At 35.0% G+C, this 67,768-nt stretch overlaps 1 protein-coding gene across 3 annotated transcripts; it reads right to left on the bottom strand.

Annotated features, from left to right (window-relative positions):
- Positions 1–20,464: 20,464 nt before the first annotated feature.
- Positions 20,465–50,834, bottom strand: LOC120154370 (protein transport protein Sec24-like At4g32640). 3 transcript variants are annotated; one of them, XM_039166146.1, is made up of 25 exons: positions 50,829–50,834; positions 39,678–40,570; positions 38,896–39,129; positions 38,612–38,686; positions 38,371–38,469; positions 38,151–38,262; positions 37,535–37,662; positions 36,867–36,986; positions 29,088–29,168; positions 28,187–28,264; positions 27,951–28,043; positions 27,506–27,560; positions 27,300–27,376; positions 26,390–26,461; positions 26,147–26,230; positions 24,893–25,012; positions 24,711–24,779; positions 23,668–23,745; positions 23,413–23,551; positions 22,629–22,793; positions 22,297–22,442; positions 22,041–22,220; positions 21,298–21,386; positions 21,136–21,167; positions 20,465–20,817 (listed from the first exon to the last, which is right to left on the bottom strand). In XM_039166146.1, exons 2-25 carry the CDS (start codon positions 40,536–40,538, stop codon positions 20,711–20,713), a joined length of 3,294 nt encoding a protein of 1,097 aa, XP_039022077.1. In that variant the 5' UTR covers positions 40,539–40,570; positions 50,829–50,834; the 3' UTR covers positions 20,465–20,710. The 3 variants fall into 3 exon arrangements, with proteins under 3 accessions (XP_039022077.1, XP_039022078.1, XP_039022076.1); XM_039166147.1 differs by lacking the exon at positions 50,829–50,834 and adding an exon at positions 44,609–44,615 and having other exon boundaries at positions 39,678–40,182; XM_039166145.1 differs by lacking the exon at positions 50,829–50,834 and adding an exon at positions 40,741–40,977 and having other exon boundaries at positions 39,678–40,593.
- Between the last annotated feature and the right edge of the window lie 16,934 nt (positions 50,835–67,768).

Below are 67,768 nucleotides of genomic sequence, written 5' to 3'. Positions count from 1 at the left end.
GTACAAAATTTTGCTTCTAAAGTAAAATCTATAAAATATTTTGATTCTCTCTTTCGATGGATTGTAATTATCACCTGCTTTCCATTACTAGGTTTCGCTAACAATTTATTTGATTATTTATTACTATCATAATCAAACTGAATTTCCCATTAAATTGGCTTAAATGAACCCACCACGCATTTTGGAATTAAAAATGAAATACACCTATCAGAGGTCATGTCTTCGGTAAGGGCTAAATCCCTCAAATCAGATCTAAGCAGTCTTCCCACTTCGCTTGGTCGTCCTTTCCTTCTGGCACCGTCGACTGTAATGACTCTACCTCCTTACCGCATCCGACGGTAGTCGCCTAAGGACATGCCCAAACCACCGTAGTCTTCCCTCCCTCAATTTTTCGGAAACAGACACCACCCCAAGGACATCCTAATAGCAGAGTTTGTCGTCATATCCCTCAGAGTCTTACCACATGTCCATCGAAGCATTCATTTCGCGGCCTCAATCCTCCTTACGTGATCCTTCTTGGTTGCCCAACATTCTGATCCATACAACAGCGCTGGTCTTATTGCCATTCTATAAAATAAAAACAACAACAGATGGCCCAGATACAAGTGGCCCAGATCCAACACTACACCCAACGCCTCACGAGTCTTCACCATTCACGCTTCTCCTCCGCGTTTCTCGGCAACAAACCACCATCGTGAACATGTGGAGTCCAACCAACAAGCATGTAAACAAGTTTTATTTTGATTAGGACTCTACAACTAAGGCTTAAAATAGCAAGTCATAGGAGTATAAATTAGGGATATACCCACTGTTTTAGGAAAAAAAGGGAGAGGAGACTACGAGAGGCAAAAATCACACACGGATTTTACACAATTATTACGCACCAATATCAGGAAAATACAAGCAAGAAAGCGAGTAACTTCGAAGCATTTGTAAACAATTTGAGAAGGAAATAAAGGTAGTGCTTTTACCGTATTTTTGCCTTTGGTTCCTTGCATACTTGTTTTTTTCTCTTTCCGATCTGAAACTCGAACGCCGATGAACATGGGGTAAAAGATTTTATTTTCCGAAACCTTTAAACTTAGATCTACAACCCCCGGAGACCTATTTTTCAAAAACGTTTTGATTTCGTAAAAAGGGAGAAGAAGAGCTTTTCGAAAATAAAAAATATATATATATCGCCGTCGATGAACGGCGGCCGACAAGGCGGCACTAGGGTGGTCGGATTCTGTGCTGCTCATCGTGTTTAATTTAGCCCCCTAATTCAATTTTTAAAACCCGATTCCATTTTAATTTGGCCACTTGATTTTCCTTTTTTTTAATTTAACCCCTGTTAACCTCAATTTATCTATTAAATTTCAATTTTTTATTAATTATTTTCTTATTTATTTTTGTTATATATATATATATTACGTTTTATTAATTTTATTATATATTTTATCATTAGTATTATTATATTATATATATATATATATATTATTAACCTAACATTTTGAATTATCATCCCTTTAGATCACACCCCTGTTTTTTGGCTGCCCAAACCTTTACCACTTTTCTAAACCTTTACCCTTTTTTTCTATTTTCGTAGGAGTGACATTTTCCTATTTATTATTATTATAACCTAATAATTATATATATATTATCATTTTTAGTTTCTCATATTGTATTATTTTATAACTACTTTTTATTTTATTTAATTTTTGTATTTGTATTTGTATTTTTATTTTTATTCTTTTATTTTGTTTGGATTTTTCTAATTTATTTATTTTATTGTTTATTTGTTTATTTTATTTATTTGTTTATATCTTATTTTATTTTTTTTATTTGTTCCTTTTATCTTTTTTTTACTTCCTGTTTTTAAGACATTTATTTACCGATTCTTTCTTCCTTTTTACTTGGGTTTATTTATTTTATTAATTAATTCCTTACCTTTTCATCTAACATTTTTTTTTTTTTTAAGGGCACGATTTAAATCCGTCAGAGGTAAATAATTTGGATCAACTTTCACCTTTTAATTTAAAGTTACGATTTTCTTAATTAAAGACAACTGGAAATTATGTAGTATCGAAAGGGCAATTCAAGGGTGCTAACCCTTCCTTGACTGTAACCGACTCCCGAATCCGACATATCTTTGGTAAGACGCATATAAGGTAAGAAATAAGGTATCCGATCAACCCATTTGTTTTAAAATAAATGATTGGTGGCGACTCCAAATCTATTTTCCTAAGTCAAAGCCCAATTCCGGGCCCAACCGAAAGACGGTTCCGACAGCTTGGTGACTCCACTGGGGACACAGGTAAGTGAGTCAAGCTAAGGTAATTTCCAGTTGTCTTTTTAACGAAAAGGGTAAGTTTAAATTTTAAGGTAACATTTCGATCATTTTTACTTACTTTTGATTATATTTTCGAGTAAATAGTTGTACTAATCATTTTCTCATGATTTCAGCATTCAAATATTTTTTTCATTTAAGGCTCTATACCCGAGCTCTAAACCCTATTTTAAGTGGGGGTGAAAGTGACACATAAATGTGAATTTATTCACTGCATATGCCTAGCAAGTAGCCTTCAGGATTCATATACCTTATGTCTTCGTGTGAATTTATTCTTCGCATAGATAAGAGAATGTGTCATATCGGTTTAACTTAGTCTACATAAGCCTGTGATGGGTTTAGGACTAAGGGTCTGGTAAGCCCAAGGGGGCGCCGGTAAGGAGAACTCGGGTACCGTTTTTAAAACCTAACCGGGAGACTATGGACAATTAGAGCCTACCCCGAAACCGCATTTCAAAACCTAGGATATTTTTACCCTAACCATGTTTCTTTTTTGTTTTTCCCTTTCTTCATTTTATATTTATTAATTTATTTATTTTTATTGTACTAACTTTTTGCCTGTGTCTGTTTTTTAGCATTTGCATCATACTAAGAGGTCATTGATCCTTAAAAAGCATTTATTACACACAAAATAATTTGAACAAATGGACAAAGGTGTTGTAATACAAGAGATTAAAAACCCTGAGGTACGACTATGGTCCGAGAAGACTCAGAATGAAAAGGGAGTCAGTCTTCAAGGAAGCTATGTGTCAGAGCTGTTCAGCTATACCTCTATCAGCCTAAAGCAGAATGACGTTCAAGAGCTCCGAGATATCTGGGACAGTTGGAAGAATGATCAGAAACAGAAGTTCAGCCAACGGTATGGTGACATTGCACTTTTGCTTCATATCAAGACCGATGAGCCCTTAATCAAAGCCTTGGTTCAATTTGGAACCCGGGATACAATTGTTTTACTTTTAATCAGGAGGACATGGTGCCCACCATTGAAGAATACACTACACTGTTGCATTGTGAAAGTATCAGACTAGAGAGGGCCTACCTTAAACACATCAAAAGCCAACCTTTCAAGAATGCACTAGCCAATGTTGTCGGGGTTGATGGAAAAATGGGTAACTGACCGGGCTCGATGTAAAGGCAGTGGGGAAGGAATTGCTTGGCTTCATATCAAGCAACTGATGAAGAACCATCCCAATGAGGGGAAGGAAATAGACATATTTGCACTGGTTCTGTACGGTCTGATTATATTCCGAAGACTTTGGGTTACATTAATGCTGTGTAGTAGAGCTGTTTGAACAACTCCCAAAGCAAGTCAACCCAGCACTGGCAATCCTAGCCGAAACCTTTCGATCTCTCAACCATTGTAGAAGAACTGGTGAAGGAAGGTTCGCTGGGTGTACTCAGCTCCTTCAAGTTTGGATTCACAGCCACTTTTGGAAGACTAATGGGGTGGCCTATTGCCGATTCAACACTACCTATTCACATTTGGGAGAATTCATCACTAGGAAATAGCATGAAGGTGCATCAAAAGAAAAGTGGATGAAGGTCTTTAAACATCTTCAGGATCGAGATATTACCTGGAGAGCCCCTTGGTTGTTCTCGGTGACGTTCTTTTCCGGTGTGGGGATTCTGATACTATGACCTTACTCGGACTTTGGGGGCAGTTGGGTATGCTCCGTTGTTGGCACTGAGACAGTATGGGGCACGTCAGTTTGTCCCCGTAACATACGGACTAATTAAATCAGAGTTTGTGTATAGCAGTGACAGTTATAAGAAAATGATCAAGGAAGCATCTAAGTCATGGAAGAAAGTATTTCGAATGGATGTCGTTGCTGCCAGAGACATGTTTACTCCGGATTATGTGGGGTGGGGTGGCGAAGATTGAGAAAGAATGATAACATCCCGGTGCCAGACTATGAAGACACTCGGACTATGGAGGAACATCTCAAGGCATGTCCCTTCCGGACTTGAGATAGCCAAGGTAGAGTTTGAAGCTGTGAATAACAAGCTGAAGAAAAAGGATTAAGAACTTGAAACTGAACGTTATCAATGGAAGCTCGATGCCAACTCTCAGAAAGGTAAAGTAAACAAACTGGAAAGGGAACAAAAAGAGTCTGTTTTGAGCTCGAAGACTTAAGAAAGGCTATTAGGATAAAGTCAAGGATAACTCCAAGTTAAAAGTATCCTCTGAATACTGGAAAGACGAAGCTCACAGTCTGAAAAAACAAGTTTGAGGGGCCTGATGAAAGATCTTGGAAGGAACAGTTTAAGATTGCTCAAAGACGCTTGGCAGATAGTCAACATTAGAACCAACGCTTGAGAATTCGGGTGGCTGACTTAGAGAAACAACATGAAAAGGATGGCAAGACAATATCTAAGTTAGAGGTTATTGTAGATGGCTTCAAGAGGAAAGCGAACGAGCTTCAGATAGTGCCCTTCGATGGAGGTTTACATTGGCTTTTCTGTTGGGAGCAAGCACAGCGAAGGGTGAGGGCCAGAGACGCAACCATCCGAAATTTCCTAGATCAAGTACAGAAGGCGGCTCGTCATCTTCACGGCCTGGAAAGGGAAGCATGAGTGGTTCGACAAGGCATTCAACCAGTGACAGATGAAGGCAGAAGACTTGTCAACCTACTAGAAGCTGTCAGGGGTCTAGAGGATTTAGTCTGAATGTACCTTTAATTTGTTTTTATGTCTCTTAAAAGATAAAAACATTTTTGTCTGAATAAGGATTATTTATAATAATGGACACTTTTTCTGGATCAATGCCTCCAAATTACATCATACATTGCATATTTTGCATTTTATATTTCATGTTTGTTTTTTTATTTTATATTTTCCATGTTTTACATTCATATTAACTAACAGAACATGTCTCAGAAACCAAGCTTACCACTGCAAGCATTAGATACGTATCACTCGTACAATACTCGAGAAAAAAAGAGACAAATGGAGGCCAGAATGGAGAAGATCGAAGAGAACATGGCAAGACTGCAAAAGGAATTGGAGGACAAAATGGCTCAAAATAGTCAAAGTACCATGGAGTCCATCAAGAAAAACCAGGAATCCTTAGTTGATCAAATCGTGGCTAAGTTGTCTGGTTTACAACCACATGCAAGTGCACCCGGAGTGGGTGCTTCTGAGGGGGTAACCATTTCTCCGACCCCACAAGTGGTTGTCTCATCCGGGATCTTACCCGGGCTGCAAGGTGACTCATCTGCCGCCAAAGGGAAAGTTGTATCGGTGGCAAATTTACAGACTTCTACGACAAATCCTGATAGTCAACCGGATGACTACCCTATCCCAGATTTTGACGTCGAGGATAAGGCAAAGAAGATGTAAGAGAAGATGAATAGAAGATCAGAATGCTCGAAGATCAGATGAAGATGGTTCATGGAGACCATGATTATTATGGAGTGGACGCATTGGAGCTGAGCCTAGTCCCAGATTTGGTGCTTCCACCAAAGTTTAAATTCTTCGGAGTTTGAGAAGTTCGACAGGAACAACTTCCCTTCAGCCCATATCACTATGTTCTATCGGAAGATGACAGGATACGGGGGAAATGACCAACTCCTGATCCATTGCTTTTTGGAGAGCCTGTCCGGTTCAGCTATCCGGTGATACAACCAGCTTAGCCGAACTCATATCAAGACGTGGAAAGACTTAGCCAAGTCTTTCTTAGAGCAGTACAAGCATATCAATGATATGAGACCAGACCGAGTTATGCTGCAGAGCCTGGAGAAGAAGGATAATGAGAGTTTACGACAGTACGCACAGAGATGGAGGGATTTATCTGTGCAAGTGCATCCACCCTTAGATGAAAAAGAAACTATAAAGCTGTTTGTACAGACCCTAAAGGCACCTTACTTCAGGCACCTAGTGGTAATCACATCGGGAAGTTTCTCAGATCTGGTTATGGCTGGCAAAATGGTTGAACTGGTCATAAAGCAAGGAAAGATTGACAAAGGTGACTCCGGTAAAAAACCTCCCGCGAAGAACAAGGACCGCGAGATCAACAATGTCCACACCTACAATGCTAACAAAGGTGTTACGGTCTCGAGTTCAAAAACCACTGTAGCTGTACCATTTGGTACTTCTAATCAAACCCAGAGAGAATCAAAGAGAGAAAGGGAAAGGGAGCAGTTTGATCCTATTCCCATGACGTATAAAGAGTTATATCAAAACTCTTCGACACTCACATGGTATCACCCTACCCAATAGATCTGATAAAGCCCCCATATCCGAAATGGTTTGACAAAAATACCCACTGCGAATATCATGGAGGTGTGCAGAGGCATTCAATTGAAAACTATCTCGCATTCAAGAGGCTTATACAACGAATGCGGAACAAGAATTGGATCCATTTTACTCCGGAGCATCGAACGTCGCCCAGAACCCCTTGCCTAATCATCTAGAAACTGAATCAACGCAATCACCGCCGAGAATGGCAAGATAGTCAAAACTTGTATTTCGAAAGTTAAAGCTCCTTTGGCTTGGATATGGAGCCAAATGGTAAAAGCGGGGCTTCTTACACCCATTCACGTGCAAAAAGGATTGAAGATGGTAACCATTGTTGTTACCACAACGAAGAGGGGCAAACGTGCAAGAGTGCCCAAAATTCAGATCGATAGTCCAGCTCATGATGGACCAGAAATAGCTGGAATTTTACGATGAAATTCAAGATTCTTTGGAAGCAGATGTTTATGCCACTAGAGAATCATCAGACAGAAGATTTGGCAGGGGTAGTCCTTTGATAATTACCCCTAAGGCAAATATGACAGTAAGAACACCAGCCAAGGTGGTGATCACATCACCTCGACCTTTTCAATACAAGGACAATCGACAAGTTCCATGGAAGTATGAATGCCAGGTGAGTACTTCCAAAGGATGTGATAGCAAAGTGGGGCAAAGACCACTTAAGCCATTCAAAGAAGATGTGCTAGTTTTCAATGAACCTATAAAGGAGAAAAAGCTAAAGTGTTCCTCAAAATCTTGAAGCACAACGAGTACAACATTGTAGAACAGCTCCACAGCTTACCTACACGTACTTCAAAGCTAGCACTATTTTTAAACTCGGAGGCACACCGAGAAGCACTATTGAAAGTCCTTAATCAAACGTTCGTGCCACAAGACATACCAGTCGGCAAGATGGATCGACTAGTGAACAATATTCAAGCTGATAATCTCATCTCGTTTTCAGATGATAAGATTCCATCCGGAGGAAGAGGCCGAACAAAGGCACTGCATATTACTACGTATTGTAAGGGGCACGCTTTACCGAGTGTGTTGATCGACAATGGCTCGGCCCTGAACGTGATACCTTTGGTGACATTGAAGAGGCTGCCAATAGATACCTCTTATATGAGAGCCTGTCAGAACGTGGTCTGAGCATTTGACGGGACCAAACGAGAGGTAGTCGGTAAGATTGAGGTACCTTTGACCATCAGACCAGCCACCTATGATGTTGAGTTCCTTGTGATGGATATCATGCCGTCCTATAGCTGTCTTTTGGGAAGGCCATGAATTCATCAACCAGGTGTAGTACCCTCCACGCTACACCAAAAAGTTAAATTTGTTATCGACAGGGCCTTAATAATTATTAATGCTGAGGAAGATATCGTGGCAAGTGTGACCACGGAGGCTCCATACATCGAAGTAGATGAAGAAGCGGTGGAGTGCTCATTCCGCTCCTTAGAATTCGTGAATGTCACATTCGTGGCAAAGGGAAGAAGGATTCCTAAACCCAGACTTTCCCAGTGCACCAAGATGGAAATCAAGCAAACCTTGGGACGAGGCGCCAAGACCGGAAGAGGATTTGGGAAGTTTCTACAAGGAATGATCAATCCATTCCTTCCTGTTTTGAAGTTAGATCAGTTTGGGCTCGGTTTTCAGCCCAGTTACCATGAAAAGAGGAAGGAAGTCCAGAAGAACTGAGAAAGAAGACTAGTCAGGTTAACTGAAGGTGAACTTCAACGGGAACCCATGGCATTCCCGCCTATTTACCGCACATTTAAGTCAGGTGATTATGTGTTTGAAACCACCACATCCGAGTTAGAAGCGGCTATGGAAGATCTAAGCATCAATGCCGTGACCACAGAAGATGAAGATAGATCTGGGATATGCCCTCTGCCACCTGGGTTCGTGCCTATACCTATGGAAGAATTACATGTGGTTTACAAGAATCTTTCATAGTAATATTCAAACTATCCCTATTTGCCTATACCCGGGGCAATAGGTGATCTTTTGTAAGGGTGAATAAACATTTGGTTTAATTTCAATAAAGGATGCATTTTTTTTCTATGTTCATGGCAAAAATTTTCTTTCATTTCTCTTTGAATTCATTGTCTATTTTCTTCTTTCTAAGCGCTTCATTTCCATTTTCTTTCAAAATTAATTCTTTGACTGTTTCGTGTGGGATATTTTCTCTCATACATACATATCTTCTTTATTCCTTCAGGACCCCAAATAACGATAATATAGTCACTGATGATCTTGATCCGAAAGTGGATTTTGAATCGACCATTTGTCTTGGGGAATTTGATGAGTGCGACACTGAAGAGGAGTGTAACTTGCCTACCGAATTGTTGAGAATGGTAGAAAGAGAAGAGAAGCAAATACTACCACATGAGGAGGCGATCGAAATCTTGAATCTGGGCACTGGAGATGACAGAAAAGAGGTTAAAATCGGTACAACTCTCTGGGTGAAGCAAGATAAAACATGATAGTCTTACTTCAAGAGTATAGAGATGTGTTCGCCTGGCCATATTAAGACATGCCGGGACTAGACACAGATATGGTAGTTCATAAACTACCAATTAAGCCAGAGTGCAAACCCGTGCAACAGAAACTGAGAAGGATGCGACCAGAAATGCTCCTTAAGATCAAAGAAGAAGTCCAGAAGCAATTTGATGTCGGTTTTCTTCAAGTGGCTAAGTATCCAGAGTGGGTGGCCAATATAGTGCCAGTTTCGAAGAAAGACGGAAAGGTTTGCATGTGCGTCGATTACCAGGATCTTAACAATGTGAGCCCTAAAGAAAACTTTCCTCTGCCTCACATTGACACGTTGGTAGACAATACAGCCGGGAACGCTTTCTTTTCATTCATGGATGGATTTTCGGGATATAACGAGATCAAGATGCATCTTGAAGACATGGAGAAAACCACGTTCGTCACAATATAGGGAACATTCTGCTACAAGGTGATGCCCTTCGGACTGAAGAATACTGGGGCAACATATCAGAGAGCTATGGTGACCCTGTTTCACGACATGATACACAAAGAAATCGAAGTTTATGTCGATGATATGATTGTCAAGGCATAAACCGAGAATGAACATGTCGAGAATTTGAGGAAGCTCTTCCAGAGATTGAGAAAGTTCTAACTAAGATTGAACCCTAGCAAATGCACCTTCGGGGTAACATCGAGAAACTATTAGGCTTCGTGGTCAGCAGAAAAGGCATCAAAGTCGATCCCGATAAAGTTAAGGCTATCCAAAATCTGTCTCCCCCACGAACACAGAAGGATATTCGAGGTTTTATACGTAGATTGAATTACATAGCACGATTCATATCTCAGTTAACCGACAAGTGTGATCCAATCTTTCGTCTTCTCTGAAAGAACATCCCTGGAGCGTGGGATGAAAAATGTCAGATTGCATTCGAGAAAGTAAATGAGTAATTGTCTCACTCTCCTATACTGATGTCCCCTATCACGGGCAAACCTCTGTTCTTGTATCTTTCTATATTCGAGAACTCTATGGGGTTTGTCCTAGGTCAACATGATAAATCCTGGAAGAAGAAAAGAGCCATCTACTATTTAATCAAGAAGTTCACCGATTTCGAGGTCATATATTCTCCTATCGAGAAGGTTTGTTGTGCTTTAGTCTGGGCTACAAAAAGACTCCGACAATACATGTTGTATCATACCACTTGGCTGATTTCCAAGTTAGATCCCCTTAAGTACATTATGGGTGTACCTGCTCTATCTGTAAGGTTAGCCCGATGGCAGATGCTCTTGTCCGAATTTGACATCGAGTACGTGAGCCAGAAAGCTGTCAAAGGGAGTGACATATCGGAGTTCTTGGCAAGTAGAACCGATGTGAGTTATGAGCCATTGGACTTTGATTTTCCAGATGAAGACTTGATGGCTATATCCTTAGAAGAAGCAATCACTTCAACGGACAGTTCCTGGAGAATGCATTTCGATGGTGCATTAAATGCATTAGGACATGGCATTGGGGGTAATCCTAATCTCTCCAGAAGGGAGTCACTACCCATTTACCAGCAGACTTAACTTCGATTGCACCAATAACATGACAGAATACGAAGCATGTGTCTTGGGAATTCGGGCTGCACTGGGGTAAAATATAAAGACTTTGCGGGTGTATGGAGACTCAGCTTTAGTAATCTATCAGCTCCGAGGAGATGAGAAACCAAGGATGTAAAGTTGTTAGAGTACCGGAAACTAGTGTTGGATCTGCTCGAAGAGTTTGACGAAGTCACCTTCACTACGTGCCTAGAGAAGAAAATCAAATGGCTGACGCTTTAGCTACCTTGGCAGCCGCATTCAAGGATGGCGGGGAGTCTAAAATGATGCCAATTAACATGCAGTCGTATGAGTACCCGAATCATTGTTACCAAATTGAAGAAGTGAAAGACACTAAGCCTTGGTACTACGACATTCTACAGTATATCAAGCGTCGGAGTTATCCAGAAGAAGCCACCGAAATCGATAAGAGAACCCTTAGAAGGATGGTAGCTGGATACGTCCTTGACGGAGAGGTTTTATACAAGAAAAGCCATAATCAAGTCCTGTTAAGGTACGTCGATGCTGAAGAGGCAAAAATGATAGTAGAAGAAGTACATGAGGGAGTTTGTGGGGCACATGCAAACATACATATGATGTCAAGACAAATAATGAGATACGGATATTTTTGGTTCACACTGGAAAGTGATTGCATCAACTATGCTAGAAGATGTCATAAATGTCAGATTTACGGAGATAAAATCAATGTTCCACCTCATCCACTTCATGTAATGACGTCACCCTGACCTTTCTCAGTGTGGGGCATGGACGTTATCGGGCAAGTTCATCCGAAGGCTTCGAATGGTCACCGTTTCATTCTCGTAGCGATTGACTATTTCATGAAATGGGTAGAGGCTGCATCATATGCTAGTGTCACTCAGTCCACTATTTGTAAGTTCCTGAAGAAAGAAATCGTATATCGATATGGTCTACCTGAAAGGATCATCACCGATAATGCTACAAACTTGAACAACAACATGATGAATGATGCTTGTGAGCAGTTCAACATAAAGCATCATAATTCTACTGCTTACAGACCAAAGATGAACAGAGCAGTAGAAGCAGCAAACAAAACATTAAGAAGATAGTGGAGAAAACGACTGAAACTTACAAAGACTGGCATGAGAAGTTATATTTTGCTTTGTTCGCTTATCGAACCTCGGTACGAACCTCAACCGGGGCAACTCCATTTTCACTAGCTTATGGAATGGAAGCAATGCTTCCCATTGAAGTAGAGATTCCATCACTCCAGGTCTTGACAGAAGTCAAACTGGATGATGCAGAGTGGGTACAATCCAAATATGATCAGCTTAATCTGATAGATGAAAAGAGACTGAAAGCCATTCATCATGGTCAAATCTATCAGAAACGAATGATCCGAGCACATAATAAAATTTGCGCCCAAGAATATTCCGCGAAGGAGATCTGGTACTAAAAAGAATTTGGCCAGTCCAGAAAGATTTTCGAGGAAAATGGACGCCAAATTGGGAATGACCTTATGTCGTGAAAAAGGCCTTCTCCGGAGGAGCCTTGTCATGGCTGAAATGGACGGACCTGAACTGCCACATCCTATCAACTCGGATGCAGTCAAAAAGTACTTCGCTTAGGATGAAAACCCGAGAGGGCGTCCTAAGTTAAAAAAAGAAAAAAAGGGAAAAAAAAAAAAAGAGAAAATCGTTTAGGGTGAAAACCCGAAAGTGCGTCCTAACTTAAAAAAAATAAAAGGAAAAGAGAAAAAGAACAAAAGAAAAAGAAAAGAAATAAGGTGGGTTCAAGATGAAAACCCGCAAAGGGCGTCTTGCAACCAAGGATGAGTCCAAATTGAAAACCCGAAAGGGTGATTTGGATATCAGTTCAAGAAATCCAGACAGTGGAAGCATCCCAGCATCTGAATCTCCTACAAACTCAACAAGTCGGAGAAAGGTTACACTCTCCAGAACGTTGTCACATTTTCAAAGATCTCTTAGCAAAGGCTGTGTTCAAAGTCACCTAACGGCTTTTCAGCTCAGAAGTGCCCACATTATCAAGATCTCATACTTCATCATGTATTCTTTTTCCAAAATGTTTGTCATGTATTATTTGTTCTTTTTCTTCCTTATGAATAAAGATAATCTTTTTCTCTAAATCAATTCATTTCGAGCATCTTGAATTGAACTTAAACTCAATGATTTATCTACTTATGCAAAATATAATCGCATATTACTATACAAAGATTCATTGAAAAGTACAGGTACCCAGAAGCCGTTCAAGGCTCATGCATATACTTGAGATGGTCGAGAAGTATTTTCCAGATCAAGGGTCAAAAACCAAAATATGCACATCAGATTTTAACATTTGAAGAATTCAAGACCAGGGATCAGAATTTCAAGATTCCAAAATCAAGATTCCAGACAGGCAACTGGAGATCGAGATTTCTCTCCAGAGCCCCAAGATAACACATGTTGCATATGCATTTTAGGCACACCTAAGAGCATTGCATTCATAACATCACATATATGCATAACTTTTTCAGGTTTTAGCTAGAGTCAATTTCAACTTCGCAACGGAGGATATTGAACTTGAAGCGACACAATTTGCTCGAGAGTAGATTTCAACTTCACGACGGAGGATATCTAACTCGAAGCCAAACTTCACAATAAAAGGGTCATCCACGGTTTTAACTTCACGGCGAAGGGAATCGTGTCCACCCGCAACATACAATACTTGGATTTCAACTTCACGATGAAGGATATTCAAGTCAAGGCTCAACTTCACGACGAAGGGGTTATCCACAATCTCAACTCCACGACGGATGATATCGCACCCACACATTCACAATTTCAACTCCACGACGGAGGATATCGTGCAATTCGGGGATTAACTTCACGAAGAAGGGGCTTCCCAATTTCAGAGCCAATTTCAACTTCACAACGAAGGATATTGGACCCAAGACAGCACAAACTCAACTTCACGGCGAAGGGGCGACTGACTGTCAACAAATAATTTCCCAGTTCCAGAGCCAATTTCAACTTCAAGGCGGAGGATATTGGACTTGGAACAATACAACTTGCTTGGATTTCAACTTCACGATGAAGGACATTCAATCACTAGGCTCAACCTCACGACGAAGTGGCCATCCGCGGTTTCAACTTCACGACGAAGGGAATCGTGCACACAAGCAACATCTATCTCCAGATTGGATTTTAACTTCACAACGAAGGATATTCAACTCAAAGAAGGAGTGTCTGTCAATAAACTTTCCAGTTTCAGAGTCAATTTCAAGTTCACGGTGGAGGATGTTGGCCTCGAAACAACATAACTTACATTGGATTTCAACTTCATGACGAAGGATATCTAATTCCCAGGCTGAACTTCATGACGAAGGGGCCATACAATTCCAACTTCACAACGAATGGTATCGTACCCTAACAGGTTGACCCAACTTCACGACGAAGGAGTCATCTGTAACACCAAAGTCTTCCGGTCAAGTTTCACCTTCACGACGAAGTATCTTGAGCTAGAATACGATTCAAAGGCCATTTGACAAAAGCTTTGAGTTTGGTTTCAACTTCACGACGAATGATATCATGCTCAGAACTTTCCAGTTTCAACTCAACCTCGCGACAAGGGAGTTATTTCATATTCCAATTTAAATTGGCAAACCAGTCTTAATATCGAATTTCAACTCTACGATAGAGGATATTCGATATAGCCAAAATTTGTGTCTTCTAATCTTTTCTCTATTGTCGTTACACGACAATGAGCAAAGAGGGGCAGCTAAAGACACTAAATTTCATCCATTTTAAATAATGTTATTATATCATATAATATTTACCAACTATATTATATAATATACATACTTATATATATATATATATATATATATTATGTTTGTGTACAGGCCCTTTACAAAAAAAATAACAACAGATGGCCCAGATATAAGTGGCCCAGATCCAACACTACACCCAACGTCTCACGAGTCTTCACCATTAACGCCTCTCCTCCGCGCTTCTCGGCAACAAACCACCATCTTGAACATATGGGAGTCCAACCAACAACCATGTAAACAAGTTTTATTTTGATTAGGACTCTACAACTAAGGCTTAAAATAGCAAGTCATAGGGTATAAATTAGGGATAGCAACTGTTTTAGAAAAAGAGGGAGAGGAGACTATGAGAGGCAAAAATCACACACGGTTTTTACACAATTATTACGCACCAATATCAGGAAAATACGAGCAAGAAAGCGAGTAACTTCGAAGCATTTGTAAACAATTTGAGAATGAAATAAAGGTAGTGATTTTACCGTATTTTTGCCTTTGGTTCCTTGAATACTTGTTTTTTTCTCTTTCCGATCTGAAACTCGAATGCCGATGAACATGGGGGTAAAAGATTTTCTTTTCTGAAACCTTTAAACTTAGATCTACAACCCTCGGAGGCCTATTTTTCAAAAACGTTTTGATTTCGTAAAAAGGGAGAAGAAGAGCTTTTCAAATATATATATATATATATCGTTGCTGTTCAACGGCGGCCGGTGAGGCGGCGCTAGGGTGGCCGGATTCTGGGCTGCTCATCGTGTTCTTCATTTTGAAGAACAGATCAGAGAAAACAAAAGGTGGGGGCTCTCGTTTTGATGAGAAGAAGAGAAATGAAGAATTTACAAATTTTTTTACTTTTATACTAGATCCGATCCAGCTTATGACTCGACCCACCGAACCCCTCAGACTCTCGTGTTTTTAACAAGAAGGGGGGAGTTCGCGTTTTGGTCCTCCAGTTTTTAAAGTGTTTAATTTAGCACCCTCATTCAATTTTTAAAACCCGATTCCATTTTAATTTGGCCACCTGATTTTCCTTTTTTAATTTAACCTCTGTTAACCTCAATTTATCTATTAAATTTCAATTTTTATTAATTATTTTCTTATTTATTTTTGTTATATATATTACGTTTTATTAGTTTTATTATATATTTTATCATTAGTATTATTATATTATATATATATATATTATTAACCTAACATTTTGAATTATTATCCCTTTAGACACCACCCCTGTTTTTTGGCTGACCAAACCTTTACCACTTTTCTAAACCTTTACTCCTTTTTTCTATTTTCATAGGAGTGACATTTTCCTATTTATTATTATTATAACCTTATAGTTATATATATATTATCATTTTTAGTTTCTCATATTGTATTATTTTATTACTACTTTTTATTTTATTTTGTTTAATTTTTGTATTTGTATTTTCGTTTTTTTATTCTTTTATTTTGTTTGGTTTTTTCTAATTTATTTATTTATTTTATTTATTGTTTATTTGTTTATTTTTATTTTATTTGTTTATATCTTTTTTTATTTGTTCGTTTTATCTTTTTTTTACTTCATGTTTTTAAGACATTTATTTACCGACTCTTTCTTCCTTTTTACTTGGGTTTATTTATTTTATTAATTAATTCCTTACCTTTTCATCTAACATTTTTTTTGATTTTTTTAAGGGCACGATTTAAATCCGTCAGAGGTAAATAATTTGGATCAACTTTTACCTTTTAATTTAAAGTTACGATTTTCTTAATTAAAGTCAACTGAAAATTATGTAGTACTGAAAGGGCAGTTCAAGGGTGCTAACCCTTCCTTGACTGTAACCGACTCCCGAATCTGACATATCTTTGGTAAGACTCAGATCATGTAAGAAATAGGGTATCCGATCAACCCATTTATTTTAAAAAATGATCGGTGGCGACTCCCAATCCATTTTCCTAAGTCGAAGCCCAATTCCGGGCTCAACCAAAAGACGGTTCCGACACTATGTTCTTTTGTTTTTTAATTTTCAGTTATTCTATCTATATGACATGTTTTCATCTAACTTAATGACATATTATCATTTGTCTTTTGTGGCACGTTTTCTTTTGGTTTTGACATATTTTTCGATTGTTTGGCCATTGTTTTCATTTATTTTTTTTCTATGGGTTGATTTGACATTGCCACAACTGATTAAGATGATGATTATATGATATCTTGTTGATCTTCTCTACTTTGGACCATAAGAGTGGATTTGAATACCTGTTTGCGTTCATGGATAGCTTTTGTAACATCCTCAATACTGGGTTAGTGAAAAAATTGTAAAGTTTTAGAATTTGAGGATTAAAGTAGAATAATTTAATAGTTCATGGACTTATATGAGAAATATTGTGTAGGATTAAATTATAAAGAAGGATGAATTGAAGGAAAAAATGGTCATTTGCAATTAAATAATTAAGTTTGGTTATATATTAACCACGTGAAAGTGAAGGAAGCAAAAACAAGCTTCCATAGTTATCTTCCTCTTCTTCTTCCTTCTTTATACGGGAGAGCTTAAGGAAAGCTTAAGTTATCTTAAAATCAAAAGATGATGGAGTTAGGAGAGATTAAAGATTTGGAGTTCTTGAATGAAATCTTGAAATAGAGTTCATAATTAGAATTGGAAGTTGGATTTGACTTGTCATCAACCTAATTAAGGAATATGAAGTGTTAGAATTGGATTTAAAACATGTTGAAATTTGAGTATGATTTTTAAATGCTATGTGGAGGATTGGATTTTGAAGTTAAAGAGGTATTTAATGAGTATTAATTAGTTTAAGTAGGTGTATATAAGTTAAGGATATGAAAGGGGTTAAAATATGACACAATTGAGCTAGAGTGAAGTGATTTTCGTGCTCAAAATGTGATTTATGGGCAGGGTGTATCGGTACACATTCAATAGGTACCGATACATCAAGGTTAAAATTCAGAAAAATATTCAAAGTGTATCGATACACCCCTTGTAATGAAAAACATCGAATGTAATTTGTGTACCGATACATAGGTAGTGTATCGATACACACGTTAAGGGATGTATCGATACACTATAGAGTGTACCGATACCTACCTTAAATAAGAAGTGAAAGTAACCTTTCTTTTACTTTAAGAAATGGAAGATTAGAATATACCAATTAGTGTACTGATATGTATCAATATATTATTATGTAGATATAGAAGTAATCCCGTTCCAGAACAATCAAAGAATTATGATCAAGTCAAAGCAAGCAAGGCTAAGGTGAGTGCATTTCCTAGATAGAGTTGTATGGAGATAAGACTTGCGATAAGTCTATCTCCTATAATTGAATTCATGATTTCATATCCATGTACATGCATTTATATATATATATATATATATATATATATATATATAATATTGTTATAGTGATTTCATGCATAATTCATTTATGCTTAAATATAATATTATATGAATGAACACAATGATAAGAGAATCAATCTAGGTATTCATAATTAAACACATGTTATTTAATATGAGAGCTGTAGGTATAATTGGCATGCCAAGAGTCGAGGGATTATCAGTGGTCCTTCGGGACATAATGGTCATTCGGGACATAGTGGTCCCTCGGGACATAGTGGTCCTTCGGGACAAATATTCAATGCCCCTAGTGGGAATTATTCGAGCTGTGGTGACAACATTGTGTACAACCTCATTGTACTCACGTACCTACTGTTCTCAATAATGTACATGGGCAATCCAAAGATAAATTAAAGTGAAAATGGAATAAGAAGATAAGTTTCATATGTGCATGACATGATCATATATGTTATAGTGTAATAGATACATGCAAGTTGAAATGTCATGATCAAATGGTAAGAGTGCATGTTCATGAATTTATTGTTATATATTCAAATTATGCCTCACTAAGTCTGTGACTTAGCGTGTAAGTGGTTTACACGTAGGTACCAAGAAACAAGAAGATCAGAGTTAGTAATTACCATGACAACATCACTACTAGAAGATCAGATCAAAAGTAATAGGCAAAGTATGTGTTTTGTTGTATATAGTGTGTTGGCATGTAAACATATCGTTAATTACGAATGCTCTGATCGATTTTGTATTGTTCTTGTCAAACTTTTGTAAGTTTAAAACTTCTATTGTATTGAAAGTTCAAAATTTCCTTGATTTTCTGTAAGAGTCAAAGGTTGAAAAGTCAATGTGACACTTCAGACTCGTATCCGAGTCGGGTACGGGTTAGGGGTGTTATAGCTTTTCTCGTCGCTTGAGTCTGATTTGCGATTTTGTCAATGGTCTTTGAATAGTTTGATATCCTTTTATGATTCGTTTACCGATGCAATCTGATCTCTTTGTATCTATATTTGTTCAAGTTTCTTGGTTAGATTTTTAATCTTTTGTCCTTATGATCATAAGTTGCTAGTTTTGTTTGAATGATTATATGAAATTATTCTAATTCTGTGCTTAATTTACAATCAGATTTACAATTCTGATTTTAAAATTTTATTGTAATTTGAGATATTTCTTATTTTGAATAAAATTAGTTGCTTCCATTAAAAAATATATATAAAAAGGTTATTTATTTGTATTGTTTCTAAAATTATATTTTTATTTTCTGATTTTTTAATACTGGCCTTTATATTAATTTTTATATAAAAGTTTTAGTTTTTCTTTTAATTTCTATTTAATGTTAACGTCAACTATTACCCTGACAATTATAAAAAGATTAAAATAACTACATTTACAGTGTTTTTTTATCAATTGCATTTTTAATATTTAAAATTATACAAAAATCATTATATTTAAACAATTTATTCTTTCAATGGTCTATTTTTACAGCTTTTAAAAGATTATATTGATAAAAATTACAAATATAGAGGATTAAAAAGTTGTATTCTTTTAGCTCTCTACATACAGCCTTTCCTGTTAGAGATCCAATTACAAAGTGAAAGCATCAATGGGCTGGGCTAGGTTATATTAGATTCGAGCCGAGCAAAACTGAACTAAAACATGATAATCAATTTTTATTTATACGGTTATAGTACAAGATTTTCGGGACACAAGAAAGGCGATACAATAAGAAATCTGGGAACGAAACCCAGATATTATTTGTATTGTTCCTTCAAGTAACCGACAACCTTATTATCAAATTTACTACGATTAAAAACCATTTTTTAGTAAAATTTACCTCAAATACAGGTTTCAAGAAATAAATAATAGATCAAGCTCCTAAATATATGGAATCTGAGTTTTAAATAGCGAGACGCAAACACAATAGCAGCAACTATTTTGCGGTAGCACCGTCAATCAAAATTGGTATTGATTTTTTTAACGATGAGTATCAGATTCACGTCTATAACGGTCCGTCACACCCGCAATTTAACGGGTAGCAATGTATATCACCGATAACAGCTCGCTATCACCGTTACCCTACCGTTACCAACCAAAGATTAAATGGGAAGTGGACAAGACAACAAACCAAAACCTGTGTTTTGGGTATAAATCTTGCATTTGTTGAGCTTCATTGCCGGTGAAAAAGTTGAGCAGCAAAAAGCTTACATTTGAGAAGGTAAAAATAAAATGAGCCTCTACCTATAATTTTCTATCATTTTGTAAAAGACGAAAAGTTGAGAGAAATTTTAATGTAGCTGAAATGTTTCTAAAGAGAGCACTCTTTTCGGCTTTAATTTTACTCAAAACTCTAGTTTCCAGGCCATTAATATTGTTGCTTTAATTGTTTTGTTGCCAACTGGACCACATTATCATAGGTAGGTTAATTTCAATTTTAGCCCTCCCTCTTACCTTTTAGATTTTTTATTTAGAGTGTAAACTTTCATTTTCATTTAATTTAATCCTAATTTTAATAATTTAAATTTTACACTTAAAAACATTCTAAAAATTATTAAAATTACTAAAAATTATAATTATAATTATAATTATCATGTTTTAGGAAAAGTTCGAAATTTAAAAATTTCACAACCACGACACTCGCAATGACCGTGATGACATATGTTATGTCCACAACCGCGATAAATGCAACGCGACCAAAAATACAGCCGTGAACGCTATTTAAGTCCCTGTTTGGAATTACAATGTTTCTTAGTAACTTAATCTCAAGTGCATCATAAAACGTGAAACAAAATGTGAAAAGCATAATAACTCTCTTTCACTAAGAACTCCGAGTAGGAAGCTCACTCGGATTTGTCATCTCACTTAACTTTTTTTTCTGTGGTTCATGCAAAATCCCAAATCAAAATCGAATACCTGTTGAGCTTAACTGAGGAACCTTGAAACCTATCATGACATCTTCATCTGGATTTGCCTATGAATATGTACAAGAAACTCGACATAAGATGGCCCACCTACATTCTTGTCTTCAACCATGCAAGATAAGAACAGCATTCCTGAAAATGTAGCATTGAATCATGAGAATTCCATAAACATAATTGCTCTTCTAAAATGGAAATTGATTATACACAGATTACTCTTTAACAATAAGAAACCCGCAGGTGTAGAAGCAATTTGCTTCATTGTCACAAAATTTAAGGCAAAAATTCTTGGACAATCATTAAACACCTTACTCAAACTCTCAAATTACATAGTCGAGAAAAGTTCATATGATGCCATGCTTAAAAAATCCATGGCTATTTTGGTTGAATATTCCACATATGATAATTTATCAAGTAGTCTCATAGTTTGCATGAGAAGTTCAATGCACTGACCTAATGGATCCCCCTTCTTGCACAATTTGAAGCTGCAAAAGAATATCAAGATACAATTGCATTAAACAATCAAATATACTTCACTTTTGCTATAAAAGAGATGGAACAAAAATCATTCTTTTAGGGGTAAAGTAACACTAAGGTAAGAACCATTAATCATACCGAAGGTAGGAACATCTTTGTTGACGGATCACATTTACAACATCATTTAGCTTCTTTGATAAAGGATTGTCAAATTGCCGCATCACAAACTGAAAATACAATGTTGGCAACAGACTGTTAGTGTCAGTAATAGGTAGGTGAAAGGGTCCAGACACGGAATAATGCTGAAAAGTGAAAAACATATTATGGAATAGACACCAAAAGCTCCATAAAGATTTCTTCTTCGTCTTCTTCCTCCTTTCCCCCCAATCTTTTCTTTCTACCATACTGAGAGGAGATAGCCTTACCCAATTAGACTAAATGGAAAAGCTCCAAATTCACTCATTTCAGCTTTATACTATTCAATCATAAAACACAACAGCTTTCAAGACTGTTGCCATTCAATGAAAAAATCACACACTCCATAAATAACAATGGGAAATGCACACCTTTAAATGGAAGGAATTTGAAACTTAGCAGGCAGACAAAAAATATTATACAGGGAGTTCAATAGTGATTTCAAATCAAAACCTGGACGAGGTCTATTTAATATATACTGGGCCATTTGAATTTAGTATTTAAATGTGCAATTTACTTTAAAATAAATAGGGCAACAGTTATTTTCAGTCGATATAAACCTGAAAATGTCTGGAAAAACATTATCAGGTCCTTAACACTTCTGACTGTCCTTTCGTGTCAGAATTCACAAAATGTTTCTAATAAATGAATAAGGATAATAAGAAACACAAAGTAAAACAATGTACCTGAGTGGGGACTTCATCAACTGAGTTGAAGCCAAAAAGTTGTTGCATGATATTTGAATCCACCGAGCTCCCAAAATTTATTAAAACATCCTCACCATTCTCAAGCAGATATATTCCATCATCACTGACATGTTCACTAGAAAGTGGGATTGTAGGAGGAAGAATAGAATCATCCCCTTCCTGTCCAACAAGCAGAAAATTGTCTGTTAGCATGGTTAAAATACTTTGGATCATAAGGCAACTAGAAATTTATTACCTTTGAATTAAGGTTGTGGATGGCAAACATCCTGGGATAAACCAGTGGGACTGCCAAAGGAGTAGAAAGGGAGGAAACATAATTGGACCAGAAGGAACGGTCATCTATTCTGCCATCATTTCGCAACCCAGTACTCTTGATTAACGCTGAAGGAAAAAAATTATATTTATCAAAATTTTTCTCGAGACTATGACTGACTTTCTGCCACAGGGTTTTTGCCAAGACGGAAGAGAACATGAAGTTTGAAAATCGAGATTAACTAAAATAATAACAATGGTAATGAATGAGACACAACATCGAGTAGAGAATTAACAAAAAAAAAATATTTATACCAAGGGTATATAGAGGAAGAAGCTTAAGAGCCTCAGGAAGAATAAGCTGTCCAGATGATGATACCGTGGCGCAAAATTTACGATATGAAAGCAGTGTGTTGATGCAAAGATTTGTCACTTGGTCCCTCACTTGCATTAGCGGGGCTGTAGGAATTTCAATTGCGGCTGCATTCAAGGTAAATCAGAAAACACGCACTGCATTGTCAGTATTCTTGCACATCAAACTAATGATTCCATGAAGAATATTGCAATAAAATTCTTTGGAAAAAATAAACAAGTAACATCCCATCCAAATAACATCAATCCATAAAGTGAAGAATAATGGCAACGTGGAACATCTTCAAATCACAGTTGGAAGCAAAGAAAACATTGAATTGGGTAGGAAGGTTACAAAAAATTGAAGTGGTTTCATGGTAATCATTACTTCTTCAATCGTTGGTGTTTTTATGGGTTTTGTTCTTTAACAGTGATTTGTTGTTTTGTAATTGAACTTTGGGTGTTCCTTGGAGTTTGTTTGCTATTGTTTTTAAAAACTTTTAGGTGATTCTCGGCCATTTGTATCTTGGTTTTCTTTGGTCTGAATTGTTTTATGTTTTTTTTTGTGTTCCTAGATGTCTTTTGGGGTTTTTTTTAAGAGGTCAATCAGGTGTTGCAGTTGCTTTTATTTACCATTTGGGTTCTAATAAAAAAAATTGGCCAAACCCAAAAAAAAAAACTTGCACAACCAATTCACCAAAAAGGGAAAAGAAAGGAAAGGAAGGATGTACAATGCAGAATTGAGTACCTTGTTTTAAGAAATTTGCGAATTGAGCATCTAAGTCCGCAGCACGGAACAAATTACTTAGCATATTTGTGCATGGCAAGGATAAGTTTGTGACTCGAATTCTTCTTTGCCCATAAACAGTGGTATACAGAAGGGCGCACTGGAACATAAAAGCCAAATATTATAGATGCATAAAAATGCTTAACTTGCCAATGCTAACAAATAATGAAAGAAACATCATTGGGCATTAAAGATTCAGATACTATTAATTAGTACCTGAAAAGCACATTCAGAACCATCTTGTAATTTGTCATCATGCTTTAAGGTTACCAATATGCATTTGTCAGAATCAATCTGCATAACAGAAAGGACTGATCATGGTTTGAACAAAAATAGATAAAATACCCAAAACAGAGCTTCACCATGTCAAAACCCTAGTAGCAGAAAAATGTGCAAATATTTCTTTTGAACAATATTACCAATTCATAAGCTACAAAACCAGGGCTCGTGAAAGCACAAAACTACATACATGACAAAGGGAAAATGTTGAATAAAGAATATCACATTTTGGAATTGGTTATTTGGTACTAAATATGAGAATTCATGAGGTACTTTTAAGATAAGCATTGCAACACGAGTATCTTGCTCCGACCCTGTGACAGCTTAATTTTTCTTTATAATCATGTTACAATGCGTTGAATACCTCCAGCAGGACAAAAATTATTATTGTGAAACTCTTTGACAGAAGGAAAAATCAATAAAAATTTGCACACACTTGTCGGCCACACGCAATACCTTCAAACATCTCAACTCCAGTCATATACCAAGAAACCAACCACAGGAAGAAGTAATACATCAACTCATCATTCATTTCCCTAGCTCATTCATATTGCAATTATAAGATTGACTTAAATCACAAATATGAGAAAATATAACATCATTTTGCCCAGTAGTTAAAAGGCTATCGACTGAATTTCAAACACCAGGGAAAATTAGGAGTAATTATTCAAAACATCAATCCCCAAAATGAAATAATATTCACCAGGCTGGAAGCACAATATCCCAGATTCTTGATCCAAGCAAATTTTCTAACACGGTTTTTAGCAAGGACTAGCTAATCATCCAACTCGAGTTCAAAGTTAAACATTATGCAAAAAATAATTTTATAATATTTTTAGGTTAACCAAACAGTGCAAGGAGTTACGATCAGGTTTTTGAATCTTTCTTAAGTGGTTAAATAATAAAATAACTGTGGTTCAGAAGATAAAGCAAATTAACGAGAAATATAAGAGCAAGTATTTTTCAAAAGGAGCACAAACCCCAGGTAGGTCAATGTCGGTTGGAATGCGTCTGCAGAAATTTCCAGAGTAATCATGAACTTGAATACCCTACAAGTATACAAGGGGTAAACATATTAAAATATGGTCAAATTATCAGCACAATCCGATAAAGTCAACTTTCAATATTTCACTTAAGAAACAGAGCAACACAGAAACATTACCTGGCTGCATCTTACACGCATGACAGCCTCAAAACCTTGGGGCCTAGTGATGTTCCATCTAAGGTCATTGTAGAGCTTTGCAGGATCAGATACAGCAGAGAAGGGGTAATAATAATACACCTGGAATTTCGAGAAAATGTGTTGAAAAGTAACTTTTCCATTCAAGAAATAAATCTGTAACCCTGATAATGAATGTCTCATACATAGAGTTCGACAAGTAGAGATTTAACTGAATAATATATGGCATCAATATAGTCAGGCTTTCAAGTTTCACCAAGGTATGCATCAGACTCGATAGTTTATTGATTAGTACTCTACTGGGGGAAGCAAACAAGTGGGTGGAGATGACACCAGCAAGTTCACTAACAATGACAAGGGAGTCATTTGGTTTATCACACAGAGAGAAGATCAAGTAAAGACAACTTCTTAACTAACAAAAAAAGGGAATAAGCCACACATCCGTAATATTTTTACTGCTCCCTATAAACTTGAGATGCACCTCATCCATAGTTTACCAATTACCACTGTTTAACCAAGGAAACTCAGCAACCCCATTCATAAATTATTTGGATGTGGTATTGGAGATTCTGCAGCACAGAGTCAGACTCAGAAAGATCAGAAAATCTAGCCTGTTCTGATTTCAGTAACAATTTTGCATTGTGTGACCCGACTTAAGCACAAATATGTCCAATAACCACCGACATACAAAAATATTGAAGTACCATGCAACAAATATTTTAAAGCACAGCCACATGCAAGGTTTGCTACTTAGTGCACTTTACGAACTTCAAAGTAGCTGGTTCACTGAAATGCTTCATCGTGTGCAGGAATTAGAGCTTAGCTATATACTTTGGTTAACAAGAGGCATTTTGGATGAATTATAATAGAAAATGTACTTCCTCGTTTATGTATGTTTCACATTTTAATTAAAATTGGTCTTAATATTTTTCATTACAAAATTTTATAATTTTAAATAGTGAAAAATACGTTTAAAAGCTTGAATCTTAATAAGTGTACATAAAACATTATATGCTGATATAACTTTAAATTTAGAGAAACTTAAAATTTAAATTAAGAAAACAGTGACTGCAGATGGAATTCAATTGAAGCAGAAACAAACTTCACCATTTTTATTCATGTATTATATTATCAGTCATAAGATAGGGTTCCAGAAGATAATAATTTGTATTACATTATCAGCCAGAAAAACAAAACAGATAAATAAATAAAAATAAGTAAATATCATGGTAATACCTGGCCTCCAGTAGTTCTTGGGATGACAGAGATGGAAGCAACGTCTACATAACTCTGAGTAGTTAAAAAAACATCAACACAGACCTGCAATGTGTTGCAATAGAAGAATATGAGGGAAAAAAATCAGTCATAATAATAATATAGATTTATCTACCAGCATGAATTTCAACAAGCATCCATCAGGTAGATTTTTATTTTCACATCATCATGATATCAAGGAGAAAAAAATTACTGCTAGTTTACCTGATACTCAGCAAATTCAATTGCCAGTGTCTTAAGAATTTTGTCAGCTGGTTGCAGTAATTTATGAGCTTCCTAAACAAATAGAAGTGGAAAAAGAAATCAATTCAGAAGCATAATTCTATCTTCCATTGGATATGAAATAGTTCTTGTTACAATCACAATATTATGAATTATAATAAGCAAATATATACAAGAGATTCAACATGAAAGAACAGAATAAAAAAATCATATCTGAAATGCTGATCAATAGTTGATAATTCATTTATGATTTTTTTGGATGAATTTCTTTTTATTATTTTTTCTTCTCTCAGAAGGGGATTCCCACACATCATGCGAAAGTCACAAATGCATTACAAAGATGATCATTAGATATAAGTAACATATCCATCCCAAAAAGGGCCAAATTTTTGAAAGCCTGCCAACCACAGAAAAAAATTCAGGAACTAAAAGCCTAGTCTAGCCTTGCAACAAATCACTTTTTGGTTAGAAAAACTTGAATCCATGCCAAGCATGATATTGAAAAGAAGATTACCAATATTTACATCTAGAAAATCAAAGAAGCATTTCTACTAATAGATCAGAAAACAGATTAATCAGGTTCATAATAATATATCAAATTCTTAGTGGTACGTAACCATCCCAATATTCTGAATAGATGATAGAATCAAGTGTAGATGATAAACAGATAAAGCAGGTTTCAGAGATGAGATGCAGCAGTTGCAACACTGAAGTTGGACAAACAAACAGAAGATTCCACATTTTTATTTTTTAGTTGCAAGTCTGAAGGTATAACAATATCTTCATCTACAAGAACTGTACTTGGGGGGAAAAGAGTTTTAAAAAAAGAATTCCACAATTATTCAAATAAAATTAAACATATAGAGGAAACAATTAAAAGCCATATGCAAACCTTTTCACTAGCAGAAATATTAGTTCTTCCTTCAGCCTCTCTAGAAGAAAGGGCACCAATACCAACTGATGGCAAAACTGTCACAAAATATATATACATATTAATTAGATAACTAAGGGAAATGATACAGTAACTTGTGTGTATGAGAGCTGTATGACAAGCCATTCCGAAACATGCAAGTGTCAAATAGGTAGAAAAGAGTTTGCCTGATTGAAAAACAAGAAGCTTCCCTCCAGTACTTTTCATGGCCAAGAATGCAGCCTGAAATATAAACAGAACACTGAGATATCAGCATCTACACTTTAAATGTACATGAATTGTTGTACACCCTAATTATGACCAGACACTATTAATTTCCCAGGAGACCATAAAACTCTAACTTTCCAGAAACCCCCAAGAAAGCTAAAGTTATTGAACATATTCCTTGAGCAAAAGAGAGAAAGTTTCTTGCCTTTCAAAACTTGAACAAGTTCCACTTTTTGTTATAGTCATAACTATAACAAAAATGCATTTGCTTAACGAGGAAACAGACTAACCCATGACAAAATCTTGAAGTTCTAGATACTATGTTGCCCCAGTGATAGGATCAGTGGGGTTGAGTAGACTAGAATTTTATCTGTTAATTTATAGTATCACCATGAAATAGCTTACCTTGATTGCTGCACCAAAACATGACTCAGCAGTTGTACTAGTCTGAAACATTGTTGGGATGTTTTCAAGCAACAACTCTAAATGTTGGCGGCACTGAATCCTCAGAATAAAAAAACATTGTCAGCAGAACATATTTGAGAAATCTCAAGCATGACATGATAGCTTCAGCCACTGTTAAATTAAGAATTTGTAAACTTCAACAAATATAAGGGAAAAAATCCCAACTAAGAATTAACCTCAGAAAGCTGAACAATGACATCCGTTTCAAGAGGAGTATAGACATCTTGAATGTCAGGAACGATAAGCATCAACGGCTGCAAATTGAAGACATTCAAATCAGCTAAAGAATAATTTCAAGAGGTTCTTCAGTAGATTACATCAGAGAAAAAGATCATATAAAACAAATTTCAAAGAGATATCAATGATCCGCAAAAAATGAAACCTGACATGTTAATGCCCTGTTATTCTTTCACTTTCCATCTATGTGGGAAATTAACTTCCCACCAATTATCAAGGGAATTACCTTCCATTGTTTGTGGGAAAGTAACTCCAAAGGGAATAGTACAATCCAAGGAAAGTACACAAACTTTTGCATCCCAAACATTGGAATCACATTCCAACTAATTGAATTCCTTGGAAAGTGAACTTTCCATCATACCAAATGCCACCAAAAGGTTGAACAAACCTTTTTGTACCAATCCCAAACACAAACACATTATTAGCAACATGCATGTTGTTTATATACCACTCACACCACTCTTATATTGATCCTCCACTGATTAGTCCTAATCAATTAAACCTCACTTAAGCAGATAACAAAACCATCCAAAATTCCACACTGCAAGGCCCCAATATCAAAAACATAATTTTGTGGTCCTGCATCACAAATTCAAGTGTAAAGCATGCAGCCCAACCCAGAATGTCTAATTTACCATCATGTCATCAATGAAACTACTTGAAGAAATAAATTCTTGAAACCTCTAAAAATATTAGAATCTTCTATTTGTCATTATTATAAAATTGACTTCCCTTTCTAAAATAGAGAGCAGTCAACAAAATGAGACTACAAAAAAGTCTTCTACCCAAAACAATAGTTGCCTGAAAGAGGGAATGTTAAATGAAGCAACGATTACTGACCTGTTGCAGTGCCCGTTTTAAATTATAAAAATGGATTGTTGAGTCAAATGTTGCTATTCCAACTAGAGTTCGGGGACCTTCCTGCAATAAGCAATTAACACATCAAGCAACTGAATTCCACTGCCTTGTATATGTTTTGAGAAGAAACCATTGAACAGAATGGAAAAGGAAAGATCAAGACAGCATATCAACCTCCAACTCAACCAACATTACAGACGTCGATTATTGCAGACAAAATGTAGAAGACTTGCATTATCTTTAGAACGCATTGCAAAGGACAATTAGCCATGCCTTATGTACAACCAACCTAACTTGGCCAAAATCATAAAATCGCAAGATTTACCATCACATTGAATGGAAATACTCCATTATATTCCCAAAACTATGTGTAATGAAAACACACAATTGAAACACTTTTTTTTTTTGATAGAAGGGGAGGCCTCGTTAAAAATCCCCTTCATAACCGTCAAGCTACAAGAGTGGCTCAACGGACATTGGAAGGAGGAAAAGAGTGCCCCGTAATTTTATTGCATAGATACCAAGTACAAAAAGAGTACAATACCACCAAAAACAACCAGACTACCACCTTAACAATGACCAACTTTAAGCTACAGAAACACATCAATGACCAAACCCAACTCAAAAAAAAAAAAAAAACTATATCCTAAAAACAATCAACCAAACACAAGCATAACACAATTGACAAATATAACCAAAACTTCCCAAAATACAATAAATTCAATGCAACAAATATATCCCAACCAATTAGCCTATACCTAGCTTAGCAAATTCATTCGCTTCCCAGTTAGTTGCTCTCAAAACATGCCTAACAATAACACCTCTATCAACCACAATCAAGGATATCTTTAACTATGGACAAGAACAACATGGTGGTGGCAGCAGGATTCTTGATCCAACCCACAACCACATCACAATCGAATTCTAAAATAAGCCTTCGATTCGCCGACATCCCCGACTCCAAGAAAAGCCTCAACCCTCTCTTAATTGCCATCAATTCTGCCAGAATTGGAGGGCCAGAAGCAGCTCTCTCTGAGAAAGATCCCAACATCACACCTTTCTCATCTCTGAGCAGCCCACCAATGCCACCTTCCAACCACATTCTCTCCATAGAACCATCCACGTTCACTTTAAGCAACCTGGTGGAGGCGGAGACCAGCTCACAAAATCTAAAGGGATCTTTTCAGAACTCGAAACACAATTTGCCAATGAAGTATCCCCCACTAGGCTATCAAAAGAAATCAACACTTTAGGAAATTTTGAAGTAAACAATGCTGCCACTCTATACCTTGTGAGAAAAGATAACAATGCAAAATCCAGCTTCCCTTCATTAAAAACGATCTCATTCCCCATCTTCCAAATTGACCACAAAACGACTCTTGGGATGAACACCCAAATGATTGATCGAGACACAAGGTCAAACCAAATGGAAATCAACGCAACAGAACACTCAGGAATAGCAAAAGAAACATTCCAAAGCCACAAAAAACTCACCCATAAACCCCATGACACTTTACACGAAACAAACAAATGAAAAAGTAGTTTTCTGAACCAAACCGCAAAACGGACAAGATGAATTTTCAATCCCTTGCACCCACGTTTAATTAAATCCACTTTGACTGCTACCTTCTTGTGAACCACCTGCCAGACAAAAGATTCGACCCGAGGAGGAGCCCACACCAGACCACACATGTCTGAATTGTCAAGAAGGATTCTAAGGCAAGATTTAACTGAAAAAGGACCATCTCCTTCTCCTGACCACACAAGGCTGTCATCAATCAAAGGCGAGGGATTAAAATTATACAACAATGAAATAAGTTCATTCCATTGCATCTTCTCCCAGTCAGCAAGATTTCTTCTCATAGGAATGTCCCAAAAACAGCCTGAAGAGTTTGATTTCCTAAAATCAGCTATCTTCCCCTCATTATTCGAAAGAGTGAACAACCTTGGAAAACGCTCTTTCAAAGGAACTCCATTAAGCCAAGCATCATGCCAAAACAAAATTGAATCCCCATTGCCCACCTTCATTTGAAGACTCCACAAACAAGCTCCAAAGTCATCATCCAAGCTGCCATTTTTAACAACCCCCTTCCATATCCAAGATGCTTAGTAAGAGGCCGAATTTCCGAACCCCATTGAATTCGGATCAATTTTATTATTGCAGCAAATAATCCTTACCAGGAGTTTTTCTCATTATCAAATTTCCACATCCATTTTCCCAATAACGCTATGTTCATAAGCTCTAAATTTGGAACCCCAAGCCCTCCCAAAGCCTTAGGCTTGCAAACAGTAGATCAATTTACCCAATGAATTATGATTTTAACAACTGAATCCCCCCAAAGAAATTTCGCCATAATTGAATTTAGCCTCTTCAATACACAACTCGGCATTCTGAAAATTGACATAAAATATATCGGCAGGGAGCAAAGAACATATTTTATCAACACAACTTTACCAGCAATAGACAATGAAGTTGCCTTCCACCCAGTTAATTTCTTGTAAAACTTTTGAATAATCGAGTACCATAATGATGCCGAATTTTTCTTCGCCCCAAGAGGTAACCCCAAATAATTTGTTGGGAAATAACCCACTGTACACCCTATTATAGCAGCCCACTCACCATGGACCCCTTCATTCATGTTGATTTCGTACAACCTACTCTTGAATAAATTAATTTGCAAGCCATACATCATCTCAAAGATCAGAAGCATCCTACTCACATTCTTCAACTCTCCGATCGAAGCGTTACAAAAAATCAATAGATCGTTTGCAAATTGGAGGTGAGAGAGCTCAAAAGAATTACCCTGACTTCCAATCACAAAACCTCTAAACAAACCTAAACTCACAGCCTTTGACAACATCAAGCTCAATAATTGGCCAACCAATTAAAAAGATGAGGAGAAAGAGAGCAACCCTATCGAAGACCTCGCAATCCGAAACTCATCCGAAGGAGAACCATTTACTAAAACCAAAATTGAAGCCGAAGACAAGCACAATTTCATCCAAGATCTCCACCTCTGCCCAAACCCCATACAATCCATGATTTTTCAATAATATACTCCAATCAATTGAGTCATACGCTCTCTTGAAGTCAACCTTGAACACTATTCCTTTAAGACCTTTCCTTCTCCAACAATCAATCCCCTCGTTCACAATAAACGAGCAATCCATAATATGCCTCCCCGGAATGAAGGCGAACTAGGAAGGGCCAACAACCACATCCATACATTATCGTAATCTCCTAGATAACACCTTCGACAAAATCTTATAAAGCCCTCCGACTAGGCTAATCGGTCTAAAGTCCACAATACTTTCCGCGCTGGTCTTTTTCGGGATAAGGGTAATGAAAGAGTGGTTTACCCCCTTATCCCATCTTTTACCCACATAAAAGTCACTGAAAAACCTAAAGATTTTCCCTTTTAGATTCGACCAGAACTTTTTGAAAAATCCCATTGTCAATCCATCCGGACCCAGAGCCTTATTACAATTCGAGGATGATATTGCATCCCAAACTTCTTCCTTCAAAAATGGACTCTCCAAAAACGAATTATGCTCCACTGAAATCTTCGAAAAATTCAAATCCAAATCCTCTACCTCAACTGTAGGGTTCCTATTGTGAGCTTCTTTGAAAAATTTTGCAATGTTTAATTTAATTACTTCAGGATCTGTCATTAACTGACCACCCACTTTCAATGCTTTAATAACATTCACCCTTCTTCTCTTTGCTGCACACATATGAAAAAACTAGTGTTTCGGTTGCCCTCCGAACACCATTTCACTCGTGATTTCTGCAACCAAATCAGCTCCTTTTTTATATAAATCCCAAAGCTTCTTTCTAGCCATACCCAGAGACTCCATAGAGACGAAAGAGGAGCCATGCTGCATATCAAGCTCCGTATCATGTATATATTTTTCCAGCTCCGAAATGGACCCTTGCATTTTGACAAAACAGGCTTTAGAGCACTTTTTGATGGTCGCTTTAGAGCATTTTAGTACATTGAAAATCCCTTTTCTCCTACTGCCATCCTCGCTTTATGAAATTCCTCCATCATTGCCTCTTTGAAACGTTCCTCCTCTAACAAGTAATTAGCTTCGACCCCAATCCAGCCCTTTGTTTTCCAAAATAATTGCATTGTGGTCCGATAAAGATCTCGGGAGCAGACTCTGATTTAGCGTCGAAAATACTGATAAGAAATTCGAATCTACAAAAAATTTGTCCAATCTAATAAAAGTTGAAATTTCTCTGTTGTTACACCAAGTGAAGTTACCACCCGACAAAGAAAGACCATTCAAATTAACCCTATGCACAAACTCATTAAAGATTCTCATAGAGAACATGTTATGATTTCTCACCATTTTCTCCTCTTGTGATAGGTATGCATTAAAACCACCTCCCAAACAAATAGGACAATCAAGTTGCAGCACAAAAGACAACAACGCCTCGAAAAAAGATTCCTTCTCCGAATCAACTGATGGCCCATACACATTAATAAACCAACATTTAACAGACAATTCTTTTAAACTACCTTTAACTACAATAAACCTCTCCTGAGCGCATTCGGACTCCACCTCCAGCTTACTTTCATCCCATAAAGTTATCAAGCCCCCTGCTGACCCAACCTCAGGGGACGCCACATACCCTCTCAACATATTCCCTCCTAATCTCCTTAGTAAGGAAAGATCGACAGGCTCCACCTTTGATTCTTGGATAAACATCAACACTGGGTTTTTTCCCTCTAATAAAATTCCTCATAGCCCTTGACTTTTCTCTTCTTCTCAAACCCCTCACATTCCAAGATACTTAAACTTGACATAGGAAATAAGATAATAACCTGATAACCACGGGAGATCAATTCTCACCCCTTTCCTCCTCTCCTCTATCACATAATTCGCCTTTTTCATAAAAGCTTTTTTACCTCCTCGAAAGGTAACCCCCATCAAATTACTAACTTCCCACCTTGCCCGAACTTCTTCATCATCATTCGAACAATGACTTGGAGCCTTTGAACTATCCCGCTTTTCCTCTCTTGAATTTCCCCTTCCTCTGCTTTTACCATAGACTCTATTAAAGAATTTGCACCCAGTTCTACCCATTGAAACCATCGTTTTTAAAGTGCGACCATGATTTGGAGGACTCATTCCCTAAGAAGAGGACCTAGAAGGAGAAACGAATCTTCGCTCAATCTAATATTTCTGTTTCAAGAACCACCTGAACCCCTTATATGATTTCCATTAATACTTAGAGAGTCCAAAGAACTGGATCTCTTACAAGACCCTAGTTGAAAAGGTCCACCTTTGTTGCTTCCTAGATCAGCCCACATAGTCTCAACATTCTCCCTAACATAATTGGGCCTATCTGACCCGCTATTAATTCCCCTAGCCCACCCATAACTGACGTCGTTTACCCCGAAAAAATCTACTACATAGGAACTAAACAATCATCCTGCCTCTCTTTATCAACCCCCAACGAATTAATTTGCCTCGTATCAGTTGCATCATTAACTCCAGGAACGAAAACCTCCATGCCACCTGTCGAAATCTCGAGCCCAAATCTCCACTCTCTCTTGGGACAACACTCTTGCCTTTTGGACTTCCCGAACCTTCAAGACCCCTCATTCATCGGACTGATTCTCCGATGATCCATCCTCCCAATCATCATAAGACTCTACATCATTCTCTCCATTCGATATCTCAGGAGAACCATCATTCGATACCTCTACTTTAATCTTTATCACATACAACCTACCGTTAGTGTTGATGGAGATTGATTTTGAGAAATCAAAAGGACTAGCCGCCCTAACAACTATCTGAGCTATTCTACAATCCAACTTCAGCAGTGTTTCCTTCTTGATCTCCACTAACTCCCCCCACATTGAAGTCAGACTGAAGAATAAGACTTCATTCCAACAATTCAAGGGAACACCAATTAGCGACACTTCGCAAAACGCCAAAGGAACATCCCCATCCGAGGAAACTGGCCTCAACCAATCGAACCAGAAATTTAACTCCAAAGCTTTTTCTTCCAAAGCTTTCATTTTCTCTTCTTCCGATAGAAAAGTGACTAAACATGAGTTCTTGGCATACCCCCAACTCACCACTTTTGCATTTATACCATCACTGTGTAGAGCTTTCTGGATTAGATCCACATCATAAAATTGTTTATGAATGCCAGTCAGCGACCTCTTTAACCAACATTGATCCTCCACAGAAATGAAGACATAGTAGGGATTCTTCAAAACAACACCGCCACTAGTTAAACTATTACGTACCCCTACTGGTAACCTCTTATTTCCCACAAGCTTATCACGATAAGAGCTCCCATCATGATACTTATTAAACACCATACCTTTGTCTTCAAGCTCTTTGTTTGAGTCACAACCTTGTTCTTAACCCCTTCAACATCTGAACCAATCGAATTCTTTCCTCTTGTCGACTTCCCTCTTGCCGACTTCTGATACTTCGCCTCCCTGACCGAAACTCTTTTCCCATCAATCATCACATTATCAACCTTTGCCACTGCTTGTAAAAGATCCTCCCGACTCTCAAAGTGAACAAAGGCAAAAGTTGAATCTCTATACTTCGGTCTCTTGTTAAAAATGGGAATAAACACCTTAACAACCTTGCCATGGAGCTTGAAACGATCCCACAAAGCTCTCCTAGTGACTCTTTTACTCAGATTATCGACAAAAGCAGACCAAGGGGCTCTAGCGAGTAGAGAACCTTGAACTGACTTTTCGCTTGCCATATTATTTTGTGAAGAGATTTAAATGGCAAAGTACAATTGAAACACATTTGATCTATCACGTAACTTGAAAACCCATTTATGTTTTTCTTGATAAATTTTCACCTAAAGCCTATATCTGCAAAGATATTCATTTGAAGAACAGGAAATACAACTGAACCAAATCGATAATCCATATTAGATTTCTCAACTAAAACATAAACCATTGGCACTTCACAGCCTCAATTATGTTACTACAATAAAATATTTAAATTTCAACTTTTTAACAGCACAAACAGCATACAGTAAAGATAAAAAGAAATGCAACAGCCACACAATGTTACATCAACAAATTCACACTTCAAATTGAAACATTTTCTTCGATGCACAAACAGAAAACTATTGAGAGAACAAAGAAATGCAATAGTCAAACAATGTTATATCAACAAACAGACTAAAAGACTCATGTGGAGCCAATCCCACTTCACAACGTCTAATTTATAACTAAAACAAGAGTTTACATTTCAATTTTTCTCTTTAATGCACAAACAACTTACTTTCAAGAGAACATATATATATACAACACACAAAAATATTGCATCAACAACAATAACTGAAGTACATCCTATAAGAACTAAGGAAAGGAACACTTCAATAATAACTTATCTAGGAAGAGTACCAATAAAGAAATAAGCCTTGAGAGACAATAATGCCTACAGAAATTATTACATATAAAAAGATGGGTCAAACTTGTAACGTGTTCAAACAATGAAAACAAACAGTAAAGAACCACATTTCTAGAGATTTTAACAGCAACAAATCCTGCGGATAAATTTGACACAATAATTTCAAATCTTTTACAATTAATGATTAAATAACAAATAATAAATCAAACCACAAACTATGATTTAGTATAGTTTTCATGTCTATTGATAAATTGCGACAATGAGAACAATAGGGGGAAATGAACAACTAAAACAATAAATTACAACAAGAAAGAAATAAAAGCCATCCATTCTAGAAATTGACATGAAACTCACAGGAAGATCAGCAATAACTTGACTAATTGCACTGCAAGCTGCAGCAATGGCACCAGTCTGTACGGCATTCATGGATACATCAATTAGGAAAAAATACACGGTTGGCATTGGATCGCGAATCTGGAATAAGAAATTTATCCAGAAGAATGAATTATACTCTGACCCAATTATATAACAAAAGACAAAGCATTGATGAAAGAATAAAAAGAAGCAAGTTCAAAAACGCCTTCCATAAACCCAAGGGAACAATAATTTCATACAACTAAATGGTACCAAATGTTAGCATAATTTTGAATTGTTCAAATTATTTTTTCCCTTTCTTTCTTTAAGCTCATCTTAATCTTTTGGTTATTACCCCTGGAATGCAGGATCACTCAAAGTAGTAAAAGAAAAGATTCACTTATCCCAACTCCTTTGCAATAGGATAGCAGCCAATCAAGAAGACATGGGGTAAAAGATATATCTACATGCGGGAACTAATATGTTACTAGCTTGAGCTAACCAAATGTTAAGTAATCATTTTATCTATACATTATCCAAAGATGTGTGCATTAAAATTTTCTACGAAAGCATTTAAGAAGAAAAGAGAGAAATGTAACCTGAGTTACATAAAGTAGAAATAAACATGTATCAATTTGAAATTTACGAATTTATAAATTTCAACAAACCATGTACTCTTTTGAAGCAACAAATTCAACTGTTCCTTTACAAAGCTCAGGCCTCTCATCAGCATCTCTACGCCGGCCATCAGGACCAAGGTTGCAGTGGTAGTCACGAGGAGTATCATCAGTAAACCCTGAAAGAGTATATCATAATCAATGATGTCATCTTCCTACATTACTGAAGCACAATCAGAGAGCAGAAATAGACAAGCTCAATGTGTGGTCATGGCATTTATCCAGCATGGAATAAGGATTTCTATATGTATGACCAGAACGTAAATGACATTTATGTGCAAAAAAATTAATTGCAAAATTGATAAAATCCAACATAATAAGAATATAAGAACATATCACCATATAATCTAAGGAGCCTATAGCTGACAACTAAGATACTGGGAGAGTATTATTACATTTCAAAAATAATTTTAGTTCAAGAGCCTCCTAACTAAAGCTATCAAATAATAATCACACTGTTTGATTCCCTAAGTGTAAGAATAATTAATCATTTAAGTTTTATAGAAATTAAACACATGCTACAGAAATGAATGAATACAAGAGTAATTAAAAGCCATAAGATATTGCCGAATATGCAATATGAAAGAACAAGAAAAATAATACTGACCGCATAAATTGCAGATAAACTTCCTCCCCTGATCAATAAACTTCATGAAAGGATTTATGTAACCTTTGCAACGAGAACATCGAACAGGACCACTTTCCCCGAAATCCACAACCTATAGAAGAAATGTGAAAAAGATGATGCGCGCACAAAATTTTTAAATTTCATGGAAGGCCTAACAGATTGGATAGTGAATTAGAAGTACAAATTGCTCAAGCATTACTTGAATAGGATCATCTGATGGATGAGAGAGGGCCATAGGTTGAACTAACAAAGCTAGCTGCATTCCAGAGGTTGTCAAAAGGTCGGCCGTGCAAGGGATCTGTTAAACAAAAAGAATTGTGAACAAGAGCATGAAACATCACGATGAGTGTTGATGAGGAAATTGTAGCACAAGCCTCATTAAAACATGAGCAATTACAGAAAAAAGGAAGCTATGATAAAATTGTATAGTTTGTTATGACCTGATTGAGGGTACATCTCACATATCGTGGACTACAATTTCCAGTGTCTCTAACTATGTAATCGCTTGTAGCAGGCTTCAAAAGATTACAAGTCATTAGGATAGATAACAAAATTCAAATTGCAACTACATAACAAAGATATGATAGCAGTATGCATGCATTCAATGGCAACCTAGAAGAAGAATGATGAACCTAAGCTTAAATAAATATCAAAAGGAATAGCCAAATGAGCAAATTCCGGGTGAATCAAGTAATTCTCTTTACGAAATGACCAGAGATTGTACCGGAGGAGGATTTGCCAAGTTGCCATGGCGAGTTTCATACACGATAGGTGTGGCACTTGGAACAGGCCTTGGAATTTGATTAGGATCAATCTTTGACGACCCTGACAGAGGTGCTCCAGGTTGACTGATGGCAGGTGGAATGGTAGTCCCAGCTTGATTTGGAAGTTGTGGCATTCCAAACATTCTTGGAGGTTGTGCATGTGTAGCACCAGGAATATGAGGAGGTTGGGATCCCTAAAGCAATTAAAAACAATCAAATTCAAAACATTATAGAAGCAAACAAAATGCAAACCCACTACAGCCAAACCACACAATTCTGGTTAGAATTTTCAGTGCCTCATACACATTGCCTCAAAATGATATCAAGTCACTAACACAATTTCAACCTAATTCAGAGTTTTAAAATATCCATCTAGACCAAAATGCCATATGCTAATTGATCAAATTCAACCTGAAGAAATAAATAACCAACTTCAAATTGGTTCGAGCTAGAAGATATGTACACCAGCTATTAGACCAAACATCCAGGTCATTTGATGTACTTTTAATGTAATTACTAAAGTGCAGGGCTAAGATTTCTACAATGGTCATTCAGTGCCTAACGTAACTACTAAAGTACAGGGATGAGATAGCATAAACAAAAGGAAGGCAATCAATGACTTTTATGCCTAAGGTATGTTGCTGAAGGACCAGCTCAACAACAAAATAATCAATGATTAATTCCGACTGACTATACTTCTTGATAGGAAGAATCTTGAAAGCGTACAGTTTTGAATACTAACCTGCTGGGGTTGCATCGGCCATGTCTGTGGTCCATAAGGAGAACCAGGAGGTGGTGGTCTAGCCTGAGGCACAGCTGAAAATGGTGATGCTGAAGGCAGGGGAGGAGTTAACGAATAACTAACAGCTGAACTTCCCAAAACAGAATGCATGGTTGAAGCCTGAGCAGGTGGCCTAGCTGACATCGTAGATGTTGGAGGCCCAACAGGGGGTTGTGAAACACTTGCAGCAGAAGGGAATCGGGGTGGACCAGGCAAACCTCCTGAGCCAACTGCAGGTGGCCCATTACTCAAAGGACCAGCAAGTGCATTTGACATTGGCACAGCAGGACCACCAATAAAAGGTGAAGATGACACAAAAGAACCCGGGCGAGAACCTGCTGGTGATGGTGCAACAGAGACACTAGATACACCTGAAGATGGGAAGGCACCAGAAGGTAGAACCGCACCACCTGTAGATGAAGGCAATGAAGCAGAAGGAGGTCTAGCCCCAAAAGGGGGCAGGTGACTAACAGGTGAACCAACCGGTCTTCCTGGGGGTACATTCACGGGTAACGTGGATTGTGGTGGTCCAGGAGGAACCACGGCAGGTCTTCCCACCATACCAGGTGGTAGTCCGGGACGTGAGGCAACTGGAAATCCAGCAGAGACTGAAGATTGATGGAAGGGTGCTTGTTGACCAAAAGGTGGAGGTCTAGGACCAGAATTGGGCATAGTAAAGGGCCGATTTAGGTTCAAATTCTGCAAGTTATCGGCTAAGGAATTGGGATCGGTTTGATTATTAGGATTAAAATTAGGCGGTGGTGGTTGCTGCCGTGCATTGGCGCCGGATCTAGGTGCCCCTGGAGGCACTGGAGCTGCCATGATTTAATCAAAACAAAATCCAACCCCCTCTTTTATTTTATAACACGATCGAAATCTACACAAATAAAAAAACAATTATTCTTTAACATTTCTAAGAAAAAAAAAGTATATACCATTATGATCCCAGCTTAACCAAAAAAAAAGATCGAACGAAATAACACACAAGGAAATAAAATTGATAAGAGAGAATAAAATAAAGTACCTGTGATCAGAAGAAAAGATGCGTCGGATCTGCTGACCGAAATTAACAGGTAGCTAAGATCTGAATGATGTAATTTATATGGTAGGGTTTTAGAAAGAGGGAACGGACAAATTAGGGGTTATTTTAGGAGGATCGACAGGTGGATTGGGATTTGATGAAGGTAGGGAAAAGAAAGGTAAGCAAAGATTGACAAGAAAAATTAATCTATCTTCATTGTTCATTCCATCTTTTGACAGATTTACAATTTTTCTTCTGTTTATTTCCTTTTTTAATTAGAGCTGTGTTTGGAAAGTTATTTTAATTTAAGGGTAAATTATGTAGTTCATCACTCATTTATCTTTTTACTCTTATTTTGGTCAATAAAATTTAAAACTTTTAATTTAACTATTAAACTTTTGAATTATTTTTATTTTAGTCACTTTAAATTATTTTATTATTTTTATATGATGTGGCATTTTATTATTATTTTATAAATATATATGCCATATAGGATTCAAAATGCTTACCGAAATGCTTTACTCTCGAAGTTGATGCATGTGATGCTTAATATATGAGGATTATTATGGCGCGTGTGATGTACATGATCTTGTGTTCGTAAGCGGAACTAAATCGGTAGTAGGTTCATGACTAGGTTGTTGGGGGTTCTGTACAAAATTTTATAAAGGGTCCATATTTTTAGATATATTTGATTTCGGAGTAACAATAGTGGCGTTTTATTGACAAACGTCGCAATAGGTCGATCTATAATGGCTTTTTTTATTAAAAAGTCACAACAATAGTGGTTTTTTTAAAAAAATATAATAGGTCCATCTATAATGCGTTTATTGGAAAAACGCCAATGTAGATATACTTTTTTGGGAGCCTACGCGGTCGCCCTTTTTGCACCGCCTCAGCCACGGCCCTGATCGGTAGAACGGTAATATTAACGTTTAATACTGGAAGGTAAATTGCTTCAACTTGGAGAAGATGTTCTGCTTAGGAAGGTGATGACTGATGAGTTCAAAAACTCCTTATTCAGTAGAAGCATCTGTCGGGTTTCGAATTGTAACATGTATTACTGTTCGATTGTATAGGGTCGTAGGAATCGATATAAACAGCACGTTTTGATGAGCATTCGTTAAGGGCCCACACTTGGTCTTTTCTCTAGCTCGCAATTCGAGTTGACTATATCTGGATTCTTGCTTCTCCAGATTTCACTTTTCCAAGAGGTATCAAAACATCCCTTGGACCAGTCCCTCCAGATTTTTACTACCACTACCGTTGTTGTTATCTCCAAAGACCTCTTGGGTGTAGCATTTTATTTTCAGATATTCACCCTCTCCTATTTCTTTAAACTCAAACTTCTGTTCTAAATCGAGTTAATTTGATTTTTGACTTTTTATATTAATTTTAAATATTATATTTTGAAAAAAAATTGAATATTTTTTCCGATGAAATTAATATTAGATTCGCGTTTGGGAGGTAAAAAAATAAGTGAATTAGAAATTTTAGATCTAATAGTCATCGATGATGGCGATTGACAATGATCGGTGATGGCAACTGGCGGTGATCGACGACGACGATGAGTGACGTCCATCGATGTGAACTTTAACTGGACTCAAGGGTCAAATTGATATTTCATATAAACTTTAATGGTTAAATTAGTATTTTACATATAATTTGAGATGAAATTAATATTTTGTAATACCCCAAATAGTGGGACAGTGATTAAATTAAAAGGAATTAAAAATAGGGAGGACTAAATTGATTAATTGATAAAGAAGAGAAATGAGTTAGAAATAGTAGTTTAATTAAATTGTAAGGATGAAGGATGAAAAAGGGCAATTGTGGGATTTTTAAATAGAATGAATTTAAAACTCATTTTTATACGATATATATATATATATAATAGAGAAATAAGGTGAAAGGTGATAAGAAAGTCAACACCTTATTTTCTTCTTCTTTTTTCTTTCTCGCATGAAGCCTTAACCCTAACTAAGGTGAGATTTCAAATTTATGGTTTATCTTTCTATTTTTATGTTGGTTATGGAAGATTGGAGTATGAATAGAAGCTTAATAAGGATTAAAATGAGATGAAGATAAGGAATGGTAGAGATAATGGAGATTTTAGGAAATGAGTTTTTAAATGATATGTTAGTATATTAGTGTTTATTGATGATTATTAGTAGTTTTGACTTGTTAAGGTGATAAATAAGAGATTAGAAGCATTGGTTGAGTGAAATAACAAGTTAGAGATTGTGGTATGATTCTTGGAATCAAATGCTCTTAAGGAATATTAGATGTTTTAAGTGTTTAAATGAAGGAAAGTTGGTAAGGCTAAGTAAAGAAGTGTTATATAGTATGATTAGGTGTAAATGAGAGGAAAATTGGCTAAAGTTGGATAAATTTTGAGTGGAAAACTGGAAAATCTGGGTAGGGGTATCGGTACCCTATGGAACAGTACTGATACCCTATGCAAGAATTAGGCTAAATTATATAAGAGGTATCGATACTGATTCAACTAATATCGGTACCCAAATAATGTGGTATCGATACCATGGTAAGGGTATCGATACCAGTAAACATCGAATCTAAATTGGGTATCGATACCTAGAGGAGGTATCGGTACCATAGCATAGGGGTATCGATACCATGGTGAGGGTATCGATACCAGGCTACATCGAAGTTAATTTTGGTATCGATACGTGCAGGGGGTATCGATACCCTAATAGGGTAGTATCAATACCATAATCAGGGGTATCAATACCAAAGGGCCAGAAATGTTAATTTGGAGCTGATAATGTTGTAGGAAGTTGATAATAAATATTTTGATTGATGTTAAGTTATAATTGTTAGGAAAAATACTAATAATCGATATTATGCATGTTCTTAATGAATATGGAATAGATCGCAAACAAGCTCTTGAACCAAGTAAAGCCAAAGACAAAGACAAACTTCCGGAGTAGCAAATTGTGAATTTGGGATATCAAAGCAAGGCAATAGAGGTGAGTACTTTATTATAAGTACGAGAGATTATGAATATTCAATTTAGCTTGTTTAAATTATATATATATATATATATGTGTGTGTGTGTGTGTGTGTGTGTGTTATAATATTGATTATGATATTTTATAAGTATAAAAAGAATATCATGAATAAGTTTTAGAGTATGAACTGCTCTAAATCAATTTCATAATTGAAAATGCATGAAAGGATGCATAAAGGAATGAACGGATGCCATAATTGAAAATGCATGAAATAATGCATAAAGGCATGAACGAATGTCATAATTGAAAATGCATGAAAATATGTATAAAGGCATGAAAGGATGCATAAAGGCATGAACGGATGCCATAATTGAAAATCAATTTCATAATTGAAAATGCATGAAAGGATGCATAAAGGCATGAACGGATGCATAAAGGCATGAACAGATGCCATAATTGAAAATGCATGAAAGGATGTATTAAGGCATGAACAGATGCCAAAACTGGAAATGCTTGAAAATGGTGTATTAGGACATTAAAGGATGTCCTTTATATTAAAAAGCATAAATGAATGTGTAAAAATGTGATAATAGACATAAGTGACTTAAATGAGCTAAAGATAAGTATGTTGGACATACTAAAGACTATATTAAAGATAATACAACCAATGTTTGAGTATAATAGGAATGATTTAATACATTCCTATGGATGGTATAAATTCTTCTGAAGTGAAATAACTATGAGATACGTATGTATTCTTTAATGTTATTTGTTATATTATCTCTCTAAGTAAATGCTTATCGTGTGTGGTTTCTCACGTGTAGGACAAAGACAAGATTAGCTGAGTAAGTAGTGCTTTTGTAGCTGTGGTGATCATCAACTAAGGTGGACAAATTCGTAACACCAGACAATCTAATATATTTTGGAAGTTTTATTGGCATATAATATGTAACATCCTCAATATCGGGTTAGTGATCAAATTGTAAAGTTTTAGAATTTGGTGACTAGAGTTGAACCATGATTAGTTCAATGATTTATTTGAAAATAAATCATAAAAGTTGTTAGTAATTATAAGATGAATTGAAGGGCAAATGGGTTATTTGACAATGAAGATTTTTATTTTCCTTATAAGATAAGGAAATCACGTGGGAAGAGAGAAAAGGTTCCAGAGTTCTCTTCTATTCTATTCTTCCTTCTTCATACGTGAAGGCTTGACTCAAAGGTGAGTTTCTTTGTTTGTTGATTAATTATTGATTTTAAGGTTGAGTTATGATCATTAGATGATAATTAAGCTTAAGGAAAGCTTAATTTTTTGTAAAACAACTATATGAAAGATATAGAAGAGATTAAAGAAAATGAGTTTTTAGATGAATTTCTGGAAAAGAGTTAATAAGTGAAATTTGAGAATGAATTTGACTTGTCATCACTAAGAATAAGATATATGAAGTTAGAAAGGATTAATAATAAAGTTGAAAGTTTAGTAAGATTCTTAAATTTTAAGAATCATGATGAGATATGGAAGATAAAGATGGTTTACATGGATATAAGTTGGTTTAAGTAACGGTAGTTGAATTTAATGACATAATAGGGGCTTAAAATAGAAGAATTGAATGAAGAATTGATGATTTTCGGGCTTAAAATGCAAGTTCTGGGCAAGGTGTATCCATGCACATTCAATGTGCATCGATGCACTCTTTAAAGAAGAAACATCGAATGCAATTGGTACATCGATGCATCCCCTTAAAATGAAAACATCGAAGGTAATTTGTGTATCGATGCATGGGTAGTGCATCGATGCATGTGTTAAAGAATGCATCGATGCACTGTAGAATGCATCGATGCACTTCAAGGGAAAATTGAAATAGACATTTCTTTTGGTCTAAGAAATGATAGATTAGAATATATCAATTGGACACTGATATGTATCAATGTACGATTATATAGATATCGAGCACGAACAAGTTCCAGAACGATTATCAAGTTAAGATTCAATCGAAAACAAAGTTCGGATAGGTCGTTAGAGTAAGATGCGCAAGAAAGAGAAAGAGCTTGGTAGTGTTATTGGTGATTAGGTGAGTACATGATAGTAAGTATATGTTATGTTAGGGAATTTAGACTTGCGATGAGTCTAATTCCGATATTAGATTACATGAGTACAAATATACAAGCATGTTGCATAGGATGTTTATGAGTAGATGGATATACATATATGCATTTAGAAGTTAATGCATCTGTATATATGATTTATTTGAATGTATATTATGTGATAAATTTGATAGCCATAATTTATGTGATAAGTGAATGTGAATTACATGGAAGTATGTTATGTGAAAGTGAACTATGTGCCTACGTGAATATGTAAAAAGATGAATAATAATGCCCATGTTATATAATAAGAGAGCTATAGGTATAGTTGGCATGCCAAGAGTCGAGGGTCTACGTGGTCCTTTGGGACATAGTGGTCCTTCGGGACATAGTGGTCCTTCAGGACACAGTGGTCCTTCGAGACATAGTGGTCCTACGGGACAAATTCTACGCGCCCCTAGTGGGATTTATACGAGCTGTGGTGATAGCATTGTGCATAACCTCTATGTACTCACATACCTTAAGTTCTCAGTAGTGTGCATAGGCTAACCAAAAAGGATAACAATAAAATGTGAGCTGTAATGAGAAATGTGTTACATGTTTTATATGAGGATATATGTGAATGTGTGTATGTGTTACAAGAAAGAATGTGTGTTATGGGTTATGGCATTTGTTATGTGATGTACATGAATATATGTATATATATATATATATATATATATATATATATATATATATATATATGAATGAATATCAATGACTCATATGATGATGTAAGAACATGTTATAAGATATAAAATATGAAAATAAGAGATCATATGAACAAGAGATAAGAGATAGAAAGGATAATCATATAAGAGTATGAGGAAATATAAATGATGACATGCATGTGTGTATGTAATTGTTACATGAAAAAGTATGTATACAAGTATGACGTTGTATTATATGATATGTACATGCATTTAATAATTTACATATGGATTTATATGTCTCACTAAGTCTAAGACTTAGCGTGTGAGTGTTCACACGTAGGTTAAGGAAAACATGAAGATAAGCTATGAGGAGTAAGACAGGTTAGTTTCTCCTTACTGAAGGTCAGATCATAACATAAATGAATAACATGTATTTTGTTATATAGAATCTAGTTGGCATGTAGTTAAAAGATTTATATTATATATGCTCTGATTAGTTTTGTAAAACCATATTTTTTATATCATAGAAAGTAAATGGTTTTATTAGAAATATCAAACTGAATCTTGGATATTTTGTAAAAGTAAATGTTTTGATAAGTCAATGTGACATTTCATACTCGTATCCAGGTCGGGTACGGGTTGGGGGTGTTACATAATCACAATACTTAAATGTTTTTAAATTCAAACAATTGGAATGTATGACATGTTGAAAGCAATATTTTGTATTATATTAATATATTATGTTTAAAAAAACTTTAAGGTGACATCCATATCTCATGTACGGAAGGGTATATGGGGAATGGGTGTTACATATTTTGTCTATATTCAAGGGTCTAGTTCAAATTTAACCATTTTTATTAACGCATCACTTCACCAAATAACATGAGTTAACGACGCAATAAGCAAAATAAGACGGACCAATAACAAAAATAACCAAATTTTTTTTAAATAGATGAACAAAATCAAACATGTCAAAAACATATGGGACCATCAATATTATTTACCCAATATATATGTGTAGACATTAATTTTTTTCATTTTATTTTAAAAATTATTATTATTATTACAATTATTATTATTAATAATATAATATATTATTACTAAATTACAGGCCCAATTACAATGAACCCATGCCTAGTTTACAAGCCCAACCTGGTCCAGGCCCAAGACTGACACAACCCCTTATAGGGTTTGTATCATCTCTGTTAGGGTGTCTAAACCCTAGCCTCAGCCGTCGCCTCTAACTTCCCAGCCGCCGCTGCTTCCAGAAATCACTGTCGACGTTGCTGCCACGACGCCACCTTCAACCGAAGCCTATAGAAGGCCAGCTGCCCCTCCACACGTCGAGCTCTATGGTGAGTCACCACCATAGTTATGGTGACTCACCTAGGCAACCTCTTGGGACCAGTCCGATGAGCATTTCGGGGGAGGCTACAAAGCCATCACCAAACTTGCAAAATAAAAAAAGGAGGGGAGACGACAGCAAGCAAGAACGACAACCGCAACCACCGAGAAGGGAAACAGAGAAGAATATACAAATACCAACAATGATTAAAACCCCAAATCCATAAAATAGAAAGAAATAAAAGATAAGAGAGAAACTTACTCTGTCATCGGAGAGCCCAGACGTCGCCAAAACCCTCGCTTAATCAAAGGTAAAAAACCTTCGCGTTTTTTAGATCTAAGACGATCTAGGCGTTTTTAGGGGAAAATAAGACCATACTCGGTCTTAGAACACCGGGATCTTCATTTTGGGGTATTTTTGTAAATTTGGCCACCGTCGGCGGTGGCTGACGACGGCGATCGGCGCCGAAATATGGTGGCCGACAGTCATCGGAATTCCTCCGGCGAGGGAAGCTAGAGAGAGGGGAGAGAATTTTCATCTCTCTTTTAGAGAGAGTGAAAAAAAGAAAAATGAAAGAAGATGGCCCTTAGGGCCGGCCACGAGGGGTTTATATACCCCTCCCAAACGGCGTCGTTTTAGGGGAGGGGCATATACATAATTTATGCGCAGGGGAAAACCTTTTCTGTAATACTTGTAGTTTTGTAATTTTTCATTTTAGTCACTTAAATCTAATTATAATCATTTTAATTCGGTCTTTTAATTTTAATTACTTTATAATTTAGTCACTACCATGCTTTTATATATTTTAAGTAAAATAACCAATTTAGTCCCTTATAATTTTATTAATTTTATTTTAACCCGAATAATTAATATTAAGGCTAAATTACATTATTAGTACATATCTTTTTAATAATTCAAATTAGGATCTTTAGGTTTTATATTTTTGTTACTGATTTTTTTAATAATTTCCATTTTTGTATATTAATTTATATATTTTGTATTTTAATACTGTAGTTTTAATTTTATTTATTTTAGTCACTATTTATTGCAATTTAATTTGTATTATTATCATTCAATATGTTTAAATTATTACTTTAATTATTATTTTATTATTATATTAGTCATATATATATATTTGTTTAAATAATAATATTTATTTATTTTTAATATCAAAGAAAATGACAGTCTTAAAGCAACTAGATGTCATATTCTGGTATTTTAAAAATAAATAAATATCTTACTTATAAAAACCAGAAAATATATTTTTTTATTTAAATTATTTTCTTAGAAAATATTATTATTTTTAATATTTATTTATTTTTCAAATATTAAGAAATGACACTTTTAAAGCAACTAGATGTCATTTTCTGATGTTTTAAATAAATAAATATTTTATTTATAATTTATAAAAATTATTTAATATCTTTTTCTTCCTTAGTTATCCGATTAAAATACGAAATAATAGGATCATAAATTAAATTTATATGTGAATTCTTAAATTCTAGTATTAGAGACAATTTATAATCGACAATGACCAATTTTAGGCGTTGTGGGGGTGCTAATCCTTCCCCAAACGTAACCGACCATGAATCCCTTTTTATTATTAAAAAGAATGAATTGTTGGTTAAACGCAGACCAGTTTACCTTTTAACTGATGTTTTATTAAAAACTCTTTTAAAAGATGATTTTTAGGTATTCGACCTACCTGATCCAAAAGGTCGATGGTGACTCCCAAAATATTTCATTAAAAACCATTTATTTATTCACATTACTTTTCCCGCTAAGTAAATTTTTGTGCCCGACGGAAACCGGTTACGACAGTATAGAAAAAATATATGAGACTTTCTAAATTTTAATTTATATAATATATATATATCAATTGATTAAGGGGCCTCACATGTTATTTACTCAATTTGATTTTGTTTAAGATTATGAGTTCGAACAAGTACATTTGCAGAATTTATGTAAGTTGTCAATGACTAAATCAAATTTTGAATATATATTAATTTATAATTACTCTAAATTATTCAAAAAGCATATGGAGTTTTATTTAAAATTTATGATATATAAATTATTATTTCTGAATAATATACAAAATTTATTTTGAATTTTATGATTTATAATATTAAATATTTAGATGTAAAATTTTATATAAATGTATCAAATAATAATTTTAATTTTTAATTAAACAATTATTGAATCAACATAACGAAGGTGTGTTAGCGACTTCAAATCTGATATTCTATTCGTCTGTCGTCAATGAGTTTCACCAAATGAAAGCGAGAAGCTCTTTGATCTTTATCATCTTGTCACATTCAGTTTACTTTTCCAAGAAAAAAAAATGAAAATTCATGGGAAAAACAATGTTGAAACAAGGACAAATATTTATGATCTTATCCAAATTTTGAAGTCCAATCTAAATTCTCAGCCATTCCTTTGTTCAAAATTCTGTGAATCTTTGTTAATATTAAGCTTTGCGATGAATTTAGAATCGCGAATTAATAAGCATCAAATTAGGTAGGCATTTAAAAGAAGTTATAAGCTATTCAATAATATTTTTATGATATTTTCGTTAATTATATTTATTATAAAATATATTTTTGAAAATAATTTATAATATAACTTTAATTTAAGTAATAATATTTGAATTCTTCGAGTCACAAATGTTACCATCTTGTTGGATATTGAATAATTTTTTTTTTGAAAAAAGACAATTTGGATTGATTAGAGTTCAAAATATAAAACATGACAGGATCATTAAGTGGAGTAAAAAGAGTGCATGTGGTCATGTCGAGACAGTACCTTACTAAACAAATAAGGCATCATATACTTTTATAGTACAAAATGAAAAAATGATTATATAATCTTTGTCTATGAAAATATGGAAAATGATAATAGTAAGAAAATGACATTATCTTATACTTTACTTCTATTAAATATTCGAATTATGTCTAATACTTAGTTTTAAATAATATATTAAACATATTTTATAACATAAATTCAATACTCAATTTTTAATATTCAAAATTTTATTTTATAATATATCACCGGAAATTTAATAAAGTTGGAAGAACATACATCGCCAAAGTTGATCGAAGTGAAGTAAAATGACAAAATGCATCAACAGCGCAAAATGAATTTTATTTTGAATTAATTTTTGATATCTGATCTATTGACCGACTAATCTAGTTCGAGAATTACAGAGGCGAGGACGACCCTCCAAACCTAGTTTGCTCCATTCGTAAACTTCAGGATTCGAACCTCTAATCTTACTTAAAGGACTTAGTGCCTCATTCTACTATACTAACTATCTCGATGTTAGTAAATGAAAGTATTTTTTTAAAAGGAATTTTATTTTATTTCTCAAGGGAAAATGAAAGTACTTCGTTACTATACGCCTATACGTTGGCTTAGGCAGGAAAGGTTTCGGCTGAAACTTGAATTGACCACACACTAATTGTGGCCCACAAATTAAACAACAGAGCTCAACGACTTCAATCAAATCGATTCAATCCGACTCTTCTAATTAAAGACAAGCGGAATCCTATATTCGAACAGCGGTTGGTGATTCATTGGAAGAGATTAATTAGCATATACAAGTCTTAGTCTGATTTTGAAGCATGAAAATTCGAAATTTGATACATCCACCTTTTTATCTAAACAATTCTATATAAGATATTTTCCTTTATTCATTTTAGGGTAAACTACTTCAAATATCATTAACATTTAAGTGATGAATTGTTTATACCACAAATGTTTTTCAATTTTATCAATTTTAACACATATGTTTATTTTTAAGTGTAATTATATCACTATGTCGTTAATGATTTAATAGCACGATGACACAACAACTCAGCATCGTGACGTGAATACCTCACCAAAACGACGCTGTTTTCACGTGACTGTTTTGATTCCTAAAAAGGCCAAAATGACAAAATTTTGCTTGAAGAGATTTAATTAAAATTTGAGTTGAGTGGGGTTTGAACTTCATAAATTTGGAAACTAACTTAAAATTTTGGTTACATTCTTACAAATAAATATACAAATATATTCTTAAAAATGATAATCTTTCAAAAAACACAAAAAAAAAATTAAAATTCTCTAATTCTCCCAAAACTCAAAGCCCTAAATACTAAATCTCTAATTTCATCCATTTTCGCCGTCAAATCAATGACCACCGCCTATCACTTTCATCGGCAAACCCTTACTACCAATTACCCCACTCTCCCCATCATCGAAAATCGAAAAATAATGTGTTAATCGATCATAAAAACACGAATATAAAATGTTCTAATCAAACTATGAACAATTAGCAAATGGTGATTAACGTGCACAGTGAGAGGAGGAGACTTCAGTGCGGTGGTAAGGCATGCCATCAACGATGATGTTGGTGAATTTAGGGATTACGATTTAGGGCTTTTGGTTTTTTGGATTGAGAGATTTAATTTTTTTTTGGGAATTTTGAGAATTATGGGTTAAGGAATTTTATGATTTTTTAAAAAACTAATATTATTTATGTCAACAAATCGACGCCGTTTTAGGTTTTTTTAGATATCCACATCAGCACCCTCATGATGCAAAACTGTCATGTCATCTTAATGTTAAACTATTAACGGCGAAGTGATATAATTACACTTAAAAGTAAATGTTAGTACTAAAATTGATAAAATTGAAACGTTTGTGGTATAAACGAGTCTGCGCTTAAAGGTTGATGGTATATAAAGTAATTTACCCTTTATTTTATGAATAACTTTTGTTTTTCATCGTTTAATTATATTTTATTTTAATTATTAAATTAACATTTTTAATCTAATGTTTATTTTTTAAATTGTTCTATTTTTATCACTCAAAAATGAAATAAAAAACAAGGTGACATTACTTGTTTTCTATTGATGTAAAATTTATTTTATTTTCTAAATTTCACTTCTTAATAATTTTATAATTCTTATAGTTTTATTCTCATCTTATGTTGATGTTGACATAGTCAGTTTTTTGGAGTTTTTTTGGATCACTCTAGGCATTAAAAAACTCGTATTATTGTGCATGCCACTATGTAAATTAAAAATTTAAAAGAAAATGATTTTGATCTACAATTTTCATTTTCTGATCATCGTTGAATCAACGTACGCTTACTCTTTCTCTACTTCCCCATCATTGAGGGATGAAAGAAGAGGTCCTAACATTCAATGTAATGATCGAGAGCAAACCAAGTCAATGTTTGGGCGTTGACCTGTGGAAATCACATGGAGACTTAAAAGATGAATTAAGTTATTAGAGCTTTTGATTCTTTATGGAGTCCAAGTTAATAAGCCCAAAAGATGAAAATTTAAGAATCAGGGGAATGAGGACTTATACGGTAATTATACCTTTTAGATAAAAAAATATCTATTCTTGCCATTATTATGTTTTTGTTGTAGAGTAGGGGAAAAGCTAAGTAGAGGAAGATAATATTTCTTTTACAAGAAGTCTATTAAACTTTTTTTTTCTTTCAGACTATCTTCCATTAATTGAGTTCTCGTGTTGTTAGGAGCTTGAGCAAGGTAAGCAATAAATGAAAAAAAAATATTTATAGACATATAACTTCAAGCTATGAGTGGAGCAAAAGTTCTCATACTTTAGGTAAAATCAAATTTAAGGATTTATTGAGTATGAACATGGTAAAGGTTCGAAGGAGAAAGGGATTACGAATTTAATACATTTTTATCATTTTCATGTTTTCATAGTTTAATTTTTTTCTAATATAGAAAAAGAATCAGGAGGACTATCTAAAACAAAGGGCAATGAGAAACTTGAAGGTTAAAGAAAAGGGATTCCCTCCTAGCTATTTTGTAAGGTAATGTACTATCATTGTTTTGAAAACTGGACCAGATCGGTCGGTTCAACCGATTCAATCGCTGCTTGGTCCTGTTCGTTCTACCCCGGTTAAACCGCCACTAGTGAACCGAAAGGAACCGCTGAACCGGCTTTAAACCGTTCAAACCGGACCGGACCGTGAACCGGTTGAAAATCGATAGAACCGGTAAAACCGGCTGAAAACCGATTGAACCGTCGATTCTTTTTTTTTAAATAAACCAAACGACGTCGTTTGTTAAACGAGCCGAGGCGAACTCGAGTATTGCTGAGCTCGACTCGAATTCGAAAACTTTAAAAGTAAGCTTAACTCGACTCAAAAACTCACAAGCTAAAAATTATCAAGTTCAACTCGAACTTGAAATATAATATTGAAACTTGAACTCGAAAAGGCTCGAACTCAAAAAAAAATTTAGAAGCTCGATTGAAGCCTTAAATTCGAGTTCGATTGAAGCGAAAGAATAGTTCACTCTGTGCTCACCAAAAGGTTCCATGATTTTGAATGCCAAATTACCTCTATTATTTATAGAAGTTAGTTGTGATGCTCTTCTATGTTTCTTAGCCATGTGAGATTGTTTTGTTCTCATATTTTTACTCTTTAAACTTTTGGGATGCTCTTCTATGTTTCTTAGTCATGTGGGATTATTTTTTTAAAAAAATTAAACCAAACGTCATCGTTTGTTATGATTTTTTTCAACCCCAATTTTTTATTATAGTTATATAATTATATTTATTATTTAATATGTTTTACCTTAAATATTATGTTGTAGTTGATTTAAATCATTTTGTTTCACTTGAATTTATGGTTTTTAACATGTATATGTTATGACTTGCTTTGAATATGACTTGTGATATAAAAAATATTTTTATTAAATGTTTTTGGTATTTTTATTTAATTTTTTAAATAATTATGACGTCTTCCGGTTCTTCCGACCGATCGGACCGATTCAACCGGTTGAACCAGTGAACCGGTAGCACGGCCGGTTCGCTGACCGGTCCAGTTTTGAAAACCATGTGCACCATTATTCTTAGTTGATCCATAGATTATAAGGTGAAGTAATTGTGAGTGTAGTCGTATGTTCGAGTGACTCGGTGTCACTCCAATTTAATCCTTATTACCAATTTGATAGGTAAAATCTTAAGTTCAACGCTCGAATTAAGTGTTAATTTTACCGGTGTAAGTCTATGTTAAGTTTCACTGATAGAATAATGTGTTAAGTTTAATGTTGAAATTAAGTGTTAGTTTCACCGATGTAAGTCTATGTTAAGTTTCAATGATGGAATTATGTGTTAAGTTCAGTGTTGAAATTAAGTGTTAGTTTCACTGATGAAATTATGTGTTAAGTTCAGTACTGGAATTAAGTGTTAATTTCACAGGTGTAAGTGTATATTAAGTTTCACTGATGGAATTACGTGTTAAGTTCGGTGCTGGAATTAAGTGTTAGTTTCACCAATGCAAGTCTATGTTAAATTTCATTGATAGAACTATGTGTTAAGCTTAGTGCTAGAATTAAGTGTTAGTTTCACCAGTATATGTCTATGTTAAGTTTCATTGGTGTAAGTATATAGTATGGAAGCATGAACGAAAGCTATGTGAATGGTAGAGAGCTACGACTCACTTGGTAAGTAAAAAAATATAAAATTATAATTAATTTTTCAAGTAACTCGTACGAGAGCTCGAAGGATTAGAGTGACTTGTACGAGAGCACATAATCATATTTAATTCTAAGTAACTCGTACGGGAGCCCCAAATGTTTAGAATGCCTCGTACGAGAGCACCGAATCATATAATTTCATGCGACGAGAGTCCTGAAAGATTATAGTGACTCATATGAGAGCCCCTAATCATATTCAATTCTACATGAGCTTGGAAGGATTAGAGTGACTCGTACAAGAGCACCTAATTGTATTTAATTTCGGGTGACTTGTATGGGAGCCCCAAAGGATTAGAGTGACACGTACGAGAGGACCTAATTATATTTAATTCTAGGTGACTCGTACCAGAGCCATGAAGGATTAGAGTGACTCGTATGGTAACACCTAATCATCTTTAATTTGGGTGACTTATACGTGAATCTCGAAGTATTAGAGTGACTTTTATAGGAGCACCTAATCATAATTAATTCTAGAAGACTCATATGAGAGCCCCGTAAGAATTGAGTGTGAGAAATCATCTTATAACTTAGAGGATACACGTCTGATACATAAATATATGAATTTGTGTTTATATGATTATAAAATTCAAAAGATTACTTTTCGTACACTTCTCTCTTATGTTACTTTATGTTATATGAATTTCCTAGAATAATTGTACATTACTGGGCACTGGTGGCTCTCTCTTTTAATTATCTATCTTTTCAGGATTATAGGGGTAGATCGTTCTCTAGAAAAGCACCATCATCGTGGAATCCCAACCCTACATTCAGAGTACAGTACAAAAATCTTGTGTTTGGCTAATGTATCCATGTAGACCTTACAATGTTGGTCTTTAAACGACATTTTTTTGTAAAATATTTTAAAAAGCCGCTTCTCCTTTTTATTGAATCTAATAGGAGTCCAGAGGCTCGAAATGAGAGCCAGGCATCCTTTCGAATGATTCAAAATAAGAGTTTGTTCTATATTCTGGGGAAGCAGGACTCGAGGGGACATTGATATATCTGAGGTGGCATACTTATGAAATTTAGATGCAATGTTACGTGGAATTGTGAGGGTCATCCCTTAGGCTAAACCTGTACTTGCCACTCTCTTTCCTCTGATTCTGACAATGGAACCACAAGTGAAACGTCTTAAAAGATATAAAATTATAAAATTTCATTGGTCTAGTGAAGATGACCCCACAATTACAAATCAATGGTTGTGAGACTCAAAGGACCTTGAGACAATTGCATTTGACCCTAACAACTTAAACTGTGCCACCTCCCTTCTTAAACAAAATTCTATTGATTGATGGGAGATGGTGAAAATGACGCTTTAACGGGTATATTAAAGAAGATCACATGAATGATCTGGGTGGCTGGTCCACTTTTGAGTATGTAAGGGATTTTCTTCAATTAAGTCGATATGTTTTAGAGCTAGTGTTAACGAAGTCATTGAGGTAACGAAGGTTTCCAGAATGAGTCCATCTTGATATATATATATATATATATATACTCAATTGACAACATATCCTCTATAGGTATTTCTAGAGTTAATTAGGAAAGCAAAGGCTATATAGAGAGTATTAAATATGTAGACGAGATCAATGGGAGAATTTAGTGCAATCAACAAGAAGATGATAGATCTAACATGAGCCCAAAATTCATCTATAAAAAGGGTTAGTAATTTCAGAGAGGCAAGGAATTCAACCCTTACGTTGTTACGTAGGTCAGGGCAGGGGTCCGTTTTAGGTCAAAGGATGAGGCCCCTCACGTTACCTCCTTAGCTAGTTCAAAAGGGTCGACTAGAGATTCGACTTTTCTTGAATGTGAGTTTTGTAAACGAAGATATTTCGAAGAATGTTGGTTGAAGAATTAGGGATACTATGAGTGCGGGTCCCTTGATCACTTTATTAGATACTGTCCAACAGTTGGGAAGGCTACAACTATTTCGAGTATATCAGTGTAAATGGGTAGGGGTTCGACCCAGACTGGGGTATAGTTGGATCCGTAGATCGGATTGACACTAGAGTGATCGCACATCAATATGATGTGAAGACTTGAGAGATCTATGAGCCAACTGATGTGATTTCAAGTATTTTTACATTATTTTGTAATCCAATAGTTGCTTTGATAGATATTGGTTCCACACATTCTTATTTATGTGAGGATATCATACGTCAAGTATATTTTTCGAGTGAAGGGATGAAAATAGGATTTAAAGTATCTAGTTTACTAGGTATAGATGTGTTGGTAGATACCGTGTACCGTTGCTTCCCAATAGAGATTCGAGGATAAACTTTCCGTATCAACTTAATGAAACTTAATAGATGTGGTTATTTGAGTATGATTCGAGTCTAAGATGTAAAATCATGCAATTGAAACTGCGAAGACCCAATAAACATAAATAGTGGTGTCTTAAAATAAAAAGGAAAGATACTAGTATAATTTTTGCCTTAACTACCCACAAGATTTTGCGTAAGGGTGGAGAAGCATTTTTGGCATACGTACTAAATCAAGAGATACAAAGTCCAAGTTTGGAAAGTTTGTGAACTGTGAACAAATATCATGACATGTTTGTTGAAGAGTTACTAGGGTTACCTCATGACTGAGAGTTGGAGTTTGGAATTGAAGTATATCTGGGTGAATACATGGTGTCAATTGCTCCTTATCGGACGACACTAGTTGAAATTCAAGAATTGAAAACCCAACCTTATGAATTGCTAAATCGAGGGTTTAATCACTTAAGTGTATCACCTTGGGGAGCCCTAGTGTTGTTTGTCAAGAAAAAATATGTTTATTTGAGGTTTTGAATTGGCTATCGAAAATTAAATAAGGTGACAGTTAAAAACAAATACCCATTTTTTAGAATATATGACCTTTTTTATCAGCCCAAAGATGTGCGAGTGTTCTCAAAGATTGACCTAAGATTGAAGTATTACCAATTGAAAGTTAATGAGTGTAACACTCCCAACCCATATCCGACCCGGATACAAGTCTGAGATGTCACATTAACTTTTCAAAACGTTTACTTTTACAAAAGAATAAAATTTCTAACTTTTATTAAAACAAAATGCATAATTTATACCATTTAGATCAAAAAGTTTACAAACTTATCAGAGCTGATACAACTCAAACCTTTTATTTACATGCCAACTACTTTCCTTATAACAAAATACATATTATTCATATACTTTTCTGATATGATCTTTAGAAAGGAGAAGCTGGCCTGCTTTGCCTTGCCTATCACTGCTTTGCTCCTCCTTTTGCTTCTCGGAACCTATGTGTGAAACACTCACACACTAAGTCGATGACTTAGTGATGCATTAAACTTATAAAAGAAACTCTAAATACTTAACCATGCATGAACATGCCATACCATGCTATTACACAAAACAATAAAATGTTACATATAGTCAAATGTACACACATACATACATTGTCATTATCATCAGTAACCTCATTTCATTATCAATATTATATTCATGCATATTTTTTAGTTATCTATTCTTATACTTATCATTCTTAACTATCATATGATTCATTTAACCAAACAACACATTTCATGTCACAAATCATATATATCACATATATGGTATTTATTATTATCTCTTTATTAGCCCATGTACACATATGAGAACTAAAGATATGTGAGTACATAGAGGTTGTGCACATACGCTGTCACCAAAGCTCGTATAATTCCCACTAGGGGCATATAGAATTTGTCCCGAATGACTGTGTAAAAATATCCCAAAGGACCACATAGATTGTCCCGAAGGACCATATATAACACATATGTCTCGAAGGACCACTCCTTAAAGACTACATACATATTCCAATGGACCAAATAGGTGTATCTAAGTACCGCATATATGTTCCAAAGGATTACATATATGTCCCGAAGGACCACGTAGAACCCTCGACTCTTGGCATGCGAACTATACCTCTAGCTCTCATGACATATAACATGGGCATTATCATTTATATCATTTCACATATTCACATAGGCATGTAGTTCACTTACACATAGTACATTTCCATATAATTCACATATCACATATCTCATGTCATATTCTCATATGTTCACATAGCTCATATCACTTAATCTCTTATGTTCACATATCACATGTTCATATCATTCCTTATGTCCATATCATTTAACTTATATAATCACATAAATCACTTATACCAGTTCATATGGCTTATCACACTAGCATATATTCATACAAATCATGTAACACATGCAATGACATATAACACATACACTCATATCAAACATACGCTTACATTCATGAATTTATGCATTTTACTATAGGAAATAGACTCGTCGCAAGTCCTATTTCCATTAAACATCATATATCACTAGTATGCACTCACCTGGCCTCACTAGTTGTTGAAAACATTTTGATATTTCGATATAACAAATTAAGTTAAATGAATTTTAAGATTTTCCAAATGATTTTCTAAGTATATTCGATAGAATTATTCGAATATCAAAACATTACTCCAAATCTTTCAAAGATCATTTTTAATCCTTACTCAAAGTGTAAAATTAAGTTTTAATCTTAAAACAATTTCAAAATAATTTTACAAAGTATTTCAAACCATTTCAAAGCCAAAAAATTTCAGATTGCTCAGAGGGAATTGATTCCCCCCCAAGGGGGTACCGATTCCCCCCTGAATGGTTTGGCTCTGAGAAATCCAGAATGCTCGGAGGGAACCGATTCCCCCCAGGGGGTACCGATTTCCCCCTTGTATAACGGTCGAAATATTTGAATTTTACACTTAGGGAACCGATTCCCCCCACGCTCCAAACTGTTTTATTAATTGTTTTCACACTAAAACGGCTATATTATTTTCTCTAATTATCCCCAACGTTCAGAAGTGATTCAAGGTGTATTTAAGCAAGCTTAGAAGCCATTGATCAACAACAAGAAACATCAAGCAATTAGAATCAAGAGAGAATCAAAGAGAAAGCATCAAACCTCAAGTTTGAGCATTTCAAGCCTATTTTTCATTCAATATTCATTTTGCTTTCAAGAACACTTATTGTGCTCAATTGTATTTATTCTTGAGTGTTCTTTCTTTGTTCTAGAATTGTGCAAACATGTTTGCCTTGTGAGGTTTTTCTTGTAAGTTTGCAAATTTGTATTTCTCTTTGAGAAAAGAGTGTTCTCAAGAATTGGGGTATATTCTTGAGGGAGTTGTAAGGTTATCTCTTTGGCCTCAAAAGAAAGAACAAATTAGTGAATTTGTTGGAAAATCCTTAATGTGGATAGCTAAGGTAGTGGACGTAGACTTTGGTTGATAAAGTCGAACCACTCTAAATCGCTGTGCAATTTCTTTCAATTTTCTACAAAAGCTTCCACCAAAATTTTTATTGCCAATTCACCCCCTCTTGGCCGATTCAGTCAATCGATTAGCTCAACAATTGGCATCAGAGCCTAACTCATTTGAAGGTTTAATCGCCTCTTGAGTCGATCCGGGAAGAGTTAAATCGATAAAGATGGCGTCCACTTCCGGTTCATTCTCCATGGAAGAATCTAGACCAATTGACGTGCCTCCACACTTCAATGGAACAAATTATCGTCATTGGAAGAGGTGTATGATGATATTCATCAAAGCATTTGCTATGGAAGCTTGGATGATAATCAAGAAAGGATATTCCTCTCCTACTAAGAAGGCAAAGAAGTGGAGTATTCAAGAACGGAATGAAGCTCAACAAAACTCAAAGGCTATGCACATGTTGTGTTGTGCAATTGATCCTAATGTATATAAAGGAGTTTCTTCTTGTTCAAGTGCCAAGAAAATATGGGATAAGCTTGAGGAGATCTATAGAGACAAGGAAGAAGAAGAACCAATAAAAGTGATGTCTCTATTAGCTCTCACAGAGCCAAAGATATATTCTAACTCAAATATATCAAATTCAAAATCTTTTAATGAGTTACAAGATGCTTATGATAAATTATTTTCGGAGTTTGAGACCATGAACTCCAAATACAATAAATTGATTTCTAAATTTATTGCTAAAAATGATCTTCTTTTGAAAGCTAAAACAGACTTGGAAAATCAAAATGAAATGTTGAGAAAGGAGTTGGAGCTTTCAAAAATAAAATCTGAAAACTTTGAAAAAGAAATTTTCAAATTAAACAAGCTTCTTCTAGAAATGGAAATGGATTTTGAAAATTAAAATGAAATCTTGAAGAAGGATTTAGAGCTTTCAAAAATGAAATTTAAAAGTATTTAAAAAGAAAATTTTGATTTGAAAGTTAAACTTGAATGTTTAACAAAAGAAAAAGAGATCATTTTAAATAATTCATCTAGTTCAATAATGACAATATGTTCACATTGTCATTATCATGGTCGTAAGTAACATAATTGTCCTTTAAAAAAAGGAAAACAATTTAAAATTAGACAAGTATGGGTTCCAAAAGGAACAAGAGGCATTGAAACTAATGTTCAAGGATCCAAAGCAATTTAGATACCAAAATCTACTTAAATGTCTCTTGTAGGTGTGTGGGAGCAATGGTGATGAAGTTGATGATATTCAAGATGCTCTAGCCACACATGAAAAAGTAATGGGTAACCTCTAAACTTAATTTTTTTATTTTATTTGGTTGCTCATTTATTCTATGCATGCATGAGGTTTTAAATGTTAAATAATTCTAAATGATTATGTTTTGTCTCATGTATGTTGAAAAATATTGTATGATGAACATGGTAATTTTTAGTAATTTTTTTAACTCTAGTTCATCATATTAATTTTTGGTCAAAATTGTTTTTAAAATGTAATTGATTCTCTTTAATAATTGATATTGATTTTTCAAGAACTTTGGTTTTGCAAAATTTTGATCTGAAATTTTTAATGTTTATGCATAGATTTTTGTTTAAATATTATAAAGTTTTAATGCATAACATTTTCAAAAACTTTATGCATGTGCTCTTACTCTCTATAATCAACATTGCATAATGTTTTATATGTGAATAGGTTAAAAGCATAATCTTCTGAAAAATAATTTTGATAAAAGATACAATGTTTTATTTTAAATGATTACAAAATTGATTGACATTGCATCTACTTTCGATTATGCTTATTGGTCATAAAATAGGGATATCTACATGGTGAATTTAGATTCTATTGATATGACTAATTTGTGCCTAGTTGCTAAGGATGAACATGATAGTTGGTTATGGCATAGGAGACTAGGACATGCTAGTATGAGTGTTTTGCAACGGTTAATTCAAGGAGACCTAGTAAGAGGGTTGCCTAAGCTTAAATTTGATAATGATAAAATCTGTGATGCTTGTGCTAAAGGAAAACAAAAGCGAGTTTCTTTTAAATCCATTAATGATGTATCAACTAGTAGAGTTTTACAATTGATCCATTTAGATCTTTTTGGGCCAACTAGAACTACTAGCTTGGGTGGAAAACAATATGCATTTGTCTTGGTAGATGACTATTTTAGATATACTTGGTTCTATTTTTAAATACTAAAGATGAAGCATTAGAACAATTCATCACATTTTAAAAGTAATCCAAAATGAAAAAGGTTACTCTAAACTAGTGTTAGGAGTGATCATGGAACTGAATTTGAAAATCTTGGATTTACTGAATTTTGTAACTCTAACGGTATTAGCCATAATTTTTCAGCACCTAGAACCCCTCAACAAAATGGAGTTGTTGAGAGGAAAAATCAAACTTTATAAGAAATGGCTAGAACCATGTTTTGTGAAAATAATTTGCCAAAATATTTTTGGGCGGAAGCCACAAATACCGCTTGTTATGTTGTAAATCGAGTAATGATTAGGCCAATTTTAAAGAAAACTCCATATGAAATTTTCAAAAATAAAAAGCCTAACATTAGTTATTTTCATCCTTTTGGATGTAAATGTTTTATTTTAAACAACGGCAAAGAAAACCTTGGCAAATTTGATGCTAAAAGTGATGAATGAATTTTTCTGGGTTATTCATTAAATTCTAAAGCCTATCGTGTATTTAATAAAAGAACTTTAGTTGTAGAAGAGTCTATACATATTGTTTTCGATGATAATCCCCTTCCGAGGAAGGATTCTTATGTGAATGATGAGTAGGTGTTATAAATACAAATGACGTTAGACATGACGTTGGAGAACCATCATCAAAGGAAGAAACGAAAAATGAGGAAACTCATGATCCTCTTGAGAATCCAACCATTGAAGAAAGGGAAGTATCTTATCCAAGAGAGTACAACTATGTCAAGGATGGTGAAATTATAGGTGATCCATCAAAAGGGGTAACAACTCGATCTTCTCTTAGAAATATTTATAATTATGTTGCATTTATCTCATGCATAGAGCCTAAGAATATTAAAGAAGCATTAAATGATGAACATTGGATTATGGCTATGCAAGAAGAGTTAAATCAATTTAAGAGAAGTAAAGTATGGACATTAGTTGAAAGGCCTAGTAATAAATCTACTGTAGGTACTAGATGGGTATTTAGGAATAAGCTTGATGAGAGTGGTAATATAGTGAGAAACAAGGCTAGACTTGTTACTCAAGGGTATACTCAAGAAGAGGGCATAGACTATGATGAAACATACGCTCCCGTAGCTAGGATGGAAGCAATTAGAATGTTATTAGCATTTGCATGTTTCAATGAATTTAAATTATATCAAATGGATGTTAAAAGTGCATTTTTAAATGGTTTTATAAAAGAAGAAGTGTATGTGGAACAACCTCTAGGTTTTGAAGATTCAAATTTTCCGGATCATATTTTAAAATTGACAAAAGCTCTTTATGGTTTAAAGCAAGCTCCTAGAGCTTGGTATGAAAGATTGTCAAATTTTTTAATTGAAAAAGGTTTTTCAAAAGGGAAGGTTGACACTACATTGTTTTTGAAGCATAAAGGTAAAGATTTATTAGTAGTTCAAATTTATGTTGATGATATAATATTTGGTTCTACTAATGATGTTCTTGCCAAGAATTTTCTAAGCTAATGCAAAGTGAGTTTGAGATGAGCATGATGGGGGAGCTCTCATTTTTATTGGGACTCCAAATCAAGTAAAGAAAAGATGACATCTTCATCAATCAAGCTAAGTACGTCAAAGATATGCTCAAGAAGTTTGGACTGGAAAATAGGAAACCTCATGACACTCCAATGAGCTCTTCAACAAAGCTTGACTTAGATGAAGAAGGTAAATGTGTAGATGTTAAATTATATTGGTCAATGATTGGATCTCTACTTTATCTAACTGCAAGTAGACCAGATATTATGTTTAGTGTTTGCTTATGTGCTAGATTTCAATCATGTCCTAAGGAATCACATTTACTAGCTGCTAAGAGAATCTTTAGATACCTTAAAGACACTTCTAGTTTAGGACTTTGGTATCCTAGAGACTCTAGCTTTAGCTTGCATGCTTTTTCTGATGCGGATTATGGAGGATGCAAATTAGATAGGAAAAGCACCTCCGGTACTTGCCAATTCCTTGGAAATATGCTAATTTCTTGGTTTTCAAAGAAACAAAATTGTGTTGCATTATCTACCACTGAAGCCGAATACATTTCAGCTGGTAGTTGCTGTGCACAAGTTTTATGGATGAAACAACAACTTTTTGATTATGGAATTGAAGTAGGTACCATTCCTATCAAGTGTGACAATACTAGTGCTATTTGTCTCACTAAAAATCCCATCCAACACTCTAGAATTAAGCACATTGAAATAAGACATCACTTCATTAGAGACCATGTCACTAAGGAAGATGTAGTTCTAGAATTTGTTGACACTTTGCACCAATTAGCGGATATCTTTACAAAACCTTTAGACAAGGAACGATTTTGGACACTTATGAGAATTAGGTTGACCAATCTATCTTCACTGAGTGTTTAAATAATTTTAGAACTTTAATAATAAATGAAAAATGCTTATAATAGTAATTTTTGATTGCATTCATTGCTATTAGTTAGGGGGAGTTTATGATTCTTGATGAAAAATTAATTTTATGTTCAAATATCGTTTAAAGATTAATTGAATTGTTTGAACATGATTAATTTTCAATATATGAGTTGCCAATACCACTAGAGGAAATTAATTTAGCATTTTGGATGTTTAAAATCGGATTTTAGCATTTTGGTGCAGAGGGAATCGGTTCCCTCACCGATTCCCCCCTTTGAAGGGGAATCGATACCCCCCTAGGGTTCTGGTTTTAACACGGGAAGAACCCAATATTTGCTCAAACCCTCTCTTATTCCTTCACGCCATTTCTTCCCTCTACCCTCTCAAATCTCCATTCTTGCCTCAAATCAACATTTTTAATCGGAATTCACTTCAAATATCATCCTCTAAACCTGTTGGAATCATCAAAAACGTGCAAACTTCATCTAATCTCACTCAAATCCGAAATCATTCAAGGTATTTTTCCAAAACTTCTTTTTATCAATTTATGAACATAGAACTAGTTTTAATTAGTTCTAGGTTGAATTTTTGATCGGGTATTGATTATTTAGTGATTAAAAACTAGATATTACAACTAATTTCATCAAAAACACAAGATTTTTTCAAAATTTTCTAAATTTTCGAAATAAAAAAAAATTAATTTTCAAATTATTGTGTTTTGATTAAATTATGTTGTTATTATGAAAACTATACATATATTGTTTCTCAAAACCATATTTTTCAAAAGTTTTTCAAAAACTTTGCCCATTAGGATTTATTTAGAGAACCTTGAAATATTGAGGACTCAATTGAGTTTTGGGATTGATTGAATTGCATACATGTGTTTTCTAAATTGCAGGTTATCAATTCTATTCTGATTTCCTAAACCATGTCCAATCCTAAAACGTGCTAGGTCTTCATCTAGTCGTTCACACCGTCAACCAAATCCACCTCCAAATCCTCCTCCTATTCCAATTTCTAATCCTAATCCCATTGATCCTAATTTGACTATCCAAAATTCGTGTTTCAATCATTCTGGTCCTAGAAATCATCGTTTTTGGTATTATCAATATTTTGACTCTTACAAAATTCGAGAAGAACGTATTCCTTCTCGTCAAGCTATGTTAGCTATCAATTTTAAATATTTTCCTCTTTTACAAGAGTGGAAATTTGATAAACTCTTTGACCTTGAACCCATCGTTTACCATCAACTTGTTCGTATTTTCTATTCTAATGCCGTTTGTGTTAAAAACCAAACTGAAACCGAAACCATAGGAATTCGTTCCTACCTTCTAGGACAATTCTTATATATTGACTCGGCTTACATAGACAATACATTCGGATTAGATAATGATGGTATTTCAAATGAAAAACATGTTTTAGGATCTCGTTATAAAAGAAGGGATAGTGCAAGTGTCCTAGACCTTCATGAACGTTTTCTTCATCTAATGATTTCTTGGTGGTTTTGACCATCTGGAGGTCGTTATTCTACTCTTAGAGCCTTAGATCTTTGGTGGTTACATTTTCAAAAACAATATTAAAATCAACCTACCTCATATTTTATTTTGCTGAAATTGTTGAAACCGTAAATCTTGTTCCTAACAAAAAACTATGTTCATCTCTTGTTTACGGTTGCATTTTGAGTAATATGTTTTCCAAAGCTGGGCTTAGAGTCGGTCTAGATGTCATTTTCCCCCTTAAGAAACAAATTAACCTTCTTTCCTTAACGAGAGCGGGATGGATTAAGGATAAGGAAACCGGTGAATGAGTTCGATCTTCTGCAAATACTCCGGGAGCTAGTTCTTCACAAGCTCCACCCGAAGCTGACGAAGATCTCGAGCTTGAGCAATTAATGCGAGACATCGATGAAGCCGAAGATGAGCCTGAGCAGCCCGAGGAGCAGCTCGAAGAGCAAGCAGAACAAACGCATCCAATGCCTCCATATTTCCAATCCTTTATGGAGACATTCGATTTTTGATACGCTACTATGGATTCGCGCTTTACTTCTATTGAGTCTCATTTATCCACAATGGGAGCTCAACAATTAGAAATTCTTCGGGAAATGCGTGCAAATAATGAAGCAACCAACGCACGTATTAATGACCTCACTAACAAAATGGCCGCTATGCGAGCTCGTTTTCCTCCTCCTGATCCGGATATGTGATTCAATGTTTTTCTTTGAACTCCAAACTTATTGTTTTAACATTTTGAATATTTTGGAATGTTTGAATTTGTGGATTGATTGACTTTGAATTTGTTTGGATTTATGAATGGTTAGAAATTATCTATTTGGTGTGATTAAATTTATTCATTATTGCATCATTTACTTCATGATTAGATATGACCAATTTTGCCATTTCACATTAATTATGAATATTGATTATGAAACTAATGGCTAACGTTTCTCTTGCTTGTGATCTTAGCAGCTTATATTATATATAATCAATTGGCTAAATGATTTCAAAACCTTGTTTAAATTCTTTAAAATGTCTTTTTGATTTAACAAAAAGGGGGAGAAGTGTTAAAGTGTTTTTAAATGATAA

Source organism: Hibiscus syriacus, unplaced genomic scaffold (assembly GCF_006381635.1).
Source record: "Hibiscus syriacus cultivar Baekdansim isolate YM2019G1 unplaced genomic scaffold, ASM638163v2 tig00111128_pilon, whole genome shotgun sequence".
Taxonomy (NCBI): domain Eukaryota; kingdom Viridiplantae; phylum Streptophyta; class Magnoliopsida; order Malvales; family Malvaceae; genus Hibiscus; species Hibiscus syriacus.
The sequence above is the reverse complement of the archived record's forward strand: the minus strand, read 5'-3'. Positions and strand labels throughout refer to the sequence as shown.

What these genes read in the sequence shown, in the direction of transcription:
- LOC120154370 (XM_039166146.1), bottom strand. Translation starts at nt 40,538, where the DNA reads ATGGCAGCTCCAGTGCCTCCAGGGGCACCTAGATCCGGCGCCAATGCA. An exon ending in TGAGATGTACCCTCAATCAG is followed by an intron (nt 38,470 to 38,611) that starts GTCATAACAAAC and finishes TTTGTTTAACAG; the next exon opens with ATCCCTTGCACGGCCGACCT. An exon ending in GTTTTGGTGCAGCAATCAAG is followed by an intron (nt 27,561 to 27,950) that starts GTAAGCTATTTC and finishes TTTATATTTCAG; the next exon opens with GCTGCATTCTTGGCCATGAA.